General features: G+C 34.8%; 3 protein-coding genes across 3 annotated transcripts; 1 reads left to right on the top strand and 2 right to left on the bottom strand.

Moving 5' to 3' along the window:
- Window positions 1–20,275: 20,275 nt before the first annotated feature.
- Window positions 20,276–25,433, bottom strand: LOC130471649 (protein FAR-RED ELONGATED HYPOCOTYL 3-like). Its single transcript, XM_056841896.1, has 4 exons — window positions 25,245–25,433; window positions 25,066–25,168; window positions 23,661–24,134; window positions 20,276–20,505 (listed from the first exon to the last, which is right to left on the bottom strand). Exons 1-4 carry the CDS (start codon window positions 25,431–25,433, stop codon window positions 20,276–20,278), a joined length of 996 nt encoding a protein of 331 aa, XP_056697874.1.
- Window positions 20,813–22,244, bottom strand: LOC130459605 (protein FAR-RED IMPAIRED RESPONSE 1-like). Its single transcript, XM_056827076.1, has 2 exons — window positions 21,711–22,244; window positions 20,813–21,329 (listed from the first exon to the last, which is right to left on the bottom strand). The coding sequence occupies exons 1-2, from the start codon at window positions 22,240–22,242 to the stop codon at window positions 20,890–20,892; spliced, it is 972 nt and encodes a 323-aa protein (XP_056683054.1). The 5' UTR covers window positions 22,243–22,244; the 3' UTR covers window positions 20,813–20,889.
- A 390-nt stretch (window positions 25,434–25,823) lies between the features above and the next one.
- Window positions 25,824–68,635, top strand: LOC110791261 (phosphatidylinositol-3-phosphatase myotubularin-1). Its single transcript, XM_021996017.2, has 19 exons — window positions 25,824–26,079; window positions 26,188–26,256; window positions 26,376–26,450; window positions 29,913–29,984; window positions 35,875–35,944; window positions 39,777–39,826; window positions 45,375–45,667; window positions 45,759–45,832; window positions 45,916–45,979; window positions 46,069–46,134; window positions 47,458–47,557; window positions 47,651–47,764; window positions 48,985–49,154; window positions 50,395–50,479; window positions 52,147–52,362; window positions 53,476–53,535; window positions 53,642–53,706; window positions 57,520–57,799; window positions 67,564–68,635. The coding sequence occupies exons 1-19, from the start codon at window positions 25,960–25,962 to the stop codon at window positions 68,071–68,073; spliced, it is 2,553 nt and encodes an 850-aa protein (XP_021851709.1). The 5' UTR covers window positions 25,824–25,959; the 3' UTR covers window positions 68,074–68,635.
- Window positions 68,636–72,089: the final 3,454 nt, after the last annotated feature.

Here is a 72,089-nt window from a genome sequence, read left to right as displayed (position 1 = left end):
TCATTTGCATAGATACTTACTTTGGGAAGACTAGTATCGGACAAGACCTATGAAACTTTACTGTAAGAGATGAAAATCTGTCATAAGTAAATTTCATTAAAATTATTAGACACTAAATCCTCAATACCTGAGTGATTTGAGATTACTTGTTTGAGAACTGGTTGCTTTGACGTTGACCAACCGTCGCACCGTAAAAGGAGGCTATAAAGGCAACGCTCAGGTAATCACCTATCAAACGAAGTCTAATCTCAAGATCGCAAGATTGGGATTGTCCTCCCATAAATCGGGATGAGATGCTTAAAAGTTGTACAAGGCCACTCGGAGAGCTAGAAACTGTGAAATGCATGGCCGTGCTCGGATGAATCATAGGCTATGATTATCTGTTTATTTGATCAGTTGAACTCTGAAACCGAGGAACACCTCTGGACATAATAAAGATGACAACTCTTACCTTATGTTCAAGAGCAAGCATCGAGCGACAAAGGAATTAGGAAATGCACACTTGTCCCTAAGGACAAGTGGGAGACTGAAGGAAATAATGCCCTTGGTCCAAGTATGCATTCAATGTTAAATCTAATAAATGCGGTTCAGTATTAATTAACAAGTTAATAATTCAGTGAGATCAAGTGAGCTGAATGCCTAGCTAGAGGCCGCTTCAGTTCAAGTGGAATTAATGATATTAATCCACAGCTTACTCTTGACTGAACCCGTAGGGTCACACAAATAGTACGTAAACGGATCAAGTATTTAATGGCATTAAATACTCCATCTATGGATATTCGGAATCGACGGATCTTGGTTTCAGTGGGAGCTGAGATCGTCACAGGCAAGAAATGAATACTCCGGAAACGATGATATTGCCGGAAACGGAAATATGGATCGTATCGGAAATATAAATATTATCCAATTGTAGATGTTGCCGGAAACGGAAACATGGTACGTATCGGAAAATATTATCGGAAATGGAAATATTGCCGGAATCGGAAATATTGCCGGAAACGGAAATATTGTCATAATCGGAAATATTATCGGAATCGGAAAATAATTCCGGAAACGGAAATATTAAATATTTGTTCGAAACGGAAATTAATTCCGGAATCGGAAATATTAAATATTGTTCGTATCGGAAATGAATTCCGGAATCGAGAATTTAATCGGAAGCGCATCATACGAATTAGCATCGGACGAGGCCTGCCAGACGAAGGCCCAGCACGAAGCCGGGCCATCGCCCAGCAAGCCAAGCGCAACAACCACACGCCAAGCATGCGACCAGGCCCAGCGCAAAAGCCAGGCCCAGCCGAAGCTTGGGCGCGCGCGGGGCAGCGACGAGTGGGCTGGCGCTGTGCGTGGGCCGCAAGGCCTGCGTGCGGTGCTAGCGTATTACTCGAAGTGTGTTACTCGAATCCTAAGGCTACCGGGATTTGTCATATGATTAAATCTAATCCTAAAAGATTTAGTTTATTTAATTAGAGTCCTAGTAGGATTATAATTAAATAAATTAGTATCCTAATAGGATTCCAAATCCTTTTCCATAACTCTATAAATAGGTGCCTAGGGTCACATATTTACGACGAGTTTTCAAGTATTCAAAGTGAGTTTGTGAGAGAAAAATTCAGTCACACAATTGCCTAAAAGTGCCGAAAATAATAGTACCTTAAGGGCGATTCTAGTTGGTCAATCTTAAGGCGGATCCGGACGTGCTGTGGACTATCTACGGAGGGACGACACTTGGAGTCCTAAAGACTTGTTCTTGTTCGGTTCGGGCGCAGCTAGGGAAGGCACGCAAGAAAGAGTATGCATCTAAACTATGCTAAATGATTATGTGTAAATAATATGTTTTCCTGGATTTATGGTTTTTCCGCATGATTTATGAATTGTCATATGTATCATAACCTAACATGATGTTCTATACTCAAGTAGGCATAGAGTTCAAATCACTGAAACTATGAGATTCTTCTATTAGATAGTGAAGAAACATGGAGTTCAGGTCACTGAAACTATGCAATTTTTCTATTAGATAGTGAAGAAACCTACAACTTGCAGTCAAACTATTATCATGTAGATTAATGAGTTTGTGACCTGTAAGAAAGCTATGACGAAACCCATATTCCCTAAAATGGTTAGAGGCCATATATAGACTCAAATGTTTTAAATGGTTAGAGGCCATAAAACATACTCAATGTTTTGATGACAAAATTGAAATTTTGTTGATTTGCAAAAATAGTTTCACACCTATTGATTGCAAGTTTGTTTTAAGGATAAAAACCATCAAACATAAAATTGTGTTCACACACAAAGCTAGATTAGTTGCTAAAGGTTACAAGCAAATTCATGGCATGGATTGTGTTGAAACCTCATGCATAATCGTAATGCTCAAGTCTATAACTCAAGCAATGATTGCATATTGGTACATATGACAATTGGATGACAAAACGTATTCCTCAATCAAATGTTGGAAGAAAACTATGTACATGGCATGTCATAGGATTTGTGGATCCAAATAAATGCTTGAAAAGGAATGCTAACTTATGAAATCTAAGTACAGATTTAAGCAAGCAATTGGGAATTGGAACTGTATTTTAGTGAAGCTAATAAGCATTTTAGTTTCATAAAATATACATGATTCTTATAGATATATATGAAGTTTAGTGGGAGTATGTAAAACTTATTTGGTCCTATGTGTATCACACATATCTCTCTATTGTGAAATAACATTCAAATGCTAATGACTTAGGTTTGAAATTATTCATCAATGATGGACCAAGGCGAAACTTAGTACATACTGGGTACTAAGATCTATTTACAAAGATCTTATGATATTGTTTAGTAATGGCATTTACTAAATCAAACACGAAAGACTCCATTGGAGATATTCGATCCATATGAATAAATCTAAGTAATGAATGTTTGAACTATGTATAAGCATTTACTAAGTTAAACATCAAAGAGTCTAAATGAGATTCTTAACCTATATTATATGTCAAAGAATTTAGCTGAATTTAGTATCTACTGAAACTAGATAAGCTAAAGTTACATGAATAGAATTCAATTGGGAATTATTCTGCAAAAGAATTTATCATGTATGATATAATATAAGGATCGCCAAAAACGTATCGTATGACTTTAGGCATGACGAACATATACCAATCTCTATTGATCTAAGTAAAGATCAACTAGATTGAGATCAAAAATACTTATGGTACTTGAAAAGGTACATAGGAATAGTTCTTGTTTCAAGGAAATAAAGATATGCTAAATATTGATGCTACACGCATAAACACTGGCAAAGGATCAAGCAAAGACCCTTTGGAGTTAACCATTGACAAGGACGAGCTAAAGAGCATCGTGTTTCAAAATGGCAACATGGATTGGAGACCATGAGTTGTTGCGTGGGAAATTAAAATATTAATTTCTATAATACAGCTGGAAAGTCTTCCACATATCTGTGAACTGCTTGGATAAGCAAATCCAAACAAAGCATCACTAGCAACCTAAACAGTTGAAGTAAAAGTAATTATTGCCTAAGAAGCAATAAAATAGAGTTGTTCATATGAGTTCTTCATTGAACTTGGGAAGATCACATGTCGGTTGACTTAATGGTTCTTCATTGCAAAATGCGTAGAACCACTAATGTAGCAAGAAAGACTAGATCACAAAATTAACATACTCAAAAGTTCTTATCATCATATCTCGAAGAACATTCGATGAAAAGGATGTTAAGATTGGCAAAGCGTGATAACTAAACCTATGCAACAAGTGAGAAGCAACACTCACGTTGTAGCAATGGAAATCAAGCATAGCTTTGAAATTCCATGAACTGTTTTAAAGATGGGTTTGAGGCCCATGGTTGTAAAACATTAGGGTTTGAACATTTATCATATATGAAATGTATTTTCATATTCCATTTAATCTTGGTTTAGTATTAAATGATGAGTCCCTTCAATTTGACGAGATATTCAAGATAGACTGTCAGGACCAGTCCTGTGACTAAGAAATGTCTATCAAGTGAACTTGAATGTCAAAAGTTGAAAATGGTCCCTGGTCGGAGTTTTCTATAAAATTGGACGCATGGAAAACGTTGGACGACTAGAATGCAAGATGACTAGTAGTTCTGTTTCTTGAACTATGTGGACATGGCAATGTCATAATCATTTGCATAGATACTTACTTTGGGAAGACTAGTATCGGACAGACCTATGAAACTTTACTGTAAGAGATGAAAATCTGTCATAAGTAAATTTCATTAAAATTATTAGACACTAAATCCTCAATACCTGAGTGATTTGAGATTACTTAGTTGAGAACTGGTTGCTTTGACGTTGACCAACCGTCGCACCGTAAAAGGAGGCTATAAAGGCAACGCTCAGGTAATCACCTATCAAACGAAGTCTAATCTCAAGATCGCAAGATTGGGATTGTCCTCCCACAAATCGGGATGAGATGCTTAAAAGTTGTACAAGGCCACTCGGAGAGCTAGAAACTGTGAAATGCATGGCCGTGCTCGGATGAATCATAGGCTATGATTATCTGTTTATTTGATCAGTTGAACTCTGAAACCGAGGAACACCTCTGGACATAATAAGGATGACAACTCTTACCTTATGTTCAAGAGCAAGCATCGAGCGACAAAGGAATTAGGAAATGCACACTTGTCCCTAAGAACAAGTGGGAGACTGAAGGAAATAATGCCCTTGGTCCAAGCATGCATTCTATGTTAAGTCTAATAAGTGAGGTTCAGTATTAATTAACAAGTTAATAATTCAGTGAGATCAAGTGAGCTGAATGCCTAGCTAGAGGCCGCTTCAGTTCAAGTGGAATTAATGATATTAATCCACAGCTTACTCTTGACTGAACCCGTAGGGTCACACAAATAGTACGTAAACGGATCAAGTATTTAATGGCATTAAATACTCTATCTATGGATATTCGGAATCGACGGATCTTGGTTTCAGTGGGAGCTGAGATCGTCACAAGCAAGAAATGAATACTCCGGAAACGATGATATTGCCGGAAACGGAAATATGGATCGTATCGGAAATATAAATATTATCCAAGTCGTAGATGTTACCGGAAACGGAAACATGGTACGTATCGGAAAATATTATCGGAAATGGAAATATTGCCGGAATCGGAAATATTGCCGGAAACGGAAATATTTTCAGAATCGGAAAATATTATCGGAAATGGAAATATTGCCGGAATCGGAAATATTGCCGGAAATGGAAATATTGTCAGAATCGGAAATATTATCGGAATCGGAAAATAATTCCGGAAACGGAAATATTAAATATTTGTTCGAAACGGAAATTAATTCCGGAATCGGAAATATTAAATATTGTTCGTATCGGAAATGAATTCCGGAATCGGGAATTTAATCGGAAGCGTATCGTACGAATTAGCATCGGACGAGGCCCGCTAGACGAAGGCCCAGCACGAAGCCAGGCCATCGCCCAGCGAGCCGCACGCAGCAACGCACGCCTCGACCAGGCCCAGCGCAAGGCCAGGCCCAGCCAAGGGCACGCGCGCGCACAACACTGCACATGGGTTGTGCGCCTGTCGTGGGCCGCAAGGCCTGCGCGGGTGCACGGCTTGTACGATGCGTGTGCGGGAAATCCTAATCCTATTAGGATTTGTGCAAAGATTAAAATCCTAATCCTATTAGATTTGCTTTGTTATTTAGAGTCCTAATAAAGTTCTAATTAGCAAATCCACATCCTAGTAGGATTACAATTCCTTTTCCATACCTCTATAAATAAAGGCCTAGGGTCATAATTTATACGAACGATTGAAGTATTCAAAGGGTAAGTTTTTGAAATAAAATTCAGCCACACTCTTGCACAATAATAACCGAAATTCCTAAGCACCTTAAGGGCGATTCTAGTTGGTCAATCTTGAGGCGGATCCGGACGTACTGTGGACTATCTACGGAGGGACGACACTTGGAGTCCTAAAGACTTGTTCTTGTTCGGTTCGCGCGCAGCTAGGGAAGGCACGCTACAAAGTGTATGCATCTATACTATGCTAAATGATTATGTGTAAATAATATGCTTTCCTGGCTTTATGGTTTTTCCACATGATTTATGTATTGTCATATGTATCATAACCTAACAATTACATCCTTGAAAATAATAAAGAATATTTCAAACTTCAATAAACTTAAACCTTAAACAGTTGTAGCTTTGCTACTTATTCTTTAAAACATAAAAGAGCTAATTAACTATTTATGACTTCAAAATATTTGTGGCCTCTTGCCTATCCATTGCTCCTGAAACTTGCGAAGTGAAATTTAGATCTCAAGATTATCGAACTCTTCTTCAGGGTCTTCATCGGGGTCTTCCTCAGGGTTTGCATCTTCACCCATGTCTTCATCTTGATTAGGCTCACTTGCCATCTCCTGTTCACTTTCGAGCTCTGCATCCGAATCACTAGAGATCTCAATGGTTGGCTCATGAGCCGCTGGGTTAGGATTCTCTGCCTCAACACCTACATTCTCATTCTCCACAGCTACATCATTTTCCTCTAGGTCACTATTTACACTAATTCCCATAGGTTCTTCTGTAACTGAATCCCCAACATGACTCCCTACGATTTTACCGTCTCTAAACCCACTTTCTGCCGCTTCAATAATGGTGGTCAGAATTTCTGAATCATATTTCCATCTACCATCCCAAGTTCCATACTTAGCCAAGTTTGGAGTTCCATTATCATAATGCATGTCTTTAAACTTTTCCTTGAGTTCTAAGTATGGAAATTTGTTAGGTAAGCAATTAATGATAGTGGCTGCTATGATATCCTTTCTCATTAAGATAGGTTGCCCTTGAACTTTAGCATAATATTCACATCCAAACACAATTTTCTTCACGTAAATATCAGGGGTTTCTATATCAAGTTTCTCGAAGGATCCTATGTTGGTATACTTGGAAAGAAACATTTTATTCCTGAAATAAACAATTCAAGGTCTCACTAACGATTTTCCAGCCAAAACATAAACAAGGTTCAATAATCAATAAGTTTGGTGGAATCAAACAATTCTTTATCCACATGTAAATGTAACACTTAAACAATTAGCACAGCACATACATAACAATCAATTTCTTATCATTGACTAGCTACTAATGCACATATAATTCTATCTTATATGCCCTTCTTATATTACCCATCTCTCATAAACTAAAGCAATAGAATAATTTAAATAGCAAAGTAAAAGGACGATAATATAAGAAAATTATAACATAGAATAATAACATAAATAAAAATATAAAATAAATAAAGTAAAATGAGTTAAGGAAATGCGTAGCGAATAAATTCGAAAATAAAGTTATTAATTCGAAAAAGATTTTATATTTCCTAACTAACGAATTCTAACTTTTGAAACAACTAAAAAAAAATTTGAACTCCTTTTTTAAAAAAAAAATGTATTCATATTATTTTTATTTATTTGTTTGAATAATAAATAATAAGAAAAATAAAATGTCGAAAGTATCACTTTAACTTGGAAAAATAATTTGATTTCGAACGTAAATAAGGAATATCGTATACTTTCAAACAAGATAAAAGGAAATCGGCCCCCCAAAAAAAAGTACCAAAATTTGAACACTATAATACGTAGAATCTCGATTTTTAAGAAATTTATTTTAAATAACTAGATAGTTAGGCGCCTAAAAATTTATGAAAGTAAAACCTTAGCTTCTAGATACCACTTTGTAACACCCCGAAAATTCTCTCTTTTCTAAAATAATCTTTTGATATAAAACGTAGAGAATTATCAAGGCATTATCGCCCGTGTGAAAACGTAACGGCTTATTCAGAATTTTGCAGCGGAAAACATAAAACTAACTTTAGGTTTATAAATAATCGATTACAGGTTTAGTCCCAAAAACCAACCAACGAAAATAAGGGAATATAAATAGTACGATAAGTTTAAAGTCCAAATTAACAAACCAAGTCACTTAGCAAAACAAAACTAAATACAAGCTCTCTATTCCCGATCCCAATGATGCAACATCTTCAAACCTGCAGATGGACAATGCTTATTGATCCTTAGAGACTGCTCACCAAAGATTGGATCATCACAGGATCAATAAGGCATAGCCATGATCAACATGCACAAGCAGAAGCACGTAATCAGCAAAGCTGAGTACTACATACTGAAACAATAATAATCCTAGCATGATACTATTGAACGAACGAACCTAACATGATACTAATAAAACACGAGTAAGGGCAGACAAAACATGGTAATTTGACGACCACACTTGACTAGACTAGGCTAGACTGGACTAGACTTTTATAACAGTAACATTATTTTAATTGAAATAGTCAATGGACCGAGTTGCTACTAGAAACTTCTTCTTCTTCACTAAGGAAGACGAGGTACGGGCGCGACTCCGTAAACCCCAATGACCTGCGATATCGAGGGACTTTTGAATAAAATAGAACCGGTGATCAATCCGGCCCCAGAAAAAGCCATAGGCTACCCATGACCCCAACTCCTGATTGTCCGTCACTTTAGACGTGCACAGTCTAAAGCTATTGCTACTCAGTTTCACTTTACATGATTTATAAATTAAACTCTGTTATGACTCAACAATCACATAAGTCATACAATCAACGATTATTCACAACTGTTTTTATCTTGGAATTAAGTATGTGATCACAAGGCATCAAGCATGACTCATTCCAATTAAATCCAACCTTTCCTTTAATACTGATCAACCCCTCTATATGGGTATAAGGTTTCAACTTACTAAACAAGGTCCACAGCCCTCATAAAGTAGTGAAAAGCTAAAAGGGAACAATGAACAATTGATCTGAATTAATATATAATAATCTAATGTTCCCAACCAACATGTTCGCATCAATCATCCATACAAAACATGCTATAATTCTCATAACGAAATATATGTGCTTAACATGTCCATCCAACAATATTAAACATGCACTTTCAACATAACCTAGTTCATCAACAATTTCAACATAACCAAGTTCCTCAATCATTTCAACATAACGAAGTTCATCAATCATTTCAATATGGTTTCAACAAATCACACACATTCCAAGCACACAGGTATGTACGTACCTTGTGTAAACAAACTGATAGGCCACTTTAACGAATTCAAAAGTCGCCTACAAAGAATTCTCCGCCTAAAAACAACCAATAAAATTCCCAATCAATATCCAACCATTTACAGCAATACTAAAGTACTCTAAATACATCCTAAACATATTTTGAACCATCCCAAATATCGAAACTTAACAAAATAAGTTCCAAGCATAATAACTATTAAACTAATGATCCCAAAACGTTCTAAACTCCAATAAAACATCCCTTTTAAAATTTCCAGCAATATATAATAATTTCAAACTTCCACAAAACATAATCAACGTTCTTAAAATCATAAAAATAATAGCTTTAATAATATATAGTCATTCTATTATGATTTTAGAATATTAAAACCTTAAAAATCCATGCTTTAATAATTAAATTCCTTATTTCAATTTAATTACATAATCTGAAAATTAAATTTATTATTTAAACATAATATATAAGCTGAAAATATAATTGAATCATAATTACTTATAATTTACATTCAATAATCATGAATTAAATCACTAAACTAATTAAAACCCTAACTTATATATTAATCAACCAAAACCGAAAATAATTAATTAATAACATCAACACCAAATCTGAAAAATTATAATTTAATTATAAAGATTAATAATTTAATTTCAAGAAATATAATTTCAAATTAATAAACTTAATTAAAAGATTTAAATAACTTAGGGTTTAAGAAATAACCAAAAGTGAGGGAGAGAGAGAGAGCTGGCCGGCGGCAGGGGCGGCGACAGCGAGGAAGTTGAGCGGCGGAGGAAGCTGGGCGGCGACGGCTGTGATCAAGGTGGTTGCGCGGCTCCGGCTGTGGAGCAACGACATCACTCAACAATGGTTGAAAAATCAAGAACGAAGAGCAAGAAATTTTAAAACGAAAAAGGAACGAAAGAGAACTACCGTGCTCGGCGGTGGTCGAGGTTGCGCTGGCCGAGGGAAGCTCACGGAGTAGCGGTTGCTGCGTAAAAATCGAGCAAGGGGAGGGGGAGTAAACGGTAAGGAAAGACGCAAAGAAAAGGTAATGAAAGAGAAGAAGGAGGACGAAGGAGAAGAGAGGTTACCCGGTGGCGAGGAGGTCCGGCGGTGGTGGCGGCGACTGGGACAGCGACGGTCGTGAAGGGAGGAGAGAAAAACGGCAGTGAGGGAGGAGGGTTTGAGTCCACGTGAATTTGAATGAGGGAGAGGAGGGTTTTGTTTTCTTGCTTTTGTTTTTCACGTAAATCAGTTTTGGGTAAGGGTTTAGGTTCCTTTTTGGGTTTTAATGGTTTGGGCTTTACCCAATTGGGCTAGGAGTAGGATTTGGGTTGTTGAATCCAAAATGGTTAGGATTGCTTCCTAATTTCAATCGAACGGAATTTCGTAATTCGAATTCGTTTTAACTTAAAATTCTAAAATCATTTTCAATTTCGTAAACCGTTGAAAATATTAAAATGTAATAAATAAATATACGTTAATTATATATTTATTACTAAAATTCATAAATTCTATTTAAATATAAATAATATACGTTAAAATATATTAATAAAATTTATAAATTTATTAATAATATTGTTACTTCTTTTATATCATAAGTTTAAAACTTTTATAGAAAATAGTATAAATTTGCTAGTGTAGTACGCAATGCAGTTAAATAGTATATACATTAAATTATATTTTATTTTCAAAGGAGCCACGTAAAATTATCGAATGTAATAGAATATCACATTTAATGTTGTCATCACCACATTCATTTCCCCTCTTTTAGTATATTGTAAAGTTATCAGATATATATTGAACATCCAATAAATGTATAGAATAAAATACAATAGAAAAATATTCATATACTTTGTAAAATGTAAAGATACTCATGTTATATATAAATAAAATCAATTGTATATATAGTTAATCAATATGCATAGCTTCCTTTCATTTAAAAAACATAATATTATGTAGTCCATAATAGATATTTATTTAGAGATAGTTAGAAAAAATATTTTAATTATTTTAAAAGAGAGGCGGGTCAATGAGTGACATTTGTCATGCATCACCGCATTGATTTCCTCTCTTTTAGTATATCATATAGATAGATAGATTCCAGAGTATTTGATAATTCGTTTGTCGGAGTAGAACAATTAAGTAAATAAACAACATTTTATAATATGTAAGATATTAGTAATTTTTTTTTGTATTCATAACCAATGTAGTAGAACTGTTAATAAGTGTTAGTTAGGAATATTATATTTGGTAAAAAGCAATGAACCATTTGATATTACGATTCTCAACCCTATATCCGAGGGAATCTGTATACTAATTGCGTGAGATTATAGGGATGTAAAACATTTGATGTTGTAATTTTTATTTAAGTTTAATTATTTATATTAAAGGAGATGTGAATCAATGAGTGATATTTGTCATCACCACATTGATTTCCTCTCTTTTAGTATTTTTTATTTATATTATAAGATAATCAAATAAAATAACGACACTTGTCATCACTATGTAATCAGATTTGTACGTAGTTTAAGGAAAAAATAACATGTAAGAATCTTTAAAAATTAAAATCTTGGTAAGTTACATTTTTACGGTATATTGTTAGGATGTTTATATTATCAAGAGCACAAAATCTTGTTTAAAATGGGTGTACAATAAATTATTGTACACCAAGCCCATATTAGGCAACTCAAAATAATTGGCACGTGTGAAGTGAAACAAGTGAAACGCGAATTGGGGAAGTAGTCAGTTGATCTTCATTCATCTTCCCAGTTCTCTCTTTTCTCTCTCCTCTCTCCCTCTTCTGCGATTTCTGCTGCGATTTCAGGTGCGATTTCTTCGCGATTTCAACCGCGATTTCTCTCTTCTGCATTTCAACCGCAACTTCTTGCGATTTCTTCTGCAATTTCTTCGCGATTTTGCTACATTTACCTCGACAGTTCATCCAGGTTAGTTTTCTACCTATTTTCTTTGATTTTTCGTATTTTGATAATTAGGTTTAATTATTTTAGTTGTTCTACTTGAATTATTCTTCCAATTATGTCGCGCTTTGTTTGTGTTGTTTCGAATTTGTATTTGTGTGTTTTGATTTAGGTTTTTCTTCAACGATCGTTTGTTTTTGCTGCGATTTTGTTCCTTTGCACATATAGCTTCTTTGCTGCGATTTTGTTCCTTTGCTGCGATTTCAATTTTGTGCTTTAATTTCTTTTATATAAATGTTAAAGTTTATAAATATGTTAATAAGTTAAGTTTATTCACCTAATAGTGAAGAACATTGTATTCAAAGTTGCAAGCACGTGAATCATTGAATCTGTATCAAAGTTGCAAGGTTTCTGATGTTAAAGTTTAGGATAATTGAGTTAAAGTTGAGGATTATAGAGTTAAAGTTAGGGTTTTAGAGTTAAAGTTGAGGGTTCTAAAGTTAAAGTTTAGGATTCTGTAGTTAAAGTTTAGGATAATTGAGTTAAAGTTGAGGGTTTAGAGTTAAAGTTGAGGGTTTAGAGTTAAAGTTGAGGGTTCTAATGTTAAAGTTGAGGGTTCTAATGTTAAAGTTGAGGATTCTGTAGTTAAAGTTTAGGATAATTGACTTAAAGTTTAGGATAATTGAGTTAACTTTAACTGTGTATAACTTAACTTTAATTGGTAGTAGTCTAACTTTCACGCTTATACCTTTCTACAACTAAATTGAGTCTTTCAGTCTGTTTTATTTCACTGTTGTACTTTGTTGTGTTAAAGTTATAGTTTTATATAATAAAGTTATGGAAATTGGCATAAAAGTTAAGACAGTTTTCAATCATTTAAGACTTAACTTTTCTATTAATATCTTAACTTTAACAGTTAAATCTATTACTTTTATATTTACAAATTTTTCATCTAATGGGAGCTTAACTTTTGCAGTGATTTTTGACATCATTGAATCATGCCGAGAACTAAAACTGTTAATATGAAGGAGATTTTACAAGAAGATGATGACATTCAATATCCAGATTCAGAAAATATGGAATATGATAACGATGATGACAATGTTCTTTATGAAGATGATGAGGATGTTAATACTGATGAGGACGAGGACGAGAACGGGGATGAGGACGAGGATGTTAATGTTGGTTTGGTTAAACCGACAGGCAAAGGGAAGAAGAAGCCGGGATTCATGGAGAAGAAAGTAATGGTTAAGAGTGAGTTGGTTGAAATAAAAACCAAAGGGAAGAAGGCAAGGATTAAGGCTGAGGTTGATGCTGATGTTCCTGTTGATGCTGAAAATGATGTCCAGATGTGAGTTTTACAATTTGTTTTATTTCTCAAATTGAACTTTTCTGTGTTAAAGTTGTTTTATAAAGTTAAGGACTCTGAAGTTAAAGTTGAGATTTTTGTAGTTAAAGTTAAGAATTTTGAAGTTAAAGTTAAAGTTAAGAATCCTAAAGTTAAAGTTTATGATTTTGAAATTAAATTTTTAAGGACTCTGGACTTCAAGTTGAGGATTTTGACGTTAAAGTTAAGGATTTTGTAGTTAATGTTAAGATTTTTGAAGTTAAAAGTTAAGAATTTTGAAGTTAAAGTTAAGAATTTTAAAGTTAAAGTTAAGGAACCTAAAGTTAAAGTTTATGATTTTGAAATTAAAGTTAAGGATTCTAAATTAAAAGTTTAGGATTCTAAAGTTAAAGTTAAGATTTCTAAATTTAAATTTTAAGGACTCTGAACTTAAAGTTGAGGATTTTGAAGTTAAATTTAAGGATTTTGAAGTTAAAGTTGAGGATTTTGATGTTAAAGTCAAATCTTACAAACAAGATTTCTAAATATAAAGTTAAGGATTTTGACTTTTTTTCTCCTAACTTTACCTGCTAAAAGTCAACTTTTTCCTTTTAAATATTAAAGTTGTACTTATGTAGGTTAAAGTTATGGTATTTGTTGTAAATATTAAGAAATTCTTCCATCATATGAAACCTAACTTTTACTGTTAATAACCAAACTTTAACTGCTAAAAGTCTAACTTTTACCTGTTTAACTTTTTTTCAGCTTGGATGGGGGTTACAGTACTTCAAACATGACTACCCAGTGTAGACCAACTGCTTTGTTAGCTGTCATAGAAACATTCAATTCAAATCAAATTAAGGCTGTTTCAGAAATTGGATTCGGCTGGTTGTTATCTTTACCTACGCAAACTTCTAAGTTAGATACAACATTATTTCCCTGGTTGATTGATCATTTTGATCCTGTTAGTTGGTTGTTTAAAATAGAAGCTGGAAAGGAATTCATATTTAGTCCATGTGATGTGCATGATGTGTTTCTTCTCCCATTACATTCTGACAATCCTATTGTAGATAGCAGCACTAGGACTAAGGATGTAGGTTTGAAAAATCAGTGGAGAGAGTACTTTAAAGTTAAAAAAAATGCAACCATTCCATTGCGTCTGTTGGAGATTAAGATGGGTGAATTAGAGGAAGGTGGAGAAATGTTCAAGCGAATATTTGTGATGTTTGCATTCTCTGTTTTCTTAACTCCTATAGCTAATAGGACTGCTGATTTGGGTTTAGTTAAAGTTCTTGAGGATGTAGATGAAATAAAGAATCTTGATTGGTGTGGATATGTCCATGAGAGACTTTGTCGAGCTATTTGGAAGCATAAAACGTCAGGCTGCCAGGGTAACGTTGGTGGTTGTTTATGGGTTTTACAAGTTGTCTATTTTCATCGCCTTCAATTTAGGGGCATTGCAGAGAGTTGTAGTCTTCCGTTGATGAAGCATTGGTCTGGTACTAAAATTCATGAAATGCTTGTTTTGGAAAAGGATTCAGCTTGCCTTGGCAGTGGTTTATTAAATACTGTGACCTACCCTGTTTGTCAGAAGTTGGGTTTTGAAGAAGGTTTTGCCAAGATTTGTGGTAGGCATGATGCTGTGAACGATGATGAGAACCATATACAGTTCGTCATTCCTGATGGGCAATTGTCAAATTCAGCAATTCAATCAATTGCAACTGATGTAAGTTTCTTCTCAACATTTTTATAGTTATTTCTCTTTTATTAAATTTTTTATTGTAGTTTTGAGATTTGATTCTAAAGTTAAAGGTAAAGATTCTAAAGTTAAAGTTATGGATTATGTATTTAAAGTTAACGACTTTGATGTTAAAGTTGAGGATTTTGAAGTTAAAGTTAGGGATTCTAAAGTTAAAGTTAAGGATTATGTATTTAAAGTTAAGGACTTTAATGTTAAAGTTGAGGATTTTGAAGTTAATGTTAAGGATCCTAAAGTTAAAGTTTAGGATTCTAAAATTGTTTCAAGGATTCTAAATTTAAAGTTGAGGATTCTGAACTTAAAGTTTAGGATACTAAAGTTAAAGTTAAGGATTCCGAACTTAAAAGTTTAGGATTTTAAAGTTAAAGTTAAGGATTCTAAAGTTAAAGTTAAGGTTTCTGAAGTTAAAGTTAAGGTTTCAGTAGTCTAACTTTTAAGTTCAAAAGTCTAACTTTTAATTCATAAAGTCTAACTTTTCCCGAATCTTGAAGGAAATGCATGCGGAGTTTTTGAGAATGAAGAGGAACTTGGAAATTGTTTCAAATTTTCATTTGAAACAACTAGAAGCTGTATCAGCACTGAGGCGCCGTTCATCTCCATCGCTGCCGGATGATGATTTGGATCCAAGGTATTATGCCATGATGCAAGAATTGGCTGAGATGGTAGTTTCAGTTCAGTCTATGCCAGGAGGTTTGGAGAACATATATTGTGATGGAAAACCTAATGCTATACCTCAAGATGTTAGTCCAAATCAAAAGATCCAAGGAGTTCTTCATGAAATTAATGTCAATGAAATTGCTAACAAGACTGTTGTACAGTGTGAAGAACGTTGTTTTGTTGATGCTATCCCTGATCCAGCTCAACAGACCAATGCAACTATGGAGGTTGCTGTACAGTGTGAAGAACCTCGTATTGTTGATGCTACCACTGATCCAGCTCAGCAGACCAATGAAGGTGCAACTTTACTCTATTTCAGTTTACTATATGTTCAAAACTTAGAAATATCTAAAAAAAACTTTAACCTTTTCACATTAAATGATAAGAAATCATTTATTCTACTACAGGCGCAACTTTGGAGGTTGATGTACAGCCAAGCTTATCTGAGCAGCCGATTGTACCTCTTCCAATTGTTGAACCTCTTCCAAGTGTTCAACCTCTTCTAAGTGCTGAAACTGCTCCAAAAGAATTAAAAGTTTACGATCCTACTGTCGGTTATCATTCCATTATACACTCTTCTTTCACTGATGGCAAGGCTAAAATTGGAATTCCGTGTGGAAAGGTTAACACTGAACCATTCCTTGTCGGACATTTCATGCGTTTCTACAAGAGGAACATGAAACGTTTGCCCGAGTTGTATCAAGAAGTTGCTGATTATTGCCTTCTGGATGATCCTGTCGTAGTGAAGGCAGAGTAAGTCTTTTAATTGTTTTATATAATGTAACTTAATTTTGACCAAGTGAAGGGTAATACATTGTCCTAACTTTAAGTACAAAAGGTATAACTTTAACTTAATAAATCTTAACTTTGATTTTTTTTTTTTTAGGGAAACTTTGGTCTGGTTTGATACCGTACATATGATTGAAAGAGAGGATATGTTGTCACTTGCTGAAGATCAAGAGATCTATTTGTCTATTATTGAGTGTTGGGCATTAATGATAAATGCAAATGAAATGCAGCATGCCTCACCGCCTTCAAAATTCTGTTTTGGTGTCCGCCAAAGTGTGAGTTTCTTAAATTGTGTAGTAGTTTAGTAAAAGTTAACGTATTTTTAGGAAATGTTTGTGTTGTACTAATTTGTTTGTTTTCCCTTGTAGGAAATTTTGGAACTTCTTTGGCAAGATTCAACTAACGAGGCTACTATGGATCAGCTTCTAAATTGTTGGCAAGAGTGGACTGATATTCACAACAATGGCTTTGACATCACCTGTGTTGATCTGGTCAGTTATTACTTGGCATCACCTCAAAATTAAATTAAGGATTTTAAAGTTAAAGTTAAGGATTATAAAGTTAAAGTTAAGGCATCTGTTGTTAAAGTTTAGGATTCTAAATTTAAAGTCAAGTTTTATGAAGTTAAAGTTTAGGATCTAAAGTTAAAGTTAAGGTTTCTGAAGTTAGAGTTTAGGATAATTGAGTTAAAGTTGAGAATTTTAGAGTTAAAGTTGAGGGTTCTAAAATTCTCAACTTTTACTCAATTATCCTTAACTCTAACTTTAGAAACCTTAACTTTAACTTTAGAATCCTAAAATTTAACTTCTAACATTAAATTTTTCTGAAGTTAAATTTTAGGATTCTAAAGTTAAAGTTAAGGTTTCTGAAGTTAAAGTTTCGGATAATTTTGTTAAAGTTGAGGATTTTAGAGTTAAAGTTGAGGGTTCTAAAGTTAAAGTTTAGCATTCTGTTGTTAAAGTTTAGACCTGAAGTTAAAGTTTTGGAGTCTGAAGGTATAATTAAGGTATCTGAACTTAAAGTTTAAGATTTTAAAGTTAAAGTTTAGGCATTTGAAGTTAAAGTTAAGGTATCCAAAGTTAAAGTTTAGGATTCTGAAGTTAAAGTTTACTTTCACTAGTTTAAGTTTTGTTTTTGTGTATCTATTAACATCACAATATGTTTTGTTTTTGTAGGTTTTTGTTCCTTTTTTTCGAGAACGCCACTTTTTCCTATTTGTGTTGAATTTGAAAACCAAAACGATGCAACACGTGGACAATCTTGTGTATGATGAAGCTCAAATCATTGACTTGGAAAGTTTCTCAACAACTCTGGTAATTACCTCTAGTCAATTTAAGAATGTTGAATTACCGGTTCAACTTTCTTTTTTCTGTTACAAACCAATAAATGTGTTTAATATTGTTTTCAGTGTGATCTCCTGGGTACTTTCCTTGATGATAGAGGCAATAATCATGAAGGTGATATTGGAACGTACCCTATGGAGGAGGTTGAGTTTGATTGGAAGACTGCGGGTTCTGACCTTGACTGTGGAATTTATACGATGATTAGTATGTTGACATTTGAAGGAATCAAATGTATCTGTCCTGATTTGAAAGAGGTTAGAATTTTTCGAATCATAACTTTTAAGTCAAAATTCCTAACTTTTACTGCAATTTGCTTAACTTTTATTAGCCTTATTTATTTTGGAATTTAAAATGATGTTAATAACGTTATTCTTTTTTTTTTCAAACAATACAGCCCCGTAAAAGGATTGTTCTGCGTGCCGAAATATGTGCCACACTTGTGTTATCAGACATGAATGACAAACGGGCAGAAGTTCTCAATAATCTTGCTGATTTCAATTCCAAACGAGTAGATGTCTATCCAGATGTGGTAACCAGGAGGAAGAAAAAATTGGCAGACGATAAGAAGTTGAAGAAAAAAGCTGCCAAAAAGGAGAAGGAACTTGAAAAGAAAGCAGAGGAGAATGTCAATGAGAACAAGAAACCAGAGGGTAATATTGCAGAGGAGAATGCCAATGAGAACGAGAAACCAGAGGGTAATATGGCAGAGGTGAATAACAATGTGGCAGATGTGAATGATAATGCGGCAGAGGGCAACAAATAACCGTTGAAGACTTTTACTTCAAGAAAACATCTGAAAAGGAATGTAGCAGATGCATCTGCCCCCGAAAATGTAGAACCACCAGAGAAGAAGCAAGCTCCTACCAAACGGACGGCAAAGAAACCTGCAGCATGAAATTTTAATATTATTTTACTAAACTTTTATTATATGAAGGTTAACTTTAAGTACAATAATCTTAACTTTTACATTTTCACAAAAATATTTCTCTAGAGTATAATGCCTTTTTTGTGTATGTATGGCATATAATTTTGGTTTTTGGTGATGTTCAGTAGAACTTAGAAACATGTATTTAAAGTTGTTGATTCTATGGTTAAAGTTAAGAATATTATAATTAAAGTTAGCCCTGTTATTGTTATAGTTAAGATCAACTTTAAGTATAATATTGGTTTTTGGTGATGTTCAGTTTCTGTAGTTAAAGTTTAGGATAATTTAGTTAAAGTTGAGGGTTCTTAAGTTAAAGTTTAGGATTCTGTTGTTAAAGTTTAAGCATCTGAAGTTGAAGTTTTGGAGTCTGAAGTTATAATTAAGGTTTCTGAACTTAAAGTTTAAGATTTTAAAGTTAAAGTTTAGGCATTTGAAGTTAAAGTTAAGGAATCCAAAGTTAAAGTTTAGGATTCTGAGTTAAAGTTGAGGATAATTGAGTTAAAGTTGAGGATTATAGAGTTAAAGTTAGGGTTTTAGAGTTAAAGTTTAGGGTTCTAAAGTTAAAGTTTAGAATTCTGTAGTTAAAGTTTAGGATAATTGAGTTAAAGTTGAGGATTATAGAGTTAAAGTTAGGGTTTTAGAGTTAAAGTTGAGGGTTCTAAAGTTAAAGTTTAGGATTCTGTAGTTAAAGTTTAGGATAATTGAGTTAAAGTTGAGGGTTTAGAGTTAAAGTTGAGGGTTCTAAAGTTAAAGTTTAGGATTCTGAAACATGTATTTAAAGTTGTTGATTCTATGCTTAAAGTTAAGATTAGCATAATTAAAGTTAGCCCTGTTATTGAAATAGTTAAGAAAATTTAATATTAGTTTATCTAACTTTTATTACAAAAAGGGTAACTTTAAGTACAAAACTCTCAACTTTAAGTATAATATTGGTTTTTGGTATATTACTTCAATTCTTCATTGTACGTTAAGTATTCATGTCAGACCCTCAACACTCCGACATGGTTTCAAACACTTTGAAACTTTATTTTCAACTTAAATCCGAAAAAAAAATTCACAATTTAGCTAGGTTAGACACTTGGACACGTATCCAAGTCAGTCCAAGTAACATGGGTTTTGGCGATGTTTAGAAAAAGTTACGTAACATATTAGAAGTTGTTAATTTTATGCTAAAAGTTAAGCAAATATACCTCAACTTTTACTGTATCAAGCCTGACTTTTAATATATAAATCTCAACTTTTACATTTTTGAACAAAAGACAGATTAAAAGATATATACACTTCAGAGAAATATTATACTTCACTAAATTTTAATGTATATATTTAAACTTTCAATGTAAAAACAAACTTTTATTAAGTTCTCAAGTCTAGTCAACTTTAACTTCAGAATGTTAAACTTTAACTTCATAAACCTTAACTTTAACTTTAATAAAAAAATTAAATTCTTTTTTTGATAAGAAACATTAAAAGAATCAAAATAATCTCAAATTTGGAGTTATTGTTCCAAAGTCTGCTGTTGGAGGCGCTGCAGTTTTTCCCTTCTTCTTTTTGACAAACGGTCCTCGTGGTCTTTTGTTCCTTCCTTTTGTTGTGCAACGTTCAGGATCCAACACCATAGGAGGTTCAGTTGCTGTGTTTGTTGCAGGTTCAGAACTTGTTGCTTGTTGTACACTTGTATCACTTGTTGTTGTTGCATGAGTACCTACAAACATTTAACATACTGTATCATAACTTTTACTTATAAAACCCAAACTTAACATATAAAACCCTAACTTTTACTTATAAAATTGTAACTTTTACATATTTTCCTTTTTAAGAAAATGTGAGTTCCAATCTGTTTTTATTTCACACATTATAGTTTTTTTGGTTTAAAGTTGTAGTTCTGTAGGTTAAAGTTATGAAATTTATTCTAAAGTTAAGACAGACTTTCGTCATCTCTAACTTAACTTTAACAGTGAATATCTTAACTTTTACCAAAAAACAATTAACTTTTACCTGCTGGTGCCGAGTTTGTTTCATATGCTGTTGTTGCATTTGTTTCAGGTGCTGCTGTTGCACTTGTTTCAGGTGCTGCTGTTGCACTTGTTTATGTGGTTGAAGCGTCGTTAGTGTTTGAAACATTTAATGACGCTAGAAGTTCATCAACCAGAGACACACTAGCGGCATAACCATCCTCCATAAGGGTTCTTGTCTCCTCATTTGACTGGCTTTTCAAGATAAGGTTGTAGTATTTTCTAGCCATGGTTTGGCGCCAAGGTGTGTACTGCACCTCTTCTGGTTTTTCATTTTCTAATTTGTTCCAAACTGATGACTTGGCAGATTTTGTCCACCTCTTTTTGATGTACTGTTCTGGAATCCGGTTAACCGAATGAAGGTGCAATATCCTAATGCAGTGGTAGCACAACCATCCCGAAGCTTCAAAGTTTTTACACGTACATGATACTGTTTGGCTCTCGTGGATGTATGTTACTCTCTGTGCAGACCAAGGTTCTTCATCAATGGACACAGCATAGAACTCAGTATTTTCTGCATTAGTAGTAGCATGTTTTAAAGTTAGGAAAATCAATATAAAAGTTAGCCCTAGTGTACTTAAAGTTATGAAACTTAATTTTTAAGGTTACATAACTTTTAAAACAAAAAACCTAACTTTAACTTTAGAATTCTAAACTTTAACTTCAGATGCCTAAACTTTAACTTCAAAATCTTAACTTTTAAAACAAAAAACCTAACTTTAACTTTTTACTTAAAGTTATGAAAATATGTATAAAAGTTAGCCCTGGTGAAGTAAAAGTTAATAAACTTTATATTTCAGTTTATCAACTTTTAATAAAAAAGGCATAACTTTTACAGTAAAAAAACTAACTTTATAATTTTTCAAAAATGGAAACTTTAAATTCTGATATTTACCTTGTTTCCAAATTAATTTTGCTGTTGTTGCAATTGAATATCCAAATTCCTCCTCAAAGTCTCTGAATACTGACAACGTGTAAACTTCTGATGCATGTTTCAGCAATCCAGATAGTGGTAAAGCCGAGGATGGAACCGATTTACTACAAGAGAATTCAGCTTGCTTTTCTGTACTTCTCCAACGCTGTATTGTACCTTTGAACAATCTATAGAAATCAGTTAAACTTGTTGTTCTGTTTGCTCTAAATCCGATGGCGTGATTAGTGCTTTCACTTCGTTGTGAAGACAAAATCCCAGCTGAAAAGAAGTCTTTGCTTAGCGCAGGGCACCATTTTTCTCTCAAATCGTATACATTTGTAAACCACTCTTCCCCTATCAGCTCATATTGTTGCAGCATTGATCTCCAATTGGTTTCAAATTCAACTACTGTGACACACTTATACAAGCAATAGTTGAATGTCTTCTTAAAAGTCGGATCTCGTTTCAATGCCCAAGTCTGGTAATAGCATTCTGATGCAAATGCCATACACATAATCTGTGTCTTGAATCTGGAAAGACCTGCATATACAACCCAATCTTAAAAGTTGAGATTTTTGAACTTAAAGTTAAGAATATTGAAGTTAAAGTTAAGAATTTTAAAGTTAAAGTTAAAGTTAAGGATCCTAAAGTTAAAGTTAAGTATTCTAAATTTAAACTTTAGGATTCTAAAATTAAAGTTAAGATTTCTAAATTTAAAGTTAAGGATTCTGAACTTAAAGTTAAAGATTTTGATGTTAAAGTTAAGGACTATGAACTTAAAGTTGAGGAATATGAAGTTAAAGTTAAGGACTCTGAAAAGGATAAATCTTGGATTTTTACCTGATTGATGGCATTGTTCATTGCTGCATCTTGATCTGTAAAGATTGATATTGGACCTTTTCCCCCCATTGACTTTTTGAAAGTTTGTAGAAGCCACACAAACGACTCAATCTTTTCATCTCCTATGAATGCACAACCAAACATGCAATTGTTCCAGTGGTTGTTTATTCCAACTATTGGAGCACAAATTAGGTTATACCTGTTTGTTCTATAGGTTGTGTCAAAAACCACTATATCTCCAAAAATTCCATAGTCTTCCATCATCATAGAGTCCCTCCAAAACAAACTCCTCAATTTGCCTTTTTCATCCAATCTAAATCTAAAAAAGAAGTTTGGGTCACCTTCAAGCTCTAAATACATTATGTCATTTACTGCTTGTGCATCACCTCCTTCTATTTGCTTCATTTTTAACCTCATGCAGTAATTTAGATGGTCTTTCTTCGAGTGTCCTAAATTTTCTTCACCTCCAGCTTCAATTGCCATGTAGTTAAAGGAAGCCGTGGATGACATACCTGTCAGTTGAGCATAAAAGAATGTAAATAAAATAATAGTTTAGGCAAAATGTTTAACTTTACTCAACTTTTACTTCTTCAGACCTTACTTTTAGTACAAAAAGGCTAACTTTAACTTTTAAAACTTTAATTGTCAATAACTTAACTTTAACACCTTATAGTTAATTTTCTGTGTTAAAGTTGTTGTTATTTAGGTTAAAGTTAAGGAAATTGTTGTCAAAGTTAAAGACAGTCTTCATTCTACTCTAACCTAACTTTTACTTTAAAAAGCTTAACTTTAACTTTTAAAACTTTAATTGTCATTAACTTAACTTTAACACCTTATAGTTAATTTCTGTGTTAAAGTTGTTGTTATGTAGGTTAAAGTTAAGGAAATTGTTGTCAAAGTTAAAGACAGTTCTCATTCTACTCTAACCTAACTTTTACTTTAAAAAGCTTAACTTTAACTGAGATGAGTGTGACTTTTATATTTCCAACTTTTTTCATCTTAGAAGGTGATTGCAGTAACAAAAGGATGAGTATCAAAACAATAACTTTTACACAGAACATAAAAGTTTAACTATCAAAATGTAACTATTACCAGATTTTTGCATAGTTTCAATTGCCTCCCTCTTCTCTTCCGTTATTTGCCTTTCAGATCTATGCAAGTAGTGCCATTGACTTCTAGTTAAATCATGGTTGTGTATTATCACGTGATTAACAACCTCATATCTGCCTTCAGAATTCATTTTCACTCTCAAGCAAGCCCTACATTGAGTTCTCGTGATCGAAACTTGCCTTGGTTTTCTCTCTTTTTTGGGCACTACAGGAACAACTGTTTGCACTTTTTTCTTTTTGTTCTTTCCATTGTTTGTTACTCCTGCTGCTGAACAAACATATGTCTTTTCAAGCACGATTCTTGTCCCAACTTTGAATCTCGTGTTTCCTTTCCTTATGGAAAATCCAACCTCACTAGCATGTTTTTCGTAGAAACCTAGAAGTTCCTCCACTGTTTCGGCAGTGTATCCCATCAGTGTTCCAACAATATCTTGATCCGGTTCTGTTATTGCAATTACTAAAAATCAGCAGAAATTTTTATTATTAAACCCTAACTTTTACGCATAATACTATAACTTTTATTAAAACAAGGCCAACATTTACTAAAACAAGTTTAACTTCTATGCATAGAACTTTAACTTTTACTAAAACAAGGCTAACTTTTACTAAAACAAGCCTAACTTTTACGCATAAAACTGTAACTTTTACAACAAAAAGGGTAACTTTTACTAAAATAAGTTTAACTTTTATGGATAACACTATAACTTTTACTAAAACAAGCCTTATATCTATTTAAACAAGGCTAACTTTTATGCATCAAACTATAACTTTTATGCATAAAAACAACAACTGTAAATCTATACTATATATTAAAAGGCGTTTACAATCATGTTCATCTTCCACGTGGCGCTCCCTCTTCCTTCTTAATTAGAGGGTGGTACTCCATGCATTTACATACAATTAAAAAAACAGAAATATTGTTTAAGACTCGAACCCTTGACCTCAGGTTTCAAACAATAAAGACTTATCTACCAAGCTATATGTCATGTTTGATTTCTTTCTTTCCAAACAAAATATAACAAATGACAAAATAGTCAAAAAGAAAAATAATATAAGCATTTAATCACGTTCCTTGTATATAATGGAATAAATATGGTTTTTCATGTAATGACCCGGGGCATCGCCCGGGATCAGAAACTAGTTCTTTATTAAAATCATGTTAAAAATCTAAGCAAATATTCTAAACTTTACATTTTACATACTTAACTTTTACTCTGAAAACCTCAACTTTAATTTTGATATCTGTAACTTTTTCGAACACCTATTTTTCAGCCAAACCAACACATTTACATAACTTTTACAGGAATATCTCTAACTTTCTCATTCATAACTATAACTTTAACTTTGAACGTATAAACTATAACTTTTATGCATAACTATAACTTTACATTTTACATACTCAACTTTTACTCTGAAAACCTCAACTTTAACTTTGATATCTGTAACTTTTTCAAACACCAATACTTCAGGCAAACCAACACATTTACATAACTTTAACAGGAATATCCATAACTTTTACGTTTATAACCATAACTTTAACTTCAAACATATAATTAATCATTCATACCTTCAGAATCAAAAATAATATGTTGTTCTTCAGCTTCCATTGCCTCCTCTTCTTCACGTACTGTGCCAAAGCATTGTTTTCGATGCAATTGTTGAGAAAGTCCTCCATTGTTGCATCTTGAATATCAGGTTCAACAGGAACTTGAATTCTTTGAGTGGATTGAATCACACTCCTAATTAGGTTTTCCATTATATATCGATTTCACAATTTCAATCTCCTTGCTGCGTTGTTCTTCCTCTTCTTCAGTTTCGATTTCAATGTTGATCGTTTTTGTTCTTTTTTCTTCCTTCCTTCTGCGTCCTTCTTCCTTCTTCAATGTCGATCGATTTCAATGTCGATCGTTTTTGTTCTTCCTTCTTCCTTCCTTCTCTTTCTGCGTTTTTTTTTCTCTCTCCTTTTCTGCGATTTTTTCTGCGCGTTTTCTCTCTCCTCTTTCTATCTTTCTTTGCGTGATTTTTTTTTCTTTTTTTCCGCGATTTTCTACGCGTTCACACGTGTGACAACTTGGTGCACCTGTTGCACACAAGACCTTTTGTATCAAGAGAATTTAAAGATTTATAATGGAAATCAATGATAGTTTCCTGACCGGGATTGACGAACACGTGCGAGCGAATTCCCCCTAAAAGCAACCGCTGTCAGGTGGAGGGAGTCTCAACACTTTTGCTCAACCGTTATTTTCTCTTTCCTCTACAGTTAGTCATCGGCGACCCGCCGCATGGCCGCCTATCAATCACGAACTTCACTTTCTTCATCTCTTCCACTATCGCGCCTCTCCGATTCTGGAAAGATGGATGGCACTGGTAGTTGGGAAGCCATTGACTGGAAAAAGGATGAGGTCGATTTCTATCTTTCTTTTTCTACAACCTAGAAAAGTTCGTACGAATTTTCAGATTTTACCTTAATTATCATAATTTTGACTTGAATTATTGTTTTTATTCGGAAGCCTATTCGCCGGACTGTTGCTCATGGATTTTCCAGATTTTTGCTTGAAGCTGAGGAAGCCATTAAGGAGGTTTCTGCTTTTTCGTTTTTAATTTTTCAATCTTTGCTTAATTAATCGTGCTTTTGAGCTTTTGTTCGTTTGATTGTTATATTTACTTTTTTGTTTTTGGGGATATTGGTGATTGTTAGGGATATGGTGTTGTTCTTGTGAATACGGACGAAGCTGGCACCTTGCTTGTCACCAATTACCGGCTACTATTTGTGGTAAGTGAAAATGATTGGTTCTTATATGTTTACCAACTGCCTGGTAAAGATGGCGATTTCAATTGAATTGAAGTGATTTTTGGAAGTACAGTTTGTTTCTGCAATTTTGTAGCTAGTTGAGTTGGATGGCCTAATTACATTATGCAGTATATATAAAAAAACCCATCTATGCATCTAGGTGTAAATTTTAGTGCTTTATGTTTTCCTTAAACTAGGATTTCAATCAGGGTAGCACTAACAAACAACAAACTCTATTATTGGTCGCAAACCAAACACTAACACAAACAATACAACATAAGTCAATCTAAGTAACTTCTATAGGTCGTCTCTAACTATTGACACAAACTCTTATAAACAAACATGAAATTTAGGGTATGTTCGAGCCAGGTGTGATTTTGCTGTTTTTATTTTTTTTTCCCGAAATGAAAACGAAACATGTTCGGGAATAGCGTTGAATAAAACAAGTTTGGGACAGTTTTCATTAAACTGAAGCGGAAAACAGGAAACCACATTTAGTGGTTTTATAATTTTGTTTTTGAAAAAATCACTGGCATTCATCTCTCTCCTCTCTCCACTCTCCTCCCTCCTCCCTTTTTTTCCCATCTCCCTTTTAGTCTCTCCCTCTTCGTTTAGTGTTATCATCTAGATTTCATTATTATTAGGCAAATAAATATGAGAAAGAGAAAATCAAGTTTAATTTTAATTCCTCATTTCTCATATCTTCTAATTTCCGATGTGCTTTATGGCATTCTCTCGAATTTCTCCTCTGTTTAATTTGGTGTGATTAATTGTTCAACTTGATAACATTCTTAAAAGGAGGTGTTCGTATCTTTAAGGATTTACTAGTATTGAGTACCCATTAATAAAAGGTGTTCTGATCAATTTGATCGTCACCATCGCAATGTCGGCAACTCGTGCTCAATACATCAAAAACACCACTAAACGTCTTTTAGGATCATACTATACGATGGTTGTGGTTTCTGGAAGGGGAGAAGAGGTGGGGATGGCGGCGGGCCGGTTTGTAAGAGAGACGGTGGGGATGGCGGTTGGTTGTACGAGAGACGGTGCCCGGTGGGATGATGGTGTGGTAGGTAAGAATAAAAATTGATTCGGAGTACTTATTAGTCAGAATAAGAAAGTTTTGTTTTAAGTTTTTACATAAATGGTGCCGAACAAGCCCTTAGAATATTGGATATAGTTTTTTTCCAATTATTGAACATCTAATTAACCCTATAGTAGAGAATGAAACCAAGGACAGTAGTTGGCATAGATGGTAACATAGAGGTTTGGGGATGTTTTGTGAAGGTTGATATTAGTTCGTAAACAGACCTGTTCGATTAGATTTGGAGGACAAAGATGTTACCATAAAGAAAGAGGGCATTGGTACCATTTTATTAGAACGAAGTAGCTAGCTCAAAACCGAGGGATTAAGCATATGCGTCATACTCATACCATGGAATCGCGGAAAGAGCGGTAGTTGTGGAAATTTTACAAGCATTTGGAGTACCAAGGTGGTTTATACTGGGACAATTTACCATGGGAGCCATATAGTTAGGATGTGTATAGAGACGTGAAAACAGCTGTATGTACTCGTGGGGTTAATGGGGTTTTGCTATCAGGAATGGCTACACAAGGGGGAGTAATGGAGGATTCTTGTGACACAATTGGACTAATCAGGGGAGTATCAAACAATTTACTCATAACGATTGGACTAAACAAGGGATCCATTTTGATTAATGATAAATTAGAGCGATGAGGCAAACGTTAAAATCTCTTAGGGTTTAGACTAAGTGGGAGGAAAAATGAGTACATGGGTTGCTGATTAAATATCAGGAGTGAGTCGTAGTATCGTTAGATGGTAAGAAGTTGCCAAAGACTGAATGTTCAAATACCTTGGATCAATTCTTCAAAGGAATAGAGCATCAACCAAGATGTGTCTCACACGTTTAATTTTAGGTGGCTTCAATGTAGAGCAACTGGAGTATTGTGCGACTGTAACACAACTTTAAAGTTAAAGAGTAAATTCTATAGGACGATTATTGGTTATCTATTAGTTATACGTGTTAGAATGTTGGCGTTTAGGAAGGATCAGATTAATAGCAAGATGGGTTAGTTTCTGCTGCCAAAAAAAAGGTGGGTTTGTTGAAGTGAATGTGTGAGAAGACCTTAAGGGGTAGAAAAAGGAGAATGGAAGTTGAATTGCGGATGTTAAGGATAACATAAGGAAGAACCAATTACATTGGTATGGGCATGTGAGATGGCGAGAAGATTTACTGTTAAGAAAAGTGGAAAGTTTGGGATCACGGGGATTTTAGCTGAAGCCAAGGAAGGCCAAAGATGATTTGGATGGAGTAAAGAACGATATAAAGACAATAGGTTTACAGAAGCTTATAACACTCGATAGAAGGGAGTGGAGGGAGAGGGTGTTTTTTGGCGACACTGGAATAATGGATATATGCAGCTGACACCATCATATCGGCATCAAGGGCTTCAAGGCTTTGGTACTGTTGTCGTTGTCGTCGTTGTTGTTGTTGTTGTTGTTGTTGTTGTTGTTGTTTTTGTTGTCAGAAAGGTGTAAGAATTAAGAAGGTATATAAATTGGGTGATCTTATTGAAGTGTTTACAATCAATGTTGATATACAAAGACACTAGACAGATGCCAAGGAAAAAATACTTAATGACATGATCATATCTATTTATAGATCTGATGTGCCACGGAGTTTAGCTGTTTTGTAGCTTTCTCAAGTGTCGCTTTATGGTCTTGTGAATTATTAATTCAGGTGGTCCGCAAGTGATTCAATCAGATCCATGGGATCTGAATGGTGTAATAAAGTATATGAGTGTAATGATGTAACAGATTGAAGGATCCAATAGAAATTGAAGTGAGAAGAATAAGAAAAGAAGAAAGAGAAAATGGGAAAGAGAGGTTGTAATACTGATGCGATAAAATCACCAGTACAATGCTCAAGGAAGAAGATAAACAATCACTTTTCTGAATGCCCTCTCAATTACAATCCCCTTATTATTTATTCTACTAATTGCTGTCACCACTGTAGGGCTGATGTCACCTTGTAATAAACTCTGACATATTCCCCTCATTACCACGAACTGCTCCTCACCTACACCAACCCACAGGATATTGCTAACTTACCGTCAGGGTGGCTTTCCTACTTTAGCCTTGTTCACACGCCTAGCATAGGTGTGGATAATTAGGGGCTCCTTGGGTTGATGAATAACAATTTCAATTTATTTGTTAAAAAAAAATATGAGTATGGGGCTCATAATACTCAATCAGTTCCAATTGTTATCTTAGTTTGAACTATGATTTATGTAATCAACTTTGTAATCGCTTATTTTATTTATGTAGCACATTACTTGGTGTAGAATTTCAGTTTAGGGGCTTACTGGGGTACTGCTTCAGCTTTATGTTATAACGTATGCGTTCTTATTTGCGTTTACCAGAGTGAGAAGACCAGAGACATACTTACACTTGGAACAATACCGTTGGCGGCGATTGAGAAGTTTAACAAACTAGTATGTTTCAACTTCTTTCCGGTCAACCTTCGCGTGCATTCAATTTATCTAATTCCTAGAAATGTGAAACTTTACGTGATTAATGTAGCAAGACCCCCTCCCCCCAATAAAAAGGGAAGTTTTGGTATTTTGTCCTGTCTCTTCCTTAGTCTATAAGATTCCGACACGGAGATTCATTCTATTTCTTTAACATGGTTTTCTCTAGCCTAAACTTTGCTTCATTTGTCTGTTTTTTTTTTGAAATTCCCTTGTGAATTTTGTGCTTTTCATGTACTTCATGAAAAGTGTATTTATTTAGTTTTCCTTTTGTTTGATAAGGAAGAATGCATGGATTGTGAGAATAGTTCACACATTCCATGGTTTGGAGTGATCTTACATGCTTGAATTAATATTTTAATGTTATGATCTTCTCGCATGTTTCAGCTTGTTTTTTCTGTGCCTAAGAAATTGGATTTGACTGAAAGTTTATAGCTGCTTAAACCGATTGATCCATGAATGGAATCTTTCATGTTTTGATGTATATATTTATATCAGTTAAACTCCCTAATGTTTTCATCTTTATTTTCTCTGCCAATGACATTGCACATGATTCTGACTGCTTAGGTTGATCAATCCCTCAGTTTAGATTTCAACTAGTATAGTACCCGTGCGATGCACGGTTTATTATCAAAACAAATAAAAATTTATGTGAAATCTAAACTGCAGTGGTAGATAATTATCATCAATATAGAGCTTATAGATATTTTCCAAATTAAAATTAATGATGGATTAATTTGTCATTACCCCATTTAATACGTGTTCTATTTATAAAAAAAATAAAAAAAATAAGGGTACATAGATAAAATTATTTTCATCCCCATTCATCATATGTGTCAAACATTAAGGTATTCTCATTCACCCTTCACTTCGATACTCATACTCACTTAATACTCGTCCTGCGTACCTCGTTACCCTATCACTTAACACTTATCCTCGCCATTATTCAGTTAAAGATGACTTTGAGGAGGGTTGGTGTCTCCATACCGTAACCGCTAAAATTCTCATCCCCATCCCCACCACCCACGATAGGAACAATACTCACTCCTCCCACTCCCCGTCTCGAGGGGTAAAAGTTAAAATTTATTTCCGCTCCATCACCCACCCATGTATCGACACCCGCCTTAAATCCACCCCTAGACTCAACATTTCTGGTAAGAGGTTTTTAAATTTTAAAATTATATTGTAGTCTATAAAATTCGGTTGTCTGATTAGAGTAATTGAGTAAATAAAAAATCAATTAGATGAAGGATAAACGAGGTTGCCCGGCCCAATCTAAAATCCTTTGGCAAATGCATTTTTTTAACCCCATCACCCATGCACCAAACTTCACTCCTTCTCACTATCTCAGGGGGCGGATGTAAGGGGAAATTTTCATTTAAAAGATTAAGGAACTATTAAATGAAAGGACAAGGAGAAGATTATAAATCGAGCAAGAAAAGGTACAAAGTAATAAAACAATTTCTTTTGAATATGCATGTTTTAGACAACCTTGTTAAATACATATTATCCATAATTCGTATATTAAAGCAAAGGGAAAGGTTTCATTATACATATCGACATTCAATATGCTAGGTAGCACGGATACGGGTACGGGGACGGAAAACGGCAAAAGAAAAATTTTTAAAAACGGGTACGGCTTGGATTCACCAAAAAAAATATATATATATATTACCTTAATTTTTAATAGAAAGATAAACTAAAAAAAAGGTGAATAAAAAGATAAAAGTAAATATTTTTTTTTTGGTGAAAACATAAAAGTAAATAGTAATACTTCGTAGTGGGCTTGGCTAGTTGGCTGCAACATCACATATTCACATGCTTTACAATAAAGCTGTACATATTCTATAGATACTTTTATAATAATAAAATAAAAAGTCCCACATGGCAATAGTGCTTTAATTCTTTAAGTGTTTATTTATTTATTTAATAATTCTATAGCTTTTAAAGGGTTTGACTACTTCTCTCCTTTCTCTCTCTTCTATGCCGTCAATTGTTTCTCCTCTGCTATGCCGTCAATTGTTTCTCCCCTGTTACTTTCAACTTTCAAGGACTTCCTAACCTAAAACCAGCGATTCTTCCGGGGATCGCATAGCAGTTGATATTGTCATCGTCGTCTCGGGCTCGGCCGGTGTCCCTTGTGGTGGATCCCCCGCCGTCATCCTCGGTGCTTGAATTTTTAGATCTAGTGTTATAAACCCTAGATCTGAGAAAAAGAGAGGTAGAAGAGGGAGGGGTACGCCTTACAGCTTTAAACTCCGTCCCCAAAACGTCCCCATCAAACTCCATAGCCGTCCCCTACTGAACCTGCCGTCTCCACCATTCAAGAGTCGTCTAGGGGACGTTTATCCGACGTATCTGTCCCGAACCCGTACCGTACCCGTCCCCGGTACGGGAAACGACACTCCGGAGAAGTACCCGTGCTTCATAGTCAATATGACACAAATTTTAAATAACAATTGATAGTACATACAGTAACGCATTAGTAAATTTAAGTTAATTATTTTAATGAAGTACATGCTAAAAGATTTTAACATATTTTATTTTTATTTAGAAAAATCATTTTCATATGGTTGTGAATGTAGTGATATTGAAATAGACTCTCATCAGTATAATTCTTTTAGTCAATTATCATGATGTATACTAAGTATATAAGAAAACATGTTAAATTAGTACTCCATTCGTCCCAAAATGTTCTTTACGTATTCCATTTCCGGTGTCCCAAAATGTTCTTTACATTTCATTTTATATTATCACATAAATGTTTTAATATTCTATCAAAATTTGTGTCAAGAATTATTTTAACCAATTAAATTCATTGGGGTATTTTCTATTTTCCTAATGTCGGATTTTTTTTTATTAAAGTAAAAACATTATAAATAAACGTAATTTGTCTTGTTTAAATAAAAAATAGAGGAATCTCAATGCACATTAGTTATTTGTTAAATCGCGTGCAAAATATCAAACGTAAAGAACATTTTGGGAAGGAGGGAGTAGTATATTTGAATTAAGAAATTTATTGCCATAAACAAATAAGTACTTTGTAGTATAATAAATTATTACCATAGGTAATTAGAAGGTTCTAGTTAAAAAAGTATACGAAATATATCAGATTATAGTATTATAGGTTAATTATGTGTATTATAAGAGAGATAAATGAGAGAGTGACATTTGTTAGAACCACACTATTTTGCCTCTCTTTTAGAGTGCATTCTATTCACTTGCTTTTCACTTATTTTTTTGAACTTATATTATTTGAAATATCTAAACTTATTGAAACTTATCAAAAATTATTTTACTAAAAATTGTACTTGGTCAACCCTTATTTTTCCTAAACTTATCTGAAGTTAACTTAATTGAACTATTTTATCTTAGATAAGTGAAAATAAGGTAAATAAAACAGAGGCTTAGTGTAGTATATAGGTATAGATTTGTTGAAATCTTGATCTGTTTTCTCTGATTTTCGATTCCAAGTAATAAGTATATTTTTTTAGTTAATTATTCCAATTGAAATCTTACTTGAGCGTTATTTTGATGTTCAATTATAATTTTGTTTCTTTTAAGTTCGAAAGGTGAATGGAGATTATGATAGATTATGAGGTAGAGAAGTAGAAGGATTTTTAGTACTCAGTAGACAATATCATGTAAAGCAATGTTATAATGTGGTAAAATATGAAAATTTAAGTTACATTTCTCTCTTTACATTCCTCCAATTCAAAATAAATAAATGTAACATTTATTTCCCAGATTCGATATGATTCTGAAAATAATATTATTTTCAATTATGTAGGATTTTATTTGCCAGGGTTATGAAATGAGGGTGAAATGTCAAATAAGTATATTTTTTAGTTAATTATTCCAATTGAAATCTTACTTGAGTGTTATTTTGATGTTCAATTACAATTTTGTTTCTTTTAAGTTCGAAAGGTGAATGGAGATTATGATAGATTATGAGGTAGAGAACTAGAAGGATTCTTTGTACTCAATAGACAAATAGACAATATCATGTAAAGCAATGTTATAATGTGGTAAAATATGAAAATTTAAGTTACATTTCTCTCTTTACATTCCTCCAATTCAAAATAAATACATTTATTTCCCAGATTCGATATGATTCTTAAAATAATATTATTTTCAATTATGTAGGATTTTATTTGCCAGGGTTATGAAATGAGGGTGAAATGTCAAATATAAAAAAATTTCTATTTATAGTGAGTTTCAATTTTTTCGTTTTAGGGAAGTGCTACAATTTTTCCGTTTTAGGAAAATGTTGCAAATAAAAGAAACAGGAAAAATACTATTTTAAACATTTATTAAAAATAATATTTGAGATTTATATTGTAAGTACTACGTACTCAGAGTACGTATAATTTTGTAAGTCATATTGTAAATACTAAGGAGCCAAAGTACGTATAATATAATTTAATAATAGTCATAATGTCATATTATAATTTCACAAATATTATACTACGCAGACTACGCAGTGTATATAGAATGCTTGTATAACCATTTGGAACAAACATACATTCTACACATTTAATTTGGTCATAACTTTGTGTTAAGAAAAATATAATTTTTGAGCGACATATTAAACATATATTCTGTTGCGGAATGCGGAGTACATATATTTCATAAATTAATTTGGTCATGAGTTTTTGTTAAATATCTTATTAGTTTCCGTATAAAAGCTAGATGTCAAATTATGATTACTCCGTATATTATTCTGGTACTTACATATTACACTATCTGTAATATTTCCATAATATCTTGTGATAAACAATAGAAGTAAATGATATCTTTAAATTAAATAGTTTGTTTAGTTTAGTAAATACATATTATTTTGTACCGTATGTTCAACCATATAGATTGTTTAATCTATATACTAATACAAATGATATAATTTAGGCAATAAAAATGAAAAGTAAAATTAAAAATGGCACGTGTTAGCACCACATCAAGGCATCATCTCTTTTACTTTAATAGTATATCGATAGATAGTACGTACTTCGTATATCATAGTGTATTCAGATTGTACCCTGGAGCATATTTTCTAAGTTAATGATATCATTATGTAGATTACCAAAACAAAAAACATAAGTAAATACCACGTGTCAACTTTATTGGTAGTGTTGTGACAACTTAAGTACTACGTAGTATATATTTAAGCTATATTTCACAGAATATTCATTGTAAATGGTAATTTACTTGGTGCACCATATTCACACAAAGTTTATATAAGCACGGGAATAAAATATTTACTTATGCATGTTTTTTACATTTACTATTTTTATTTAAAATTGTAGAAAGTTTATTATCAAGAGTATCTTTAAGATTTATATTGGCAAACAATAATATATTCTTTAGTGCATATTTTACCTTAAATAAGACAATTTAAATTTAGATTAATAATTTTAATTACTTTTTTTAATTTACAAGAGAGACGAATCATGGGGTGACATTTGTCATCACCACATTGATTTCCTTTCTTTTATTATATTATATAGATGAAAAAAAACAATCTGTGTGATTTTTGATTGTGTAACATTTTCGTACTCTAAATTTATTTCTCTAGTATTACCGGTTTGTTTCCTATACTATTGGTGTCCGAGTAGCAAATAGATTTGTACGGAGGACTGTGTAATTGAATTACATCTATCTAAAATTTCAGTCTCCTTTGATATGCTGTCTTTGTCTAGCATCATTCATTGTTGCATGTGGATGATAATGTGGCATTTTATGTACATTTTTCATATTTTTATTTACATAAATTAATATACTTCGTATATATTTGGTGTTAAAAGAGGCGGGAGTTGTTAGTAGTGATGTATGTTCTGTTTGCTATGTGAAAATGTAGGTTGTTAAGCAAACATCAGGATCACGTCAAACAGACAAGTCATCAGCACGGCGCCTTCTGCAGGTTTTTGGTAAACTGTCCTTGCTCTTTTCCTCCCTTAAATGCTGGTGGTGTATAATATGGTTGACTGGTGATTGTTGTAAGAACTGTTTTATTGACAAGAGGTAAACATACCCGTAAATAGGACAAAGTATATGTTGAATACAAGATAAATTGAAGTTGGAAATAATCAGCTTTTGATTCCTGTAATGCCGGCGAAATATCACTATTTTATTAAAACTAATTAGGCTGTGTAGTTATTTCTTTCTAAACGAAATGGTAGTGGTCTTAGCTGTCAGTATCTCTCGGGCGTTCCATGAGATGTTAAACCTCATTCTTCATTCCCCTTCTGTTTAATATGTGTTGGATACTGATGAAGTCATATATGTCTGTTTGTTAATTTGCTCCAGATTTAAGTAACTTGATGTCTTCTTAAACATCAAACGAGTCTATGCTGCAGTGTTCGGATTTGTTAAAATGTTAAGTTAACTTGTCTTCAAAATACAATAAATCAGCAATGACGGGTGAACAACCTATTGTAAGTGCATGGATTTTGTCGTAGACAAGTCCATGCAAATACCTTCTGTTACCACTTACCACTTACCAGGGTCCTTGAATTTTAGTAATTGATAAATTCTCGAATTTTGGGCTTCAGTATCATCATTCCAGACTTCAACTCACTATAATGAACCTAGTGTAAGGGAAAGGCATACTAGGTAGTGAGTAATATTAGGTAGAAGACAAATTAGGTAGGTGTAGTAGAATGGTTATAAATAAGGGCACATTAGGTTACGAGAGGATGTTGAGAATTTGGTAAAGCTTAGCCTTTGGAGAGTGGTGACCACAAGTCACTAAATTTGGAGATTGGTGGCCTCAAGTCACTACTTTTGTATCCCCTTTTGTGTTCTTCATCCATCAAGCAAATTAATATAATTCATGCCGTTAATTTTCTGCTCAAAAATAGTTAGTTCGTCACACTTGGTATCAAAGCGGTACACCGCTCTGGGTTGATCTGATTTTCCAAGTTAAAAAAAAAAGAAAAAGAAAATGGAGGTCGTTGAAATATGTGTAGCACAACGAATGCAGAAGTGGATTCGAGAGGAGTTTGCATATATTTTGAGCAAGAGAGGTTGCGAAATTTCAGATCTGGAAGAAGAGCGGCGAATTCGACAAGAACTCCAAAATCACGAGTTTAACGGAAGAGACGTTATTGACTGGATCCTTAAATTGGAGGATTTCTTCCACTTTCTAGTCAAATGAAGAAGAACAGAAATCGAAGGTTTTATGACAGGCAAGAATCGAAGGGGCAGATGATGCTACACTTAGGTTCTTCAATAACGTTGTACTGGCTGGCCCGACCAACTCTGACGAAGTTTAGTGACAAGGTGGAGCACCAGAAGGTCGCTTTAAGGTCATGGCAGAGTGGTTGATGGAGGCTACGCCACTAGAAGGACGCCACTAGAAGGTCTGGCAACCAGAAAGAGGAGAAAGATCCAGTGCTAGAAGAAAGAAAGGAGGTGAAAATGAAAGAGGTTCAAACTATCAATAATGACTTTCAAACTTAATGTGAGAAAGAGTTCGATAACCTTCTTACGATGGAGTCTTCACGTTACCGGCAAAGGCGGCGCTAGTAACATCAGATATGGAGGAAATAAGGTATGGGGATTTTTTCGGTGGGTTTACTGGTGGAGGTCGAGTTCGAGTTTGAGTTGGGTGCGATTTTGCTGGTGGTCAAGTTGGAGGAGACATTAATGGATGGAAAATCATTGTCGCCTGCAATAACCACAGTGGTGGAAGAAATGTCGATAAAGGTGGATTTGAAGCAAGTGGATCAGGTGGTGGACCTGGAGAATTTTTAGGCTTAAATACCGGCGACGATTCAAACTTCTCCAGTGAAAGATTGAGCGGCGGTGTAGGGTGTAGCTCACGAGGGTCATTGTTGCAGAAATGTCTAGTTATGAAGTGTAGAAGAAGCTTCGAAGATTTTTCCTTTGGCTTGGGGAAGAAGATAGATTTATAATATGCAGAAGTTGAGGGTAATTTCGTATTTCGTAATTCTACAAAGTGATGACACAACAAATCAGAAGAGAAGAGGAAGTGAGAAGAGGAAGTCACGTGTCTTGGAGGGGAATGGGAAGAAAATTCTAGAATATGTTAGTAAGGGCATATTGATAAATGGACCAAAGGATAACATGAATACATGATTGACAAAACTAAGGAAATTTGCCGAGGAAAGGGAAGAGCTACAGGCCAACCCAATTAATTTAGTGGATTGACCCATTTAAGAGCCTTATTTACCTTTACAAAAGAAAGCCACCACTGAACCACTACTTCTCCAACCAATGGTTCATGATCCAACCCAACATCAATCATATCCAATGTTCGAGACCTGGATTCTCTACCTTACCTTTTATTTTTATCCCAAATTTCCTTTCTAATTTTCCCAACCCAAATCCTTGCAATCAGATGACTCTTCTCTCACCTTACTTTCACCACATGACAACCTTATACTCTTCCATGAAAGGCTGCAGTACCCAACAAACAGGAGCTTGAACATCGTTGATCCGCGTTGTCGAGGCCGAGAATCTAGTGCCGACTATTATCCACCTTGAGGAGACAAGGTGGACGTTTAGGGGTCCGGTATTGTAATGAACCAAGTGTAAGGGAAGGGCATACTAGGTAGTGAGTAATATTAGGTAGAAGACAAATTAGGTAAGTGTAGTAGAATGGTTATAAATAAGGCACATTAGGTTACGAGAGGATGTTGAGAATTTGGTAAAGCTTAGGCTTTGGAGAGTCGTGACCTCAAGTCCCTAAATTTGGAGATTGGTAACCTCAAGTCACTACTTTTGTATCCCCTTTTGTGTTTTTCATCCATCAAGCAAATTAATATAATCCATGCAATTAATTTTCTTTTAAAAAATCGTCAGTTCATCACACTCACTCCATCCCAACTTCTATGGTGCGTTGCGCGCGCACACACATACACACAATGTACTAGGGGATTATTGGACCTAGAACCTAACTTAACTGGATACCTTGCCTTAACCACAAGGTTAACTTATTGAATCCTTGTAGCAAAGTTTCTTGTTGTGTCATCCTTTAAAATCGTGCTTTTGGAAATATTGCTTTTGGGAATAGTGTCAGTTTATGAACCTTTTCAAAAATCAAATCAAATCGAGTACTCCCTCCGTATTTTGAAAAGAGACACACTTTCCTTAAACGGCCGTATTCTAAAAAGAGATACACTTTCCTTTTTTGACATGTTTTGGTCCCCACTTCCATTATAATAATATTTCTCTCTTTTTTGTGGTCCCTACACTTACTCATATCATCTTTTTAGTATAATAAATAATTCATCCACTACTCTACTTTCATCTTATTTTAATAAATTTAACTCACTCTCCTAAAACTATGTGCCGGTCAAAGTATATCTCTTTTTAAAGTGCAGAAGGAGTAATAGTTTAAAGGTGTTAAGACAAGGAAAATAGATGTTGAAGGATCTAGGTGGATAAGTGATAACTGAAGCCTTTGTTTTATGGTGGTTATCATATATGGCTGGGATTTCTTATAATGACCTTGGATGACAAATATTACCTAATTTGCGGTATGAGATTGGGTATGGGAACACAATCCGCCACCTAGTTTTGTTAAATTTGGCCACAAGCGTACCACTTTCGCATTTTAATTCACCTTTTCAGGTTGCAGTTCATGGAGGGAAAATTAGATAACATTGTGCACGACATATTTTATATCGACTATACTCATATTTTACTCTAAGGGATGTTAATAGTAACAAGTTACTTGTCATTTCATATACCTCATTAAGGTTTTAATGTTTCTTCATTCGTTCATCTTTACAGGCAAGGATTTAAGGATTATAGTATTTGGATTCCGAGCTAAAACAAAGCAGGTAATTTGTATGAACCACTTTGTGGATGAATTCAATTCTCCTAATACATGTATTTTATTGATGAGGTATTCCTGTTTGTTGACACTCTTCCTTCAGGCATAGTTTTGTAATATGTTATCACCTATATCCAAGACCAAATTATAATACTTCTTCCGTTCCCAGTATTATTGCACCATGTAGGTTATGCCAAAGAATTCTAGTAGTGGGTAAAAAGAAGAGAGAGAAAGACAAAAATACAAACGTGCCCATGTGATTGCAAGCATTAAATAAATCAAGAAGAGTTAATATGTAAGGGTATACTGGATATTTGTGGTGCAAAAGCAACTATTTTATTTCCTGTAATGGAAATGATGCAATTTTTGTGAAAGATCCTTATAAGGTAAATAGTGTAATATATTGGAATGGAGGAAGTAGTTTTTCTTTATGTTTTGGGTAGGTTTGCTGACATGCTCCAAAACTAAAGTTATATGTTGAATTGGTGAAATACAGATTTAAATTTTGTGATGTTCCCACCCTTCTTTTGCACTGAGTTGTTCTATTGCTAATCAATACTTCCTCTGTTATTTTTTAAGTGCTAGATCTACCTTGTACACACATATTAAGGCAACTAAAAGTTAAGAAAGAGGGAGGATCAAGGGAAAGAGAGTATGTATAAAGGTAAGAGAGAGAAAGACTAAAGCACACGTGCAACAATTAATAGTGAACTTCCATAAAAGGGCAAAGTCCGCGAGAGGATGTCAATTCATAACCCAAAAGGGCAAAACATATCGTGTATCGGTGCGTAGCAATAATAGGGAGAATAATGGACTTCCTATCTGGGAAAAAAAAATAGAGGAAGTATATGAGATGAAAAGTGTTTCATTATACTGTACCTAATGTGTCAATTGCCACAAAATTAGTATCGATGGTTGGTAACTATGTCTATTATTTATGAAATACTCCCTCTGTTTTTATTAAAATGCATCACTTGCATGGGCACATAATTTTAGGAGGTCATGCAAAATTGTTATTAAATGGGGCAAGTGGACAAATAATAATTTATTCTTTAAAGAACAACAACAATGGGGACTAGGGGTGTGCAAAAATTGGTCCGGACCGAAAAATAGACCGGACCGACTCGGACCGGACCGAAGGCAATCGGTCCGGTCTCCGGGTCGAGATATATTAATTTCCGGTTTTCGGTCCGGTCTGGTCCAAAACCCGATTTTGGACCGGACCGATTTTTCCTTAATAAAATATAATATAAATTACTTTAAAATTTAATTCTCTCCTTTAATATGTTGTAAATATTAAAATATTGTGATATATTTAATCTATATATATATATTAAAAGGCGTTTATAATAAAGTATACGTGCCACGTGTCACCCTGTTTTAGCACTAGAACCATGCCACGTCACATATTTAGCAAGTATCGTTACAACAAAAATATGTTAATACAAAGATTCGAACACGTGACCAACAAGTATATAAATAATAAGTCTTACCAACTTAGCCATGTATTTGTTGTGCTTTATTATTCTATATAAATATACTTAACTTCAAAGAGATTGATTAATTTTACTACTCTTATCACGATGCAATAATTATATAACACTTTAAATTTTATTAAAGAAATAACTAGCAACTTTAATTTTGTGGTTTTTGAATATATATTTTTTCCATTTGCGACCTTAGTTTTAAAAAGCGCGCTTTTTTGCGCTTAAAGCTCGGAAGCTCACAGCAAAACGCTTCTGCTAGCCGAAGCCTAGCGACATACAAGAAGCGCGCGCTTCCTAGCGCTTCCGCGCTTCCTAGCGCTCTTGCGCTTCCTGTAGTCTGGGCACATCAGACCCTCCTTTTTTATAAAAAATAAAGTCGCGTGACTCTTAATCTTCTTTTTTAAAGTATCACGTGATTTCTTTTTTATAAAAAGCGAATATTTGGGAAGTTTTTGAAAACCCTAGTGCAATTTTCTCCCGTAGCCGGATTTCTCTAGCCTTCCAGCTGGATTTCCCCCGTCGGATTCTGAAATTTTCTTTCATCGTTTTGATTACTCTTTTTTTTTCATCTTTTCTTTCCAATTTTCTCCATAATTTTTGAACTTTTGAAATTTTATTATTTCTTTTCGGGTGCGCTTCGCCTACGAAAAGCGTGCGCTTTTGCTTTTCGCTTTGCGCTTAAGCTCCAGGGCCCTTTTGCGCTTCAGTGCGCTTCACACTTTTTAAAACTAAGTTTGCGACACATAAAAACAATTTTCTTTTACGTAAGTTTTTTTTTTCTTTTTAAAAAGTCAAACATACTTATATTATTCAAAGTAACATCCCGAGGCATAGCTCGGGCAACACACTAGTTTTAGCTTCCAAAAAGAGCCTTAAACAATTGTTTTGTTATTTATTATTTTTTCTTTTTTACCATATTTTTTAGAAAAAATAAAAAATATATAGAAGGTCTACAACCGATCCAAACCGGTCCGGTCCGGTTTTGGACCGATTTTTCCGGTCTGGTCCGGGTCCGGTCCGAGCATAATTGGTTTTTTCTTTGGGTCTCGAGTGATCAAAATTTCGGTCTTCAGTCCGGTCTGGATTGGTCCGGTCCGATTCGGGTTTGGACCGATGAACACCCCTAATGGGGACCATGATGGTGATAGCATGTGAGAGATGGTAATTTTTTTAATTATTTAAGTGGCGACCATGAAAGAGAGAAACAATAAGATATTTTGATTCGGGATTAATGAAAGAGAGAGAAATAATAAAATATGGTAGAAAGTTATCAAATGTAGAATTGATGCATTGAAAAAACACCCATAAAAGACAAGTGATGCATTATAAAAAAAAAAACCCCGAGGGAGTACAAATTATTTTTTGAGGGAAGAGTACAAATTATTTAAGATTGCTGGATTTTCTTTTTCTTCTAAGTCAAAGCTCCAACGTGATGTAACACGACTTTCATCTCAGCGTTATTTGTTTAATTAAATTAACAACACTCATCTGATACAAATTTGGTTCCCAAATTAATGAAAAGTGAAATGGGTTGGTAGATAATACACTTACCTCAAGTCTTATATGTGACCAGCCACACCATCGACTTGATGGTGTGTCGTGTTCACACTTATAAATAAGCCCATCGTGTTGGTTAACGAAACCTTAAAAGTAACATCATAGAAAATAAACACCGGCATAGAAAGTCAACCTGTACTGTGTACGCAACAACGCGGTACTTTGCTTCTGTGGAAGATTTGGAGACAGTGGGTTGTTTTTTCGAGCGCCAGGAATTGAGATTGCCTCCGAGAAAACCAGTGGTGGAACGACAACTATCGGGACAACCTGCCCAATCTGCATCTGACCGGGCAATATAATGTATAAGTAACATCGACATAGAAAGTCAAATAACACCGGTGTATACAAAGAACTTCTAACATGAATTGAAGAAATTCCAATAACTAAAAGTAACACCAGCATAAAAAATCAAGTAACAACCGTCTATACTAGGAACCTCTAACATGAAATTGAAGAACATGCAATAAAACAAGAAAAGTAATAACGAATACAATGTGTAAGTAACACCAATAAACCTCTAACATGAAATTGAAGAAACTACAATAAAACAAGAAAAATATCATCAAATACAATGTATAGGTAACACCAGCATAAAAATTCAAGTAATACCGGTCTATACAAGGAACCTCTAACATTAAACTGCAATAAAACAAGAAAAGTAACAGCGAATACAATGTATAAGTAACACCATTCTATAGAAGGGAATCATTAACGTGAAATTGAAGAAACTGCAATAAAACAAGTAAGAAACAGTACACTCTATAAGTAACATCAACATAGAAAGTCAAGTAACACCAATCTATACAAGGAACCTCTAACATGAACTGCAATAAACAAAAAAAGTAACAACGAATACAATGTATAAGTAGCACCAGCATAGAATGTCAAGTAACACCAGTCTATACTAGGAACCTCTAACATGAAATCTAAGAAACTTTAATGAAACAAGAAAAGTAACAGCGGATACAATGTATAAGTAACACCAACATAGAAAGTCAAGTAAGACCAGTCAATAACCTTCTCCATAATAGTTGCGCGAGGGAGTCGCCTGCGCGCGTCACACAGGACACGCCTTTATACAATGTATAAGTAACACCATCATAGAAAGTTAAGTAACACCAGTCTATACTAGGAACCTCTAACATGAAATTCAAGAAACTTTAATGAAACAATAAAAGTAACAGCGAATACACTGTATAAGGAGCACCAACATAGAAAGTCAAGTAAAACCAGTCAATAACCTTCTCCATAGTAGTTGCGCGAGGGAGTTGCGCGCGCGCGTGACACCATCAAGTTGATGGTGTGACCGGTCACACAGGAGACGCCTTGATACAGTTATGCATTAGACTTTGATACATCAAAACAGGGGTATACATTGAGTTGAACTGATGCTGGATACAACCTAGATAGAGGGAGACAACCTCTAAACATGATTCTCTAACAATCAACAACAATTTTCCCTCTTAAGGAAACAATTTGATTTCATATTGCCGTAGTACCCTAGTCGGTAATTTTGCGTCATTTCTGGTCCTTTTCGGTTGCAATTGTGGTAATAGGTATAGTGCCAAAAAGCATAATTTCACAGGTGTAACATTGTGCTTTACTGCCATAATTTTTTTGGAAGTTATAAAATATAGTTAGACAATGCCATAACCTCATACCAGGTTGAAAGTTAGGACATAGTCCTTTTATCCGAAAGGTTTGGAATTGATGTATCGGACACTCGGTTATGTACAGGGTGACATAGGTCGTGCTTATGTAACTATTATATTGTACATTGGGTCCTTAGAGCTCTACCATTGAGTAATTTTCAGATTCCTTCCACGTTATGTGTAGGTATCGTGGCGAGTTTGATAGGATTGCAAGTTTGCAACATTGTTAACTTGATATCTGGCAGTGGACAATGTGTTTAAGTCATGCTTGTGGTAAATGTGGCACACATGTTAGTCTGACTCTTTGTCCTTCAGACTCTTGGATATTCCATTGACATCTGATTTCCTAACAATAGTACTTGATAGACAGCTTATGATTCCACAAATTCTTCTAAATTCATAGGCTTCTATGGAACTAGTAAAATACTTATTTGAAGAGGTTTTTGGCTTAGACTCTGTTTTGTTGGACTTATTTTGGCTTATTTCAGATAAAATAAGTTCGGATACGTTCAGATATTATAAGTTCAGTCAAACACAAGTAAGTTTATATCAGAAAGAAATAAGTTTTTTTAAGTTCAGATAAGTTCAGATAATATAAGACAAAATAAGTCGAATAGAATGGAGCCTTAATTGTATAACATGACTGTTAGAGAAGAGTAGTTACTATAATATATTTGTCACCTACTTGTGGCTGTGTGGGATTTTGGGAAGTAGACATATCTGGACAAAACTCTTGTCACACAGTGACATTACCCTATGATTACATATTATAAATTTTGCATCTTTGACTTGTCTAGGAGACTTGGTGCTGATTTTTTTCTCCCTTCTAATGTGGTTTCTGAACTGCGAAATATGACAGAGACGTGCAGTGTTCGAAGCACTTCTGAGGTGTACAAGACCGACAAGATTATGGGATCTTTATGCTTTTATTTGTGGTCCTTCTCAATACAGTGGCAATAATCCAAGGGTTCGGCTGTTAGATGAATATTTTCGGCTTCTTGGAATACGTTCCCACATTCAGCCATCAGATGATATGATTGATGAAGGATCATTTGCATTGTCCAATAATTGGTGGAGAATAAGCAGTATAAATTCCAACTACACATTGTGTGCTACTTACCCATTCGCTTTGATTTTTCCGAAATCCATTACGTGAGTATTATTGGCTACTTCCTTGTTTAGGCTTTAATACAAATTGTGTTCTCTATAAGGCAGTGAAATTTCATCTTGGTGTTAATTCTAGTGACGAAGAAGTATTACAGGCCTCAACTTTCCGGGCTAGATGTCGGCTGCCTGTAATTTCATGGTGCCATCCTGGTAGGCATTCTCAATAACTTAGACTATTTCATTGCTCTTTGTATTTGATGTCTCTTTCTGACTGTAGTCATGTAAAACCATAGTAACTGGAGCTGTTCTAGCACGCTCATCTCAGCCATTAGTTGGTCTCATGATGAACATGAGGAGGTAATCTTGGTTTTGATTCATAGGTTTAAGTTGTTATGAACTTCAATTTTGTTGGAAGTCTACAAATGGTTGCTATTTTTTGTCCACAGCAATGCTGATGAAAAACTAGTGGCCGCACTTTGCACACAGTTTGCTAGTTTAAAAGAGGGGAGAAGGTGCGTTTGCTTATCTATGATTGATATCTCTCTGTAATAATTCTAATAAATGTACTTAGAATTAGATGTTACCCGTGTCTTCCTTGTTTCCCGGTCACAGTTTCTGGCCTTTAGTTTCGTCTTTTAGTCAACTTTACAACCTACAGGTGAAATAATCCATCTTAATTGTCAAACTTTTTTTATGTCTTGAGTTTTGATTTCAGTCATATGACCGTTGTTTTATGTTGTTAAGTAAAAAATAATATTAGATGAATGTGATAAGTCATAATTGGAAACCTTAAGAACTGTCTTGATGTTAAAACCAATATGGAAAAAAGGGATTTTGAACCCAAAATTGATTGAACAAATTGGTGTGTCAATCTTACTCAGGGTCAACCCGTTGAATCAGTTGCTTCATTTGTTTGGTACATTAGCTATTGTTAAATGCAAATAAGAGATTCATATTGACTTCATAAGAAACTTCCAAATTGTTGGAAATAGGAAAAATTACAAAAATATCAAGTGTTTTAGGCAAAATTAGTTTTTATATTGATTTTAGGGAGACAAGATATTATATTTTAGCCTCTCACAGATTTATAGATGAAGAGATAGAGGCGTAGAGCTATGGGGTCGAAAAGTTTGAGTTACAAATTTGTGTTAACGTACACAAACCCAAAATGAGTTAATGAGAACGCCTGTGCATGACCCAGAATTGAAGTTCCGTTGCTTAAACCAGTCCCTTAGTCATCAATTTATAAGAAAATTTTGATAGGGGTGGCAATGGGATGCAACTGGGGAGATGTGTGGTGACTGAAAGATCTATACTTCCTTCGTTCTTTGATTGTCGCAACACTTCTATGTTGGGAAGTTTCGCAGTTATTGCACATTCTGTTTTTGGAATGAACTTTATTTCTCTCTTCTCTTTTCCTAATGACAAGATTCTTTTGGTACAAAAACTTTTACTTATTCTTAAAATTTGTGCCAAGCTGCCAACCAATCTACTTGCAAATGTTGTGATAAATTAAAGAATTTAGGAAGTATATTCTTTGATAATGAATTCTTTTGTATGCTATAATGAGGAGCTGCTCATTTCTTTCCTTCTGTTACTGAGTTTATTGATAAAAAATATGGTTTTCCCTTAGCTTGTATGCTGTTGTAAGTCAACTTATGTATTTAGTGATCCCTCACTCTTTCTTCCTGTCATTCACTGGTTGAGATACTTCCGCCCCATTGGTGGTTTTCTAACATAATTCTTTATTACTCACCAAAAGATAATGATTTTAAGTAGGATGTTTCATGTCTGTCTTTTTTATAATTTGATTGAGGTGTGAATGTGACTACTAGGAAGTTATATATTGCTGATGCAAGACCCAGGAAAAATGCTTTAGCAAATGGCGCAATGGGAGGTGGTTCTGAGTCAGCTGCTAATTACTTCCAGTCAGAGGTTCGTCTCAAGATGTCCTGCTCCTCTTTAAATGGATGAATTCTTTGATACTCCCACTTGCCTATTTCTGATGCTGGCACAATCTTTGATCAGATAGTTTTCTTTGGCATAGACAACATACATGCCATGAGAGACAGCCTATCCCGTCTTAGAGAATATTTGGATACTTATGGGACCACTTCATCCGATGGAATGTCTTCCTATCTTGTAAGATTTGATCTTGGGTTTACTTTCTTGGCATGAAACCTACATTATCTCTGCTAATTTTTTTTTTGTTCACTGGACTGCCTCTATTCCTTATTATCTGACCACTTACTAAATTTTCTCATTCTATATCATAGTTCCTCTGTTTATCTTTAGTTGAACGTTTCTATTTTGACATTTGCCATTGCATAACTTCAATCATTAATAACTATATTTTGTAAATAAATTGCTTCATGACAAATTGAGGGTCCCTGTTTTTGTATATGGACGGCACTCCCTTCCTGTCTCTCAAATATAATATTTTATTACCTTATGAAACTAATAGAAGGAAAAGAAAAGGAAAGGAAATTGTGGCTCTCATATTCTTTATGGAGGTTTGGATTGTATAAATTTCATTCCCACTTTACCCTTTGGTTGAATGAGGTCATCCAAAGGGGTGTGTAATTAGGCTCTCAATCCAAGTGGCGTTGTTGGCTTGGGCTTTCTCCTCCTAATTGGGTAGTGTTTCTTTTTGCTTGTACTACTCATCCCACTGTAAGTCGGTCAAAGGAGTAAAATTTCATGTGCAAATGAAAATCTCATCTACATCATAGTTTTATAGCTGCCAGCCGTTAGTCGTCATATCTTCAACTTTTCTCTCCTCTCTTCCTCTATGCCAAGTGAGAGCCTTGCGGCCTCTTTTCTGTGTGACAGTGGCAATTGGCAATTGTCTAATGCTCATCCATCATCAACAAATAGTATGGCACTATGGCGGGTGTTGGCAGTTCCAGGCAACACTCAAGCCCTTGTTTGATCTTGGGGAATTTCGAACAAAATGTTGATGGAAAAGAAGTTTTGCATAGGGGGGTCTGGAGGTGAAATATAGAGCGTCTAGTTGTGAGTGAAACCCTAGATGCGAGTTTATTTTTATTTTATAATTTTGGGCACAAAGAAGTTGGGTCATATTATTTTCCTCTCATTGTCAGCCTCCTATTCTGGACCATATTAGGTCGACATGAGATACGCCTTTTAGATAACTGCTTGGAATTATAAATTTTGACTATTTACTCGGAGTCCTGAACTGTTGCTAGAATGATCTAATTACATACACTTGTAAAGTCGCGTAAAATTTGTGGACTCAAAGAGAATGTGCTTGTTCATGACGTGAGTTTTAAACATTTGCAGTCTTGTATTTGTTGATTATGGTTATGTTAGCTTATAGGCTGTACACTTTCTTTGGACAGAGGCATGGTGGATCAACCTGGGGTGGTGGTAATCTCAGTAGTATGTCTACTTCAGTGTCATCACTTGGTGACAGTGGGTGGTTAATACATGTCCAAGGTGTTTTAGCTGGTGCTGCCTGGATTGCTGCACGAATAGCAAAGGAATCTGCATCAGTTCTTGTTCATTGCAGGTTTGGAAATTCCCATTTTTACACTAACATTCTGTCAAATTTTTAAGAATTCAGGAAGCTGTTTCTAGCTTCCTTATGTCTTTGATTTGGTCATTTGTCATATTTTTCCATGAAACATATTGCTTAATGTCCAAAAAGGATGTTAACCATTTCCGAATTTTAGCATCCTAGAACATGGTTACTAATGTTGAGTGGCACAGTTGATTTTGTTTTAGTGATAAATACTGTCACTATTCAAAATTTTGTGAAATGTTCATTTTCAAAATACACTACCATTTTCTTTGTCATAAGCAGCTTTTTTTAAAACTTTAGTACAATGAGGAAATGTGGGTAAAATTGATTAAAAGTGCGGAACTCCTTAATTTTTGCTTTTGATTGGTTGTTGATAAAGAAGACTATGGAAAAGTAAAACGAAATCAATCTGGGTGACGCCAACAGCTACTTTTTGCCTGATAAGTTTCTCCTTCAAAAGTGATGAGTGGAAAACAATGCAGATAAAAAAATACGATTATGTCTGAGAAATCCTCTATTATTTAGTGAAATTATCCATAATGAGTTAATGACAAAATCGAGCAACTGAAAATTAAATATTTACATAGATTTCTACAATTTTACCTTTCAAAGAGTTCCATAGTTTTACTTTTTTCCGTATCTCTACATTAAATGGTTCTAAACATAGTGAGTTCTGTAATAAAGTGTAATGTTTTGGTAATCTTACTTCAGTTTTCAAGTCTGGCGTTTAAGTATATTTTCTGTTAAGGGTCTTAGACTCTGTTTATTTCGACTTATTTTAACTTATTTTGACTTATCTTAGCAAAAATTAATGCAAATAAGTTCAGTTTAGATAAGTTCAGCAAAAATAAGTTCTTTTCAGACAATTTAACACACAAATAAGTTCTTTTCAGTAAAGACAAGTTCAGATAAGTCAATTTCAGTCAAATTCAGTTGAACTAAACAAAGCCTTAAAAGACTAGGATCCAAATTAAATAGTTTATACTTCCTGGAAAAAGTGGCCATTGAAACAGGCTATTAAAACTTGTAAAAACATGTTTATCTAGACAAACAAACTATCAGGCTTTCATATTGTTTTTTTTCGCAAGTTGTAAATATGAGGTTGCACGATGTGCTTATGGCCTGTAAATGCTGCTTGTGTAAGATGGCGGTGAGTGAATTATGTGTGTATTGGTCTGCTTTCTATCGGTTTCTCGGGTATCTTGATAATAAGTGGTTAATTTTTCAGTGACGGTTGGGACAGAACAACTCAGTTGGTGTCACTAGCAAGTTTGCTGCTTGATCCTTACTATCGGACAATCAAGGGTTTTCAGGTAATGCTGAGGATTTCTAAGGCTTCTGCTTTATATATATTGAATACACGTGAATCATTAAGTTCTTGTTTTGACGTTTAAATTTGTTTATTGGAACCGGTATAGTTTCTTTCTAAATATGCAGATAGGAGAAAAGAGATAATGTGAAATCAAAGATTTAGGAACATCGTTAACCAATTACTACAGGAAAGAAGACAAAATAAAGGTGTAAAGCTATTTTGTTTTGGTGGTATATTTAACGTTTCACCTCGAAGATTAGCCAAGTCTTGAGATCAATATATGTTGAAACGGATGCTGTTCCATGTCTGTAAATTGAAGTACTTGATGCTTTTACCTCATTTCTGATTTGTAAGGACATTTTACTCTGAGTGGCAAACTCTAAGACAACTTGTCTAAGATTAGGAAGGAAGGAGATCCTCAGAAGTAGACTACTGGTGACCCTTCCACTCTTTTCGTCCAACTTCTATTTATAAGGGCATAGCCGTTACATATTATGAATCTGATATACAATGGGTTAAGTGAAATTGTTTCTGCAACCCCTCACTAACACTTGCTGCGAGCTTTTGAATTGCAGTATTAGATATTACGGATCATCACTAAAGTAGTTAGACTTGTAACCGTTATAGCTTGCTTCATATGTTGGCTTCTAGAAATTGCTAGAATCTCTTATTTTTGTCACTAGTGTAAAGTATTGAAGTGTTATAAATGTGTGTTTGGTGGAACTTACAATCACTTGAATCATATTAGCACCTGGTACACTTTTGGGGTAATTAGTAAAGTCTTTTTCACTGATGAATAAACATTAACTTGCATCTGCAATAGCAATATCCACGACCCACCTGACTAACCTTTTAATAAAATACCAGCACAAATAAAACAGGACCTGCAACTATAAATAAGAGCTTGAGGTAAGCAGGACCAAAATATGAATGGAAACCCATGCCCTTATCACCCTATCAGAGGCAACCGAACAAGGATCTGACTCACTTCAAAGAAACTTCACTTATCGACAATTTGCACTTGTCATTCATCGACTTGTTAAGCTTATGTAAAATCATCAGAATCTTATTTGCTTGATAACAACTTTTATCAGACTTTTGAGCTTATGATACTGCTATATTTCCACCAAAGAAAAAGTAATATAAAGAGTTTTATAAAAAGTGGAGTCTTTACTTGTGCACTCTATCAAGATAACCAAGACCCACGGATGCACTACAATGAGTTTCAATAAGACAATAACGATAGAAATGTATTTTCTAAATAACAATATGTGTAGAAAATGAAAAAGCTATTAGAGCCCCAGGCCCCAGCAAACCCATACAAGAACGTGAGTAGAAGTATTAGACATCCTTACGGAAAATAAGAAGGGAAAAAGAAAGCATTTGTAAAGCATTTGTGCGTTATACACTTTATGTCAGCTAGTGGCCTTGGGTCCCTTTGCCAAAAAACATGCCGTGGAGTTCATGTGTAGCCTCCTTTATTTAACATTGGAGGATATGTGCCCAAAAGTTGAAACTTTTTGGGTCTCAGTGACCTGTGTCAAAATATAAATGTTTTAGGAGTTGAATTCATAGACCAACACTTAGGCTCAGTGTACTTTATGTTTCAAAGATTTTGTACAAATATGAGTCTGACAAGTGATATCCTTTTTCGCCCTTTATCATCAGGCTCTTGTTGAGAAGGATTGGCTTGCTTTTGGTCATCCATTTTCTGATCGTATTGGTCTCCCAACTTTATCCGGGAGTGGAAATATGCCTCTAGAACTGTCTACCACTGGTAGTTTCCATTCATCTCCTATACGTCAGCAGCCTGCACCGCTCACACAACCATCAGGCTCTTCACACACCCAAAGTTCACACAGTTATTCACCTATCCTTTTGCAGGTAAGTCTGCTCCCCTTCCTCTCAAGACCTCTGGTGTTTGTATTTTGAACATTTTTGTGCTATAATTGCATGTGGATACAACGTGAGTACCTTTCCATTGTCCCTTTCGAAAGTTCGTTATGTTTAAGAAATCAGTCTCTCTACTGATTCTTGGCTTATCTCATTTGGAAAAAATAAAATTGTTGGTTCATTTCAGTTATAGGTTAAAGAAAGATATCTCATAAAGGCTGTAGGTTTCACTTATTTTGTTTTGTTTGATGCCTGTGCACATCCGATAAAACACGTTCTTGCGCTCAGAATGATGGAGGGCATCTTGTGCAAGTTTTAGTATGTTGAAACAATGAGTTTGTTGAGGTTGTCATAAAGTTTCAGTTGTTTGGTGCTTGTTGGAACATGGTCGATAGAACTTCAGTTTGGTAATTCTATATTGATATTATATATTTATATGCTCAGAAATCTGTTCTTTTTCATTAATTTGAGTTTCTTCAATTCAAAGTTATATATTAGTGCATGTTGGACTTTTATGGCGAAAATGAGTGTATCGAAGTTGTCGGCCTATAGTTGGTTCAAGCATTTCCTTTACGCGATTATTTGACAGCTTAAAAAAATACTGGGCTAATCCAGCTAATCTTGCTTGTGTAATAGAAAGAACCTTTCCAATCTTTGGTTAGTTTTTGTTGAATTTGCCCATTAGAGAACACCATTCTGCCTTTCTTCCTCGTTCCTGTTTGCTGGCTAAGAATTTGTTCCTCCATTGACCATGAATTTCAAATTTTGCAAAGATTATGATGAACAATCCTCGCATGAATTGCTAAGGACCCAATATGCCCAGTTCAAACTTTTGGCTCTACCCATGAATTTCTACTGGTTGGGTTACTTGTTTAAAAATGGGAGATAAAATCAGCCCCACCTGTCTGCAGTATGATATCAAAATGATTCCTATAGCAAGGATTCCTCCTCCCCCATTATATCATGCTTTATCCCTCGTCTTGTGTGCTGTATATGTCCTTTTATTTCTGTTGCATTTTTAACAGTTGTTCTATTCTAAAGGATGGCAATGCTGCTGTTATGCAAGCATCGTAGCTATCTAATTCTTGACTTTCTTTGCTGCAGTGGGTCGATTGTGTTTCACAGTTATTGCGAATGTATCCTTTCGCTTTTGAATTTTCTTCGGTGGGTTTCCTTTTCAGTTCTTTCGCATGTATATAATGAAATACTTAAAAGATTTTTATAGTCTAATGTTGAAGGGTTGATTTGTTATTTTTCTTGTCAATTGCAGGCCTTTTTGGTTGATTTTTTGGATTCTGTACTCTCTTGTCGCTTTGGAAACTTCCTATGTAATAGGTATTCTTCAGTCTTGTGCATCTTCAACGACTGAACAGTAGCATGGCTTGTTTTGAAATGTCCCTACTAACTACTGTTTGTGCTGTCATTTATACTATCCCAGTACCCCTTTAGGAAAAAAGCTGCTAATCAAGTTATCTATGTTTGTGCACTGCCCAAAAATCAGCCACCCATATTTTATAAATTTATTCAAAAGAACTTCATTTCTAATTTTTTCTTGTTGTGCTTTCTTTTATTGGCAAATGTCTGTGTATCAGATATTCTACTCCTTTCAAAGTAAGCTGCACTTCTACTTTTGCGTAGTCTCCAAAAATAGACCAGTCTTCAATTTTAAAATTTATATATGAAAATTCTGTCTATATGATCTCCATTACTTGCAGCTTTTCACTTAATTTTTGGTAATTTCTTTTGCTAATGTAATTGATTCTTTAAACCATGGAACCGACAAAAGCTTAGTGTCCTATTAGACAAAAAGTTACAGAAATATTATCCTTACGGAGCATAACAAATCCTTCCTCTATTCTATATTAATTGCTACAAAGGGGAGGGGGCACAAATAAAGGAGGCCATGTGAATAGAGAGGGATACTCGTCTATTTTGAAACTTTTTATACCTTAAAACTAAATGAGGATAGAAAACATTAAACGTGAAAGATAGAATTCATACAATTCACACCTGTTTTTCTTAGAACACCCAGCCACTGATACCAAATCTCTCACACTCAGGCACTGTTGTTTAATTCAAATTTTCAGTTAGAGGTTCTTTATTAAAGAACCCAAGGGTTTGTAAATTGAAATACTGATTGAAAGAATACTACGAAAGACAGTATGCTTGGGTACTTTATATTAGATGCTTGTTTATGGTATAGAAATTATGATGATAAAAGGGTGGTCTGAGGATGAGGAATTGCTGGGTGGGATTTCATTAATATGGTCCCTATCCCTTGTTTGGCATGATGGGAGGGAATTATTAGTTGAAGGAATCCCACCCACTTATACCTGCCCCCTCATAGGTTTTGTTTGATGCCATTAAAGGGGTTTTAGTCCCCATTGCAATCCTCACAAACAATCTCATGCCCCTTGAAAAAACAACTGCCCCTCCCTTTTTGGGATTGATAATCCTATCCCCACCTCATTCCACTGAATAAATTCCCCAACCTTTAGTAAATTTGTGATAAAATAGAAATATTGAAATAAGTATTTCTCACTTATGTCATGTTCCCAAACACACTGGAAAGCTTAGGGTCCATTCGGTATCGCCCTTAGTTCTCAGTTTTTTATTTTGAAGGTCATATGATTTAGGGTCGAATCATGAACTTAAACCGATACCTATAATAATGATATTGATTTTGAAAACTAATAACAAAGAACTTAAAACTACTTTTTGTGGTTTGACGTTTTTTATTTATTTATTATGTTTTCTAAAAAACAGAAAACTGGGAAAAAATGGTAATGAATGGGCCATAGGGATGTTAATCAATTTGGAGAGAGTACTTCCATGATGGCGGTTGCGCAAGGGGTGGCAACAGCAGACACCAGATTGTGCAGAGAAAATTTCAATTCCAAAGATATAGGAGAGGGGTGGGGGGAGTGATTAGTATCCGGTACCTTAGTTTTTAAAAGCGCGAAGCGCACTGAAGCGCAAAAGAGCCCTGGAGCTTAAGCGCAAAGTGAAAGCGCACGCTTTTCGTAGGCGAAGCGCACCCGGAAAGAAATAATAAAATTTCAAAAGTTCAGAAAATATGTAAAGAAAAGATGGGAAAAAAAACGATGAAAGAAAAATTCAGAATCCGACGGGAGAAATCCGGCGAGAAGGCTAGAGAAATTCGGCTACGGGAGAAAATTGCACTAGGGTTTTCAAAAACTTCCCAAATATTCGCTTTTCAAAAAAAAGAAATCACGTGATGCTTTAAAAAAGAAGATTAGAGCATAGATAAAAAATGCGGTATCGGTCACGGTCGCGGAGTCTCGGTAACGGAACTGATGCGTTAGTCGCAGACCGTGTCGCGGTTGTCGCGTAGGAATTTGAAATTTAAAAAGAAACCCCATGTCAGCCCCATTCACTACCTACCCTAGTCCCCCTCCCCTAAACCGTACACGCGACATAATTAAAATGAATTCCTTTCTCTACCTTCTCTCTCCTCTCTTGTTTTAGATTTGAAAATGGAGTTCTCTACTCTATTTCAATGGAGTTTCTCCATTTCTTTCATTTTTCCCTTTCGTTTTGTCGAAAACATGGGAAATCGACTGAAAACCGAGTAGATGTGAGGTTTATAACGTTTAATGCGGACAAAATTCGTTCGGATCGGTTGAACTGGCGGAGATCTCGCCGTTTTTAAAAACACCTTTACAACTCGGGATATCTCGTATCGCCAACCTCCAAAACCTTGTTAACTCGGGCGATACGAGTTAACTCGGGCTAGTTTTTACACCATGGATTAGAGTCACTTGGCTTTATTGTTTTTAAAAAAGAAGGGTCTGATGTGCCTAGACTACAAGAAGCGCAAAAGCGCTAGGAAGCACTGAAGCGCTAGGAAGCGCGTGCTTCTTGTATGTCGCTCGAGCTTTAAGCGCAAAAAAGCGCGCTTTTTAAAACTAAGTCCGGTACTGATCTAAGTTTGGGTTTAATACTTCTGATTTCCGTTTAATGTCTTGTGAACCGTTTGAGAATGATATCTAGATTTGATCATGTAAGCTCTTTCCCTACAGAAGTTCATAGGTCCCTGTAATCATTTATTCTCAACTTGTATAAAGGAGACACCGAATCCCTTGGGCCTTGGAGCAGCAAATGTTAATTGAGACACTCCTTCCATTCCAAATTCTTCTTTAGATTTTCCATTACAGGGTGTCCCAAAATCTTGCTCGCACTTTTGAGTTGCACTTTTCCTATTTCACCTTTTTCGCTCCTTCCCGCTTATTTTCTCACTTTTTTTTTCTTCTTCTCTAAATTCTACAACTAACTACTATTCTTAAACTCTATACCAATCCAAGCTTCAAAAAGAATTTGGAATTGATGGAGTAGAAAATAATGTAAGAAACACTGAAACAAATTGATATTTGGACAATTCAGGACATCTGAGTAAACAGCAAAAAGGAAATGAATTTATTTACCACTGCGTGACATTATGATTATTCCAATGCGTCTAAGGAGTCCCCTGCTAACAGCAGGATAGGGAGGTTTTTTGAAGTATGCAACCTTATCTATACAATTGAAAAGAGAATCTTTTAGCTTCTCCAAACTTTGTTGACAAGGAAATAATATGTCTAGTCTGTTAAATTACAAAATTTATCAATAATTGCCCCCGTTTTCCCGAGTTCTACTCAGTTACTATAGCAACTTGAACCAAAGAGGCCTCAAGAAGGGTACAACTCATGGGTACTTTTTCTTTTATGATAGAGATGTAAGAGAATCAATAAATATAATTAGGTCTCATAAAGTGGGGAGGGAGATGATAAATTATGAATAAAAGTTTGACATAAATGGATAATGTAAAAGTGAGTATAACTTAGAAAAATGGATAAAAACGAAAGTGAATGGAACTTAGGAAAAAGGAGATATTCTGATTTATAATAGCACTCTGGGTCTATTTCTGTCATATACCAAAGTGATTTGGCGTGCTTGTGATTGCAGTATGTATTTCCACTGGACTTTAATGTTATTTACAGTACTTCCACCTGAAGTTTGTGTGATTTGCAGTATTCAAGTAAATATAATGTCTCCGTAAACTAGCAAAATGGATGGAGTTCTTCAGGATCACTTAGTTCTAACCATGAAATCAGAATAGTAATCGATTATTTTCGTTATTACTTGTAGTGAAAGGGAAGTGTTACAATCTAGAGTTTCTGATGCTTGTGGATGCTTATGGAGCTACTTGGCTGATTTGCGTTCCTGTGACGGTCAATCACATGTGCACTACAATCTCTTTTATGACCCGATTAAACATGATGGTCCACTGTTACCTCCGGCTGCAGCTCTTGCTCCTACAATATGGCCACAGTTCCACCTTCGTTGGGCTTGTCCGAAAGAAGTTGAGGCTGGGGACCTTGATGCTAAATGTAGAAGCATGGCTAACAAGTTCTCTGAATCGGATAAGGTAACTAATTTCTTGTACTTTATGATCATCATGACTTTACTGCTTAATACCCCAATCTAATGGGGACGAGGAAGGAAAACTGGTGAACTTATTTGCCTTATTAGGAGGTGTGTGGCTTTAAGAATTAAATGTGCGTATGTGTTGGTTGGGGGGGGGGGGGGGGGGTATGTTCGTATGATAAATTTGACTGAAAATGCTGAGCACAACTACAGAAGCCTCTTTAAATTCTAGATTGCTTTATTTGTTTTAGAATGTGAAGTACTTTGGGGTTGCATTTGTTGAAAAACTCCATGGGCTGCATTAACTGAGATTAGAGGACAGATACAGAGGCAATAGGACATGCAAATATAAAGTTTCTGTTTCTGGTGGTGAAGATGTGTTCATGACTAGTCTTGAGTTTCTATAAGGATGAAAATGCTCGAATCCATCAGTGAGATAGATATGCCTTCTATATGTCTTCGTTTTCTAAGTGTGAGGTTTGGCGAAGTGGGGCAAACATTCAGAGGCATTTTCCCTGGGATTAAAACCCTCAATTCCCCCCTCCTACGCTGTTAGTTCCATTGATTCCCTAGGATTGGTGGGACCTGATTGTTGAGTAACAATTAATCTCTTGTCACAACTAAATTTCGGAATATCTCCTTAGTTTCTAGAGCCACGGTGACAGGATTTCTACTTGGAGAGTATTGGGTCGCTTCCCCAGAGTTTTGCAATGCCAGGAATCGTGAACTAATGTTTGAAATGTAAGGTTTTATATTATACTTTTTAGCATTCCAAAGGATACTCTTAGATTGGCATTTATAATTCTGTAATAGAGTAGCTTGAGGAAAAATGTAGATTAAAGGATAGAGAAGGATAGGAAACCAATAATTCTATTACTGGTTCTAAGAGAAAAATATTGAGAGTTCATTTTGTTTATTCAAATCAGCTTCTTTCTGCCTACATCATTTTCCCGTTCTTAGCATCAACATAACATGGCGTATATCTCATAAAGTTGAGAGCATAATGTTGTAAATATGGGGTTTTCAAGACAAAATACTAGAACAAGAATAAGAACGAATTTAGGAAAATTTAGGAAATTGTTGCTCTGTGAAATCACTGCCTTGAAAATGAGATTCGGTGCAATTGGGATGCACAACTGTATTCACTTATTCGTTCCACTCAATACACAAAGACACTTTTGGTGATGAGATGGAGCCATGTAAACTTATGCCCAAAAGAATGAGAAAAGCATATATATGTTGTTTTGTATTCCCATCAAAGAAGTGGTATAATATATAGGGGATGAGTGTGAAAATCAAACATTCTAAGAAGTCCAAAGATCAAAAGTGATAAATTATAATCAAAGCAATAAACTCATGAAAATGAAGAGTTGTTATATCCTTAAACAAGGAGAATAACCACAAATTGACTCATCAAATTCAGAAAAGAAGAAGGAAGGGGAAGACTCGAGTTCTAACAACCAAAGGTCATACGAGACCAATGTCATTAAGATAGAGTAATGAGATATTTAACTCAAGAATATGAACAACATGTAACCCCTAATAATAGAAAAGGGAATCACCTTGATAGCATGAATAAATAAACAAAAAATTAATCTTACTAATAAGTCAATAAGAATGGTTGTACATGAAGCATCTCCGAAGGAAGCAAATAAGCCATGAAGCAAATTGGACCGCTGACCTCCGCCCGATTAGACCGGGTGAGCCCGTCGCGGGCGTTCGCACAAACTCAAAACAAGTATATGGGCCATTGCTCCCGTTACTAGCCCTTTTTCCAAGCTTTACTTCCCAACAATCCCCTGTTAAAGTTAAGAAAAGAAAAAAATGAAAACCGGAAACCCAATATATTTGAACTGATCAAATGCTACCTTTTCGCCCACAAGACCATAGATCCATTAAGAACATAATAAAATGTTCGAATGATATCCGAAGAGTTTTAAAACCGTACATGTTTGCCACAGTGTAATCGCCTCCGAGAAGAAACATGTTCCGATGACGGGAAGCGTCTTTAGGTTCCCAATGCATCTCCCTGCCCAATAAGATACCTCGGGATGAGATCATAAATGGATTCGGGTACCATTCTGATCCCCTCTTTCATGGGCCTCAATGCAGAAAGAGAAACCAAAAGTATTAATAAATAGCTCTTGCTTGTTTTATAGCTTAAGCAAATCTTAGTTCAGGAATGAGATTTTTGGCTAAGTTATTAAAACTAACCACCTTGAAAATTCCTTTCTAAGAGGCGAATCACACTTATGGCCACTCAACTGGAATGGAATACCTCACTCGTCTCATGCAACAACTATACAAAAATCTCAACCTTCATTTAGATAGGCAAGGGAAGCAAGCATGAGCGCTCTTCCGTGAATAATTCTTTCCAGTAGTCTACCAACCTCTCAAATATTTTTGTTGGTGAATCCACAAGTTGAATGCGTTCATTCCAATATATTGAATTCATTAGGAGCTTGTAAAATTCAACCCTCATTCAAACGGTGGTTTTCTCCAAGTGCATCTCAAATACTTCGGCCGTTCCTTAAATATTGCACCCTGGTTCACTTTACGCTTTCCAACACATACTTTGACTTTTAATATCTTGAATTATGTATAAGTAAAAATTATAAAAAAGTTGATATTTAGAAAATATATATCGATATAAATCTAAGAGGATCCCACATGATTATATTTTTTCTTAGTTATGAATCACAAAAGACAACCAAAGGTGTAGTATAAATAGTGTAAAAAACAAGATGGTGCGACATTTATGGAACGGAAGAAGTAGTATTTTGCTACTAAGAGTTTAATGACTAGACCTCAGTTAAGCATTACAACACATGTCATAGGGATAAATAAGTAATGCTTATTACTTTACTGAAATGGGCATAAAACCTATCCCCCTCGCCATCTCAATTATATAGTGCATAACGTACATTGCATTAAAATTTTCGTTACAAAATATAAGCACAAGTAAGGACTTTAAAATAATACATGTTTACTAAATAATATACATAGTTAACAAATCATAAGATACTTTGTTCTTGGTTCAACCAGAACAAATAAAAATTGATGGGACAATTTTGTACAACTCACCTTTAGAAAATTCCTTCATAAAGTATGATACTAAAAAATAACATAGCCACTTTAGTGAAAATTATTTCTATCATTAGTAAACTTAAGAATTTGCATCAAATTTTTTAAAGTAAAATACTTTTGAAAACATTACAAATAAAAACCATTGTACTTCATCCATGGTACTTTGAAAGATGAAGTAAACATATGTTCACTATAAAATTTGTGAAAATAAAATGACTCATATATTTCACAAACACTTTCTGCATTTTTTTTTACTTGCACCATTTGATGTTTCACGTTCGCCAATGCAAAAGTTTTGCCATTAATGTCACGTATTATGCTTTAGCTAAAAGTATTAAAAGTTGATATTTTGAAAATATATGCCGAGACGAATCTAACACGATCCAACATGATTATATAATTAATTTTATGTAAATCACAAAAAAAATGATAAAAGATAGTGTGAATAGTGTGAGATTGCAAATGGTGCAAGTGAAAAAAAAAACGGAGGAAATAATTGCTATGTCAAACCACAAACAATACATATCATGATTGTTTTGGAAAATATATTAGCATACACAACCTAAATCACATTTTAGGTCATTTAAAGGTTAATGCTAAATAGTACATTCCACACGTACAAATTATATGAATTTAAATTTTCACATATCTTCTCAAAAATAAGAAGATGACCAACTATGAAAAACGAAACTTTGTTTTTCACATATTTTTCAAATTCATGCCATTTAACTTAATAAACATTTTAATTTTAAAAAGAGAATATATGGAATTCAGCGAAGGTTTTTAAACTCAATATTATAACATGTGATGTGAAACTAAATTTAACACATCACCAACATATGGAGTAAAACAACCAAACATATTATATTATCACCTTGGTGAACTAAGAATTGAAATTCTCCACAAAGATCATTACTCTAAACAACTATGAAAATTAAAATTCCACAAAATCAATATACATCAAGATGTTGATAAGGCACATTTACCATTACATAGGTGATTAACTCAACACACAAATGAATTGCATAAAACATAATTCTTTCTCAAGCATGAGAACTCACCTCCCCATGGTTTAACCACTTAGAACAAATACTTTACATACCTTTGAAGAGAGACTATGCAAAAGGAATGGAGGTCAAAGCCACTCAAGGATCTAAGTAATATAACACATGTTGCCAAAATAATAAGAAGAAGAAAGAATCAATCCCTTACTTTGATAAGGTCTCTCTTAGTTTAAAAAGGCGCAAGGCGCACTAAGGCGCACAAGGGCCCTGGAGCCTAGGCGCAAGGCTCAGGCGCGCGCCTTTCGGATATGAGGCGCACATAAATTCTAAAAAAAGCTTAAAATTCAATGTAGAACAAAAATAACACACTTTATACTCAAAAACAATATAATAATTATATTAGTAATGCATAAATGGACCAAAAGAAGCACAATTAGTTGCGAACATACCGCTAAACGACAAAGTACTTAGTTTCTCACTTAAAGTTGCACACAATCAACATAAAATAAATAAGTAGAAACAAAAGCAAACACATTAGTTCTTCAAACTTGATAGTAGGCATCCTAAAATGCTAGTACTCTATATCATCATCGTCATACACATCCTCCTCTTCTTGATAATCCTCTCCAGATTCTCCACTAATGTCCTCTTCCATTTCATCATCATCATCCAACAACACAACTCTAGGAGTGGAGCTACTAGCAACCCCTTTTCCTTTATCAACTCTTGATGATGATCTAGTGGCATAGATAGGATCATTAGCTCCGGAGGCTCTACCAACCGCACCCCATGTCAAATCCTCACCATCAAATACAAAATCATCATCATTATCCTCATTCTCCTCATTATCATCCATGTCACATATACCATGTCATTTAATCGACTTTGTGCCAATCGATTCCTCTTCTTAGTATGGAGCTGTAAGAAATAAAGATTATAACTTATAAGTCATTGGTCATATCATATTATTAAATAATAGCAAGTTGACAAAGGCAAGGTTACTTACAAGTTGAAAAACACCTCAATTCCTCTCACAACCAGTAGCACTACAAGTGAGGCTAAGAACCTTTATGGCAAAATGCATGAGATTGGGAGTTGAATTTCCATAAGAAGATCACCAATCCGCTATTGTAAAGAAAGTAGAAAGTAGAAAGTTAGAAACATGTGTTAAAAATCTTTAAAAGTTGATATTTAATTTATATACATCAATACTTGTAAGAGTGGTTACCTGGTGATTTGGTCTTCTTTTGCCTAATTGCCATGTTATGGGAAAAAAGTCTGGCGGCATTCCTAAATGAATCCAATTCATTAAGTATCGTGTCTTGAGTTGCCACATCCGGAACTATCCTTGCAATGCAATCATACAAACCCGTCACAACTTCCTCACAAGCAACTTGATCGGGTTTATCATAATAGATTTCCGGATTTAAATAAAATCCGGTCGCATGCAAAGGTCGATGAAGTTGAACCTCCCACCTTTTATCAATGAACTCAAAAGCCTTTTGATAGTGTTCAACCTTCATTGAAAAAGTCTTAGAAATAGCCTCCTTGGCCCTATCCATGGCTTCATAAATGTAGCCCATTGGAGGTTTTTTCTCTCCATCAACCATCCTAAGCACCTTCACAAGAGGACTTGCCAACTTAAGAGCATGAACAACATTCTTCCAAAAGTTTTCTTGCAAGAGAAAGGATGCTATTCTCTTTCCACCCGATTCCTTTGACTACTTAGAAGCACTCCACTCATGAGAAGTAACCATCTTCCTCAAGTTGGCCTTTTGTTTATGAAATTGAGCAAGAGTGATGAAAGATGTTGCAAATCGAGTAACCGCCGGGCTATGCAAATTTCTTTCATGTGTGAACTTCCTCATCATGTTCACAAGAGGGATATGGCTATAAATATAACCATTCATGAACATACACTTCTTGAGTGCACTCTTGACCTTTGGAAGTTTTCCAATGTCTTTCAACATTAAATCAACGCAATGTGCGGCACATGGAGTCCAATAAAGATGAGGTCTTTGTGCCATAAGTAGTTTACCTACAAATTACAAAACCAAATATAACCATTGACAAGTTAGAGACAAAGTAAATGTAGGACTTAAATTCAACTAAAAAGTAAAGGGAGAATAATTATTTCTTACCGGCCTTAACATAGTTAGATGTGTTATCCGTCACCACTTGAACAACAATTGCCTCTCCAACTTCTTCAACCATGTCATCTAGCATTTGAAACAACAAAGTTGCATCTTTCACAACTTCCGAAACATCCATGGATTTTATGAAAACAGAACCTCTTGGAGAGTTGACAAGAAAGTTCACAATATCTTTTTGTGCAACCGAATCACGCCATCCATCGGATAAAATGGAGGACCCTTTTGTTGCCCACTCTTTCTTATGCTCCTCCATTTGCTTGTTAGTGTCCTCCACTTCTTTCTTAAGCAAAGGAACTCTAAGCTCATACATACTTGGTGGCTTCAAGCCGGGACCATATTGTCCAATTGCTTCAATCATCACTCCAAAGCTCTCATAATTAACCGCATTGAAAGCAATTCCCGCATCATAAAACCTCCTAGCAATATGCCTACAAGTCTTTTCCCTTAACTCCTTGTCACAAACTCCAAATATGCCTTTCCTTTTCTTTCTTCCTTTCAATACATCTTTGGGAGTAGAACCGATAAACATGTCCAAGGGGCCTTTGTGCCTTGATTTTTTAGGAAGGTTGCTAGTCTTGCTACTTTTTTTACCCAAGCTACTACCCACTAGAATAAATGGGTACATATAAACTTCATAAATTAAGTATGCATATTTCCAACAATGCATAAGAAACCATCAAGGACCAAGTTGGATACCCAATATTTATGGTAATAGAAAAAGAACTTGGAATCATAAAAAACAATATTACCATGACTAGTTAACGCTTGAAATAACAACTTACAAAGGCTTATAAACTAATAACCATTAGAAGGAATCTACCTGCTAAATACCCTCTTGATAGCAAGTACGCAAAACATAAAACAATCCTACCAAGGGAAACATAAGACATTGCATAAATAAGTCACATTCGTCTTTAAAGATCAAAGCACACACCATGAAATTAAACATGAAACCAAAGTAAAATAGAGAATTACAATGACATACTTATAAGCAACATACTTTCTTTGTTCGTTTTTACTCGTAACGTCGGTCACTGTAACGCATATCGATGCACAACTTTGATCCTTAATATATTGAATTATCTTTAAGCACAAATTATTAGAAGTTGATTGAATATATAAGGAATGAGTGAAAAATCAAATACTCAAAGAAGTCCAAATAACAAAAGTGGTCAATGACAATCAAATCAATTAACTGATGAAAATGAGGTGTTGTTATATCCTTAAAGAAGAAGGGGAGGCTCAAGTTGTAGCAATCAAAGGATGACCAAAGGTTATAAGAGACCAATGTCATTAAGAGAGAGTAATGAGATACTTAACTCAAGAATATGAAAAACATGTAACCCTAATTATAGAAAAGGGAATCACCTTGATTACATGAATCAATGAACTATATATTAATCTCATGAATAAGTTAATAAGAATGGTTGTTACATGAAGCATCTCAAGGAAGAATATAAGGCACGAAGCAAACCGGACCGCTGGCCTCCGCCCGGTCGGGGCGCACAAACGCAAAACAACAAGTATAATCGCCCGGTTCGCCAATTTAACTACTCCAGTTTCTTTGTACTCCGGTCGGTCCGCCCAATACTACTTAGAATAGAGGATACTTTTCCGTGTTGTAGGTAGGATTTGGAAAGCCCTCCACAATCATATATGCTTTTTTATTGGGTTTTTATGTTGATCTAATGGGTTACCGACCATTCTTTTGAAAGAGAAATTCAAGTGATGCATCCAAACGGGAATAGTGTTGAAATATTTATTGTTTAAGAAACCTACAAGGTCCAAATCCTTTTATGTTGGAAAAAGCAATATGACTGAGTCGATTGACTTAACCAAGGTAAAAGATAAAAGAGTGGTATGGTAAATAAAGACATAGTGGAGCTCTTTCAATGCTTGCTTTGCCACACAGTATTGTGTATTTACTTGCACCATTTTCCTTTTATGGAAGTTGTATATTAGTGGCACCATTTTGTTTACGGTATATTTTCACATGTTTTTGGTGTGTTAATACTTAATACCCATTTTACCATTAGTCACATTTCACATTTACCATTGTCACCTAACATTTTCCCTTTCTTTTGTTTGTTATCATATGAGCAATTTTGATCGTTACAATTTTTCTTAATCTTTGTGCCCATTTGTGTGCAAGTAAACGGAGGAAATATACATATATATAATTTTTTTGTTTTAAAAAGGGGGACCATGACCATAGCTACACATCCTAGACTTATTCTACTGAACCTGTTGCCCGCTAAAACAGCTGCTTATAGGTCTAATTTGTGCTTCTATTGCTGGTCAAGTAATTGTTGATGCTGATCTCCAAATCTTGATGATATACTGCTCCAATAATGCCAGTGAATCATTAGTTTCTACTCTATATGATCTCCAACCTTTCATGATATACTGCTCCAAAAATGCCAACGAATCATTAGTTTCTACTCTACATAATCTGAATAAATCATCACCTAGATTAAACACTATTGATGCTTCCGTGATTCCTTTCCAGCTTATGATCAATTACAAGTGTATTATGTAATGATTCTTCTTAGTTGTTGGACCTACGTTTTTCTTCCATAAATCTTCATAATCTTTTAATCACCAAGGTTTATATAATAGCCTAGAATGTAGTTTCAGTTTCATACGACCATGGATCTTATGCAAATTAAATTTCCTTTGCTTGTGGCTGGGGGCCAGGTTACCTAATACGGTGGAGACCCCATCGTACTCTGATTTAGCACGATTCGTATTAATTTCCCCTTTTGTCTTTATATATTCTTTTATTTTTCCCTTTACCCTTTTGTCTTTATATATATTCTTTTATTTTTTGGTGGGAATCTTTGTTATATAGGAATAGTCAATAACTTTATTTTTTAATTTATTGTCAATTTCATTTCATTTTTTTCGTTTCATAACAAATTGATTGTACTTAGTGTACATTTTTTGAGTTTTTATTAAACTTAAATATATACTATCGTATTATGTTATCGAAAACCGTAGTGAATTGTTACATTTTCTCGGGTTCCCACTGTAAATGTCCTTGTCTCTGTTTCATACCTGGTTTTGTTGTTTAATTGTTATTCATTATTGTTAATCGTTGCTTACTTACAAACTAGTTAGCACATCTCGTTTCCCCATCAGTATGTTGATGGATTTTGGAACACAGCCTCTTGGTCCAATGATAAAACTCCTTTCTTTTTCTTTTTTGAATGACGCTCCTTTCATTTCAACAGCACTAGATATTGGATCTTGAATATGTGGTCAAGTGCCCATAGGCATACTCGGAAATGATTCTTGTTTCTCATTATTTAATTCGAAGGACTGGAACTTGGATCTGAACTTAAATCAGATATTTATCCTCAAAGTCTAAGGAACATAATAGATAGGTTACCAATACAGTTCATTCTGTTTGGCCAGGTCAGTCCAAATATGCCAGTTGTGTTGGTTTAGTATTTTTCTTCTTTTTATAAATAATATTCCCATAACTATTGGTTAGTTCCTGAGTACGATTTTTGTTACAGGCTAAGGATGCAGCAGAGAGGAAGGCTAGGGAAATTGCAGCTGCCATGGAATCTCTGACCTCAGAATTGAGAAATGAGAAGCAACTGAGAAGCTCTGCGATGCACTTGGCTAAAAAGGCCAGCAAGGAAAATGCTGCTATCAAGCGTGCAATCCAGTCATTGGGTTGCAAGATTCACTTCTCAAGCACTGGGGATACCACTATTGATGTTGAACACTACAAAACAGTCTCTCAGAAGTCATTTTACTCTCCTTCCAAACGGGAATTTGAGAGAATACCACAACCTGATGAAAAGTCGGATCTCTCTGTCTCCATTGCAGTCATGCCTGATGATGATCTTCCAACTGATTCTCTCAGTCAAATATGTGAATCTCTTTGCCCTTTACGTTCACCAGATGGCCACTGTAGGTGGCCTGAAGCAGGTTGTGCTCAAATTGGAAGCCAGTTTGTTGGTTTGAAAGCAAACTTTGATGCTTTTGATAGGTTGTCTATAGATGACGGTTACTTCTAAAACTTTTTTTGGGCTGATTCTCAGTTTTGGGCAACTTTTACCTGTTCGTTGTATAGTCAGAAGAAAGTAGGTGCTATTGATGCAAGTGACAGCTGAAGAAAACCGGTCGCTTGTTCAGCTCTTTGTACAACACTTGCAATAAAGAAAATGGCGTACGACCCACCTTTTGATTTGGGTCTTGGGATTGTACAGATTAGACCGCTTAGAGTTGGAAGCTTCTTTTCACTGGTACTGATTTTGTAGAAGAAAACTCTTTAACTGATTTTCCAGGGCCAACATTTATGAGGTTATGCTCTCTGTTTGCCAATTAACCCCAAGATCGAAGATCACACCCCCATCCTTTCCGAGATAAAGCTCACAAAGCTATACAGCATCCACGTACTCACTACAAACAGCCCTGTATGCAAAAGTTTTTTGTTGCCTAATATTTATCCTGTAATTTAAATTTTTTTGGAGTGTAAATACACGTTACTTTAGTGTTCTTCATGAGAATACGTGTAATAAAGGGTGACATGTGTAATTTTGTTTCAATGGTGATTAATTATTAGGGTATATTCTGTGAGTCCGTGGGTCAGCTTTAAAATTTTTCATTGTAGTGTTCGATTGAATTGTGATTGTATGAATAAGTATTATGTTCTCAATTTGGTAAGGTGTTTAAAATATTTTCCACTGAAAATGGTCTTACATTTTCAAGTCAAAATCCATTTCTTCACAACGGTTAAAGATGTTAAAAGGAGAGTCTTCTGCGGAGTATTAGCTAGCTTTTTGCGAAGGGAATAATGCAAGTAATATATACTCCCTCCGTCCCTTAATACTCGACCTATTTTGACTTTTTGCACTATTCACATAACTTACTTTGATCATATTTTATTTCTATTATATGAAAATAAATGTTAGTATATAATATATTGTTGGCTTCATCTTAATATATATTTTCAAAAAATTAAAATTTTATAAGTTTTTAGGCAAATTTGTCAAAAACAACCTTTTAAAATCCGTTTTTTGCGAGAAAACTTTTTAAAAAAAATTTGCGAAAAAAGACCTTAAAGTTAAATAAACTTGCGAAAGACAACCTATTTGAATTTTCAGGCGTTGACCAAAAATTTCCGGCCTTGTCTTCGCCGGTTTTGCTATCCCCACCCTCTTTCCCTCCATTCCCCCCCCCCTCCCCCCTAAAACCTATATTCATCCAAAAATCCAAAAAAAAACCTCAAAGTTTATTTTCTCTCTGTTCTCAGCAATATTTTTCTCTCTCTTCATTCCGACAGTAGCCATTCTCATTCAAGTACTGAATCAAAAAGTCCCATGGAATCTCATCATAATAATGTAGTCTCCTCCCTCTCTTCATTCTGACAGTAACCATGCTTCTTAATTGTAAGAATCCATGAAACTTGTATACCTAAGTTTCCTGCCAATTAACTGTATTATTTCCCCGTTTGACGAGCATAATTTTGTTCTGTATAAAACAGGACTGTTTATATAACTTCAAAGGGCAGAAGATGAATTTTGAGGGTTTTTTTTAGGATTTTTGGCAGGATTTAGGTTTTAAGGGGGAAAAAATGGAGGGAAAGAGGTGGGGATAGCAAAATCGGCGAAGTCAAGGCCGAAATTTTTTGGTCAAACGCCTGAAAATTCAAATAGGTTGTCTTTCACGAGTTTATTCTACTTTAAGGTCTTTTTTTGCAAAAAAAAAGGTTGTTTCTCGAAAAAAACAGGTTTTAAAATGTTGTTTTTTGGCAAATTTGCCAAGTTTTTATAACATGTAGTTAAAGAAATTGGTGGTCAAAGTTGTGCATCGGCAAGCGTGTCTGGTCAAAACAGGTCGAGTATTAAGGGACAAAGGGAGTATATATATGTTATAAAATAGAGAGAAAGGGAGAGAGGGGAAGAGAGAAACAGGCGATTATGATCTTATTCCAATCGACTTAATATGTACACATTGAAGGAAATAATGCCCTTGGTCCAAGTATGCATATAATATTAAGCCTAATAAATGCGGTTCAGTATTAATTAACAAGTTAATAATTCAGTAAGATCAAGTGAGCTGAATGCCTAGCTAGAGGCCGCTTCAGTTCAAGTGGAATTAATTATATTAATCCACAGCTTACTCTTAACTGAACCCGTAAGGTCACACAAATAGTACGTAAACGGATCAAGTATTTAATGGAATTAAATACTCCATCTATGGATATTCGGAATCGACGGATCTTGGTTTCAGTGGGAGCTGAGATCGTCACAAGCAAGAAATGAATACTCCGGAAACGATGATATTGCCGGAAACGGAAATATGGATCGTATCGGAAATATAAATATTATCCAATTCGTAGATGTTGCCGGAAACGGAAACATGGTACGTATCGGAAAATATTATCGGAAATGGAAATATTGCCGGAATCGGAAATATTGCCGGAAACGGAAATATTGTCAGAATCGGAAATATTATCGGAATCGGAAAATAATTCCGGAAACGGAAATATTAAATATTTATTCGAAACGGAAATTAATTCCGGAATCGGAAATATTAAATATTGTTCGTATCGGAAATGAATTCCGGAACCGGGAATTTAATCGGAAGCGCATCCTACGAATTAGCATCGGACGAGACTTGCTAGACGAAGGCCCAGCACGAAGCCAGGCCCACGCCCAGCAAGCCGAGCGCCCAACACGAAGGCCACAAGCCTCGCCAGGCCCAGAGCAAGGCCAGGCCCAGCAAGGCTGCTGGCGCGCGCGCTGAGCGTGCTCGTGGGCTGCGAGGCAGCGCTCATGCGTGTGGGCCGCAAGGCCTGCGCGGTGCGTGCTTCCCTCGTGGTCATGCGACGCTCGTGTTCGTAACGAATCCTAATCCTATCGAAATTCGTGCATTGATTAAATCCTAATCCTAAAAGATTAAATTTATTATTTAGAGTTCTAATAGGATTCTAATTAATAAATCCATATCCTAGTAGGATTATAATTCCTTTCCATAAACTCTATAAATAGGTGCTAGGGTCACATATTTACATCGAGATTTAAAGTATTCAAAAGGTAAGATTTTCAAGCAAAAATCAGTCATACACTTGCAACCCAAATAGCCGAAATTCCTAGTAACCTTAAGGGCGATTCTAGTTGGTCAAGCTTAAGGCGGATCCGGACGTGCTGTGGACTATCTACGGAGGGACGACACTTGGTGTCCTAAAGACTTGTTCTTGTTCGGTTCGGGCGCAGCTAGGGAGGGCACGCTACAAAGTGTATGCATCTGAATTATGCTAAATGATTATGTGTAAATAATATGTTTCCTGGCTTTATGGTTTTTCCGCATGATTTATGTTTATTCATATGTATCATAACCTAACAGTGGTATCACGAGCCTCTTATTATTTTCATAATCTAAATTGCATGAACATGGTTAAATTTTACAAATTTGCAAAGAATTAAAGGGGTGATTAATTTTCGTAATTAATTGCAAATTGCGTTTATTTAATTATATGTACGCAGTTTTTCGGCAGTTTCTTCGTTACTCATCCAAATCGAGTGATTTTTGTGTCAATTCCGCATGTAAAAGGCATTCTAAAATTTTGACAAAAAAAAATACTTTTTGGCCGAACCCATATTTCCCAAATTCGAAGCCTAACTATGACTTTTCGGAGGTTTTAGTTTTTCGAACGCAAAAGTTTGTAAATTTAAGATGTTAAATTAGTATTTGCGATTCTTGTTGATAAATCTTGAGTTTTTGATTGACCTACAGTATATGTTTAACAATTATGAATGCCTAGACTTGTTAATTATACAACCTAATTTGTAATTATGATTAATTTGTTGAAATTCGAATAATTTAGAATTGATTTTTTTTCATAATTAATTAATAATTTAATTAGGTATCCATGATTAAAATCCACCATAAAAATTGTTAATTTATGTTAAATTTTTTATTTTTATGACCTAGATTTGAATCCATGTTAATCGGAAATTAATTGATTAATAAATTTTCGATTTTTCGCCCTAAAATTATGAAATTAATATGTTTTATTAATTTGTCA

Source organism: Spinacia oleracea, chromosome 4 (genome assembly GCF_020520425.1).
Source record: "Spinacia oleracea cultivar Varoflay chromosome 4, BTI_SOV_V1, whole genome shotgun sequence".
NCBI classification, from domain to species: domain Eukaryota; kingdom Viridiplantae; phylum Streptophyta; class Magnoliopsida; order Caryophyllales; family Amaranthaceae; genus Spinacia; species Spinacia oleracea.
This window is presented reverse-complemented; position numbering and strand designations above follow the sequence as displayed.

Bases quoted from the DNA above. Each gene is read 5' to 3' on its own strand.
- LOC130471649 (XM_056841896.1), bottom strand. From the start codon at position 25,433: ATGGAAAACCTAATTAGGAGTGTGATTCAATCCACTCAAAGAATTCAA. The intron at 25,169-25,244 runs GTATGAATGATT...TTCCTGTTAAAG, and splicing joins TATTATTTTTGATTCTGAAG to TTATGTAAATGTGTTGGTTT. The intron at 20,506-23,660 runs GTAATAGTTACA...AAATGTTTGTAG, and splicing joins TGAAACTATGCAAAAATCTG to GTACTCATGCAACAACAACA.
- LOC130459605 (XM_056827076.1), bottom strand. From the start codon at position 22,242: ATGTGTATGGCATTTGCATCAGAATGCTATTACCAGACTTGGGCATTG. The intron at 21,330-21,710 runs GTAAATATCAGA...CTACTAATGCAG, and splicing joins AAAATTAATTTGGAAACAAG to AAAATACTGAGTTCTATGCT.
- LOC110791261 (XM_021996017.2), top strand. From the start codon at position 25,960: ATGGCCGCCTATCAATCACGAACTTCACTTTCTTCATCTCTTCCACTA. The intron at 26,080-26,187 runs GTCGATTTCTAT...TTTATTCGGAAG, and splicing joins TTGACTGGAAAAAGGATGAG to CCTATTCGCCGGACTGTTGC. The intron at 50,480-52,146 runs GTAATGCTGAGG...CTTTATCATCAG, and splicing joins GGACAATCAAGGGTTTTCAG to GCTCTTGTTGAGAAGGATTG.